Consider the following 72,089-nt stretch of genomic DNA (forward strand, 5'->3'; position numbering starts at 1 on the left):
GTGCCAAAGCTACCAGTACCTGGTTTAAGGACCATGGTATCCCTGTTCTTAATTGGCCAGCAAACTCGCCTGACCTTAACCCCATAGAAAATCTATGGGGTATTGTGAAGAGGAAGATGCGATACGCCAGACCCAACAATTCAGAAGAGTGGAAGGCCACTATCAGAGCAACCTGGACTCTCATAACACCTAAGCAGTGCCACAGACTGATGGACTCCATGCCACGCCGCATCGCTGCAGTAATCCAGGCAAAAGGAGCCCCAACTAAGTATTGAGTGCTGTACATGCTCATACTTTTCATCTTCATACTTTTCAGTTGGCCAACATTTCTAAAAATCCTTTTTTTGTATTGGTCTTAAGTAATATTCTAATTTTCTGAGATACTGAATTTGGGGTTTTCATTAGTTGTCAGTTATAATCATCAACATTAAAAGAAATAAACATTTGAAATATATCAGTCTGTGTGTAATGAATGAATATAATATACAAGTTTCACTTTTTGAATGAAATTACTGAAATAAATCAACTTTTTCATGATATTCTAATTTTATGACCAGCACCAGTATATCCCTCAATGCTGTCATGGGTAACAGTACCATGGGGATCTTCCAGCAAGACAATGCGACACATCTAGAAATGTCCGACATTGGTTGGAAGAGCATGACCAAGACTTCCAAGTACTACCCTGGCCCCCTAATTCCCCAGACGTAAACTAAATTGAGCATCTGTGGGACCACCTTGATCGTCGTGTTTGCTCTATGGATCCTCCCCCAGGCTCCCTCCAGCAGCTGTGGGATGAACTGCAGTCAGCATGGCTCCAGATACCTGTGACAACATGCCAAGACCTTATTGAGTCACTCCCAGCCCGTCTAGCTGCTGTCTGTGCTGCACACACCGGTTACACTGGATATTAGCTGGTGGTCATAATAACTGTGTAATAGTTAATTGTTAACAAAAAGTATATTATTATATTATACTATTATACAGTATTATAGTATACAAATGTGTGAATAATAGTAACAATGAAATTAATTTGTTAACATAGTGCTTTTTAATAATGATTAAATGACAAAATGACTTATCTAACATATGGACTATCCATTTTTTAAAGCAATGCAGTATAGAAAACAAGGCTAGGATGTAGGGTGTGGTAGTGGTTAAAATACTGGACTGTGATCAGAGGGTTGTTGTTCAAGCTCCACCAAGTTACCACTATTAGGCCCTGGAGCAAGACCCTAAACCTTAAATTGCTCACAGTTTTAAGTTGAATAAAAGTGTTAAAAGTGCCATAAATGTAAACAATAGAGCTGCAAACGTTTTGGTTACCTATAATGAGGTCACTGGCCAAAAAATGGTTAAAAACACCTGCCTCACAAGCACAAATCTAAAATTAGCATGTGAATATCCACTGTTGAATAGTCATTAAGCTTACAATATCTGTTTCTAAAAGTAATTTTATTAGACTACATTAACTTTATCAAATATTTGGATGATCAGACACTCAACAGTGAAGTGACTTTTGTTCTCTCTCATTTACATGCACAATACACACGCACATGCAACTGCACCCTTCACAACACACAAACACACACACACACACACACACACACACACACAATAAATCACTGTGGGAATTGAGACATTTGCAGCCTGTGTTTGTCCCAGTAGAAAACATAAAGCTGACTGCATGTGTTCCACTGTGGTTTCTGTGGAGCCTGAATGCATTCTGGCCAATCTACTCTAATTACTGAACAGTTAGCACGTCAGTAATATCCTTTTCTCACACCACCAAAAATATACTGCTTTAGGAAGAGTCCCGTCTATATACCCTATTTCTGAAAAAGTTGAGACATTTTGTAAAATGTGATAAAAAGAATTTGTGATTTGCTAATTCTTATAACCTTTATTTAACTCACAAAGGTGTAAAGGAAAGATCTCCAATGTTTTCACTGAGCAACTTTGTTGTATTTTATAAACATTAACACATTTTGAGTTTGTCTGCAACAGCACTGTATCCACATGTCATTTAATGTGTTTTATCTCTTGATTCTGTTCTACCTGAAGGCTTAGGTGTATGCTCCTATAAACATGTCCATATACTTAACTGCTAAAGTGACTTTTGTTTACTTTCCTTACTCCATAAAAGTTATATTTTCTAATCAGATTGTGAGCTTACATTCTCAGTTACAATTTATTTTATCATGAAAAGAAGAAATTGTAATTAATTTGAATTTATGTTTTATTTTGAATAACTTTCAAATAACACAGACTCTTCAGATTTTGTATAAGGTTGTGTTGTTTCCACAAATTTCAAAGCATCTTACTTACTGATACAATTAACAATCTCAAATTATAAAAAGTTGAGACAGTAAAACGTTGGAAATGCAAATAACCAGTTTGCTGACTGGTCAACTTAATTAATTTCATCTGTTAATATACAGTGTATCACAAAAGTGAGTACACCCCTCACATTTCTGCAAATATTTTATTATATTTTTTCATGGGACAACACTATAGAAATAAAACTTGGATATAACTTAGAGTAGTCAGTGTACAGCCTGTATAGCAGTGTAGATTTACTGTCTTCTGAAAATAACTCAACACACAGCCATTAATGTCTAAATGGCTGGCAACATAAGTGAGTACACCCCACAGTGAACATGTCCAAATTGTGCCCTAAGTGTCAATATTTTGTGTGACCACCATTATTATCCAGCACTGCCTTAACCCTCCTGGGCATGGAATTCACCAGAGCTGCACAGGTTGCTACTGATGACATCACGGAGCTGGTGGATGTTAGACACCTTGAACTCCTCCACCTTCCACTTGAGGATGCGCCACAGATGCTCAATTGGGTTTAGTCCATCACCTTTACCTTCAGCTTCCTCAGCAAGGCAATTGTCATCTTGGAGGTTGTATTTGGGGTCGTTATCCTGTTGGAAAACTGCCATGAGGCCCAGTTTTCGAAGGGAGGGGATCATGCTCTGTTTCAGAATGTCACAGTACATGTTGGAATTCATGTTTCCCTCAATGAACCGCAGCTCCCCAGTGCCAGCAACACTCATGCAGCCCAAGACCATGATGCTACCACCACCATGCTTGACTGTAGGCAAGACACAGTTGTCTTGGTACTTCTCACCAGGGCGCCGCCACACATGCTGGACACCATCTGAGCCAAACAAGTTTATCTTGGTCTCGTCAGACCACAGGGCATTCCAGTAATCCATGTTCTTGGACTGCTTGTCTTCAGCAAACTGTTTGCGGGCTTTCTGGTGCGTCAGCTTCCTTCTGGGATGACGACCATGCAGACCGAGTTGATGCAGTGTGCGGCGTATGGTCTGAGCACTGACAGGCTGACCTCCCACGTCTTCAACCTCTGCAGCAATGCTGGCAGCACTCATGTGTCTATTTTTTAAAGCCAACCTCTGGATATGACGCTGAACACGTGGACTTAACTTCTTTGGTCGACCCTGGCGAAGCCTGTTCCGAGTGGAACCTGTCCTGGAAAACCGCTGTATGACCTTGGCCACCATGCTGTAGCTCAGTTTCAGGGTGTTAGCAATCTTCTTATAGCCCAGGCCATCTTTGTGGACAGCAACAATTCTATTTCTCACATTTTCAGAGAGTTCTTTGCCATGAGGTGCCATGTTGAATATCCAGTTGCCAGTATGAGAGAATTGTACCCAAAACACCAAATTTAACAGCCCTGCTGCCCCATTTACACCTGGGACCTTGACACATGACACCAGGGAGGGACAACGACACATTTGGGCACAATTTGGACATGTTCACTGTGGGGTGTACTCACTTATGTTGCCAGCTATTTAGACATTAATGGCTGTGTGTTGAGTTATTTTCAGAAGACAGTAAATCTACACTGCTATACAAGCTGTACACTGACTACTCTAAGTTATATCCAAGTTTCATGTCTATAGTGTTGTCCCATGAAAAGATATAATGAAATATTTGCAGAAATGTGAGGGGTGTACTCACTTTTGTGATACACTGTACCTCCAGTCCTGCATTTCAGGCCTGCAACACATTCCAAAAAAAGTTAAGACAGGAGCAATTGTGGCCTAGTAATAGGGTAAAAAAAAAAAAATTATGTGATTTCAAACAGGTGATGTCAACAGGTGCTTGCAATCATAGTTCGGTACAAAAGCAGCATCCAGAAAAGGCTGAGTCTTTGATGAGCAAAGATGGGCAGAGGATCTCCAGTATGTCAATTAATGTGTAAGAAAATCATTGAAATGTTTAAAAACAATGTTCACAAGATTGGAGGGTATTTGCATATTTCTCCCTCTACAGTACATAATATCATTAAATAATTCAGGGAATTTGGAGGAATTTTAGTGCAAAAATGGCAGGGGGGCAAACCTAAGCTGAACACCCATGATCTCTGATCCCTCAGTAGCTGATATAACCACATGGGTGAGGAATTACTTTGGCAAACCTTTGTTAAGCACTACAATACAGAGTTACATGCACAAATGCCACTTATAACTTTACTGTGCAAAAAGAAGCCTTATGTTAACCATGTCCAGAAGCAGCGTTGAGTACTCCGGGCTGGGAGTTTTTATTTGCATTTTTCATACTGTCCCAACTTTGTTTCTGATTTGGGGTTGTATTTTATCAGCTGAAATACCTGAACTAAATAAAGGAGTATCTGAATACTGTTGGCCAGGTTGTCTATATGACCAGATTAAGAAAAGTAAAACATTTTTATAACTTGTTTGAATGTTGATAGATATGTCTATACAATGAAGCACAGCTAGAGAAACAGACAAAAATTAAGATAAATAGGTTAGTGGGGAGTGGATTTATGAACAAATAGAATAATCCTACACACCAAGTAAACTGAAATGACAGATTAAATAACAGAGAGACAGAGACAAAGAATTGATGAATAAATGGATTGTTGAATGTTTGATGGATGGACTAAAAAACTGATAGAAATATGGATGGATGGACAGAAATAAAAAGCTGTATTTTGGGTAAATGAAAGAAAAAGTGGATGGATCATTGGAATTGGTGAGTGGATTTATGAATGGATGGATGAATGAATGGATGGAGTGATAGAGTGATAGATAGATAGATAGATAGATAGATAGATAGATAGATAGATAGATAGATAGATAGATAGATAGATAGATAGATGGATGGATGGATGGATGGATGGATGGATGGATGGATGGATGGATGGATGGATGGATGGACAGTCAGAGGAATAGCAGGATAGATGGACGCAATAACGAATGGATGGGTAGGCAGATAAGTGGATGAAGAATTGTATAGTTGGGTGGTTGTGGAAGTGACAGAAAATAGCTGCAAAGATAGATAGTTGGAAGTACTGAGAGTGTAAGTGAAAATCTAACTTGAGTTTATCTATTGTAACAGAATAGAAGACACTTCACAAGACGATGAGAAACGGAGGTTAGTGAGAGTCACAAATACCTTTTCTATAGCTTAAGCATTACAAATACCTTTATTGTCATTGTACAAGTACAACGAGATTCAGTGGTGGGATTGCGTGTGCTGTTCTGTGTGTACGACTTGTCTTAATTTTTTTTTATTTAAATTTTTACATTTTTTATAGGAATTATGGAGGGGTTTATGTGGGACTACCAACAGAAATGAACACAGCCAGTCAGTCCAAGTCCAAACAAAATGGTAGGTTTAAAAATGTCTAAAATCACCATGCTCTACAGAAAGCAATGGCAAGGGTGAGTGTAAAAGAGTTATTTATCAGTATTCAAGTCTTGCCATTTATTCAGACCAGTGATATGCAGTGAGTAAACGTGGGTTGGCTGTTTGATTAATCATAAGTTAAGAAGTGTAAAATAAACTGGCATGCAGGAATAAACACATATATTTCATATATACAGTGAATAATAAGTGTTTACTTGAATAACAAATGTGAACATTTTTGCATGCAGCATTTTGCAGTGCATTTGTGTAAAGACCAAACTCTACACTACAAATAAAAAACAATAAAACTTTATACTCTATATTCTATATACTGATCAGCCATAACATTAAAACCACCTCATTGTTTCTACACTCACTGTCCATTTTATCAGCTCCACTTACCATATAGAAGCACTTTGTAGTTCTACAATTACTGACTGTAGTCCATCCTTTCATGCTGTTCTTCAATGATCAGGACCCCCACAGGACCACTACAGAGCAGGTATTATTTAGGTGGTGAATCATTCCCAGCACTGCAGTGACAATGACATGGTGGTGGTGTTAGTGTGTGTTGTGCTGGTATGAGTGGATCACACACAGCAGCGCTGCTGGAGTTTTTAATTACCGTGTCCACTCACTGTCCACTCTATTAGACACTCCTACCTCGTTGGTTCACCTTGTAGATGTAAAGTCAGAGACGATCACTCATCTATTGCTGCTGTTTGAGTTGGGCATCTTCTAGACCTTCATCAGTGGTCACAGGACGCTGCCCACTGGGCACTGTAGGCTGGATATATTTTTGACTGGTGGACTTTTCTCAGTCCAGCAGTGACACTGAGGTGTTTAAAAACTCCATCAGCGCTGCTGTGTCTTATCCACTCATACCAGCACAACACACAAACACACCACCACCATGTCAGTGTCACTGCAGTGCTGAGAATGATCCACCACCCAAATAATACCTACTCTGTAATGGTCCTGTGGGGGTCCTGACCATTGAAAAACAGAGTAAAAGAAGGTTAAAAAAGTATGTAGACAAACAGTCAGTAATTGTAGAACTACAAAGTGCATCTATATGGTAAGTGGAGCTGATAAAATGGACAGTGAGTGTAGAAACAAGGAGGTGGTTTTAATGATATGGCTGATCGGTGTATAGTACTGTGCAAAAGTCTTAGGTCACCATTAGATGTGTTGTTTTATGGAATAATGGCCAAATTGAATTATTTCTCAGTGTCTCAGTACCTGTATTTGTCCTACTATTTCATGTCAAAATGACTGCTGTGAAAAGGCCTATTACACCAGGTTTGTGGTGACATGCTTGAGCACATATTGTATGAGTTTAATTTATTGGAAGCTTGCTAATACGTTTAAGACCAACCTTCAATCATTTCATTCCATTCACTGTGGCAAAAATCTAAGAATTAGACAAACATAAAATCATAATTTCAGCAAGGCCACTGTCAAAGGGAAATCGGCGAACTAGCTGGATATTGAAAGTGTGGTATTCAATATCTGTTCAATATCTATATCTGTTATAAAGACATTAGAAAAATCAGGAGAGGTCATGGACAAAATGGCAAAAAATACTTTAAAAATCTGATGAGAAGTTTCTCATAGTTTCTTCTTTGAGAGACCAAAAGAAGGCCAGCAAGAGTTTTATTGGAAGTATTAGTGGAAAAGAGTATTACAGAGTGATGAATCCAGGTTTGAAATGTTTGGCAAAATGGGTTGTTGACAAAATGGACTGGCCTCCACAGAGTTATACCAGAAATTTACTTCCCAAAAAAGTTCAAGATGTGCTTAATGCCAAGGCAGTTGCACTACATACTAACTTTTGTCTGTAAAAGCCATTATGTTCTGTAAATTAAGTTTTTTATTTTGTGTACATATTTCTGTCATATATTTTCTTACTACCAAGACCAAAAAATAAATATTGATGGCCATTAAAACTTAAAAAATAACAAAGCTAGTGGAGGATATACACCAATTAGGCATAACATTATGACCACCTCCTTGTTTTTACACTGACTGTCCATTTTACCATATAGAAGCACTTTGTAGTTCTCTAAATACCTTTTTAGCCTGCTGTTCTTCAATGGTCAGGACCACCACAGAGCAGGTATTATTTAGGTGGTGGATCATTCTCAGCACTGCAGTGACAATGACATGGTGGTGGTGTGTTAGTGTGTATATAGTCCACTCACTGTCCACTCTATTAGACACTCCTACCTAGTTGGTCCACCTAGTCGACGTAAAGTCAGAGACGATCACTTATCTATTGCTGCTGTTTGAGTTGGTCATCTTCAAAATCTTCATCAGTGGTCACAGGACGCTGCATACAGGGCACTGTTAGCTGGAAATTTTTGGTTGGTGGACTATTCTCAGTCCAGCAGTGACAGTGAGGTGTTTAAAAACTCCATCAGCACTGGTGTGTCTTATCCACTCATACCAGCACAACACACACCAACACACCACCACCATGTCAGTGTCACTGCAGTGCTGAGAATGATCCACCACCCAAATAATACCTACTCTGTAATGGTCCTGTGGGGGTCCTGACCATTAAAAAAAAAGAGTAAAAGAAGGTTTAAAAAGTATGTAGAGAAACAGATGAACTACAGTCAGTAATTGTAGAACTACAAAGTGCATCTATATGGTAAGTGGAGCTGATAACTTGGACAGTTTGTGTAGAAACAAGGATTTTAATGTTATGGCTGATCAGTGTATATTATGTCTTAGATAAGTAATAGCACAAATGGGACTATGCTTGTGATTTGTCACAAAAAATATAAAGGGTAAATAAAACTATTGCTGTTTATATAGGGTTGTTTGATGCACCAGATTAAAGTAAGACATTTCTGGACCTCATCAAAGCAGATGTAGCTAATTAGGAATTTAAATCACCACATGGTTTGTGTGTGTCTATGTGTGTGTTCTGATCACATCACATGGCCTGTTACTATCTTTTTAATGACTTTTTAAAAGCTTTCCAGAATAGATGACACCCCACGAGTTCATACACACTGCTTATTGCATGAGTCCTTTGGTTAATGCCATCTGCTAAACCTTGAAAATCTCATATTCTTTGTAAGCCTACACAAGCTCTAATTTACACCTTACTTCTCTTGCAGACTAGCATAACATGAACAGTGCAATAACCAATATTACAGGTATGTCAAATCTGCCTATGTTTTACCACTGAAATTAACTGGAAAACATAAAGTACATTACATTATGTTAAACAGTCATATTTTCTGTTTCTTTAGGACAGTGGATACTGTAAGGGGAAGCTTTTTGTGGAATTACAGTAGATCAGGAGTGGAGCAGTCTCTATCCACTTGAACGAACACTGAAATGTCCTCTTCACCTCAACGTCCTAAAAACCTGTAGGAAAACTCTGGGAGTGATGCTGAGTCTACTGAAGGATTCAACTCATATGGGAACATTGCTCTGCAAATCTATTTATTTCTGCACTTTTTACAGTTTTTTAGAAATACAGACAGTTTCCTTAAAGGACATCCTGCTATTTGAATGGCTTGGCAGTAAAAATGGTAAATGATTTGTAGCTCAGGAATATGCCTGAAGTTCAGCTGCAATAAAGGCATGTCAACACTCAGACCTCGACTCAACTTCAGGACGCAATAATGGACTAATCTGCATCTAACACAATTGTAGATTGGAAAATCACAATGATAATGTAATGATGGAGCTCTTGCTGTACAGTGAGAATGATTCATTTAGTCCAGCATTATAAAGTAATGACAAACTATTTAATAAAGTAATTTTATCACTAGTTATTACCATGTAAACTGAATGACAGTACAGTAGATGAAATTAGTTGGTATTACTCCAACTCAGTGCAGTTTAGCTTTGCTTGGCTAACAAATGCTACTACTAATTCGTACAGGTCTGTGTATGTACAGTAAGTTTATTACTATATTTATGCCATTTACATTATATTACACTACTTGTATGTATATTACATAAAGTGTGTGCCCATAATAGATTGTGTATAATAGAAAAAATGAAAATTATATACATGATGGTTCATTGTCTGTTTTATATACATATTTGAAAATTCAGAACACCTTTAAAATAACTTATTCTTGGGTTTCTAAGTATGTACAAACTAAATTTCTGGAAGCTGGAAAAGAAAGAAAAAAGGAACTTTGATTTGATCTTTCTCCTGAAGCTTTACTTAACTGACATGTACAAAGAAAAGATCTTTGTTTTTGGCTTAAGTTTTTATGGACCAACTTAATTTTGTTTTGTAAATATAAACAAATCAAGTCAAATGTATTTGTATAGTGCTTTTTACAATAGACATTGTCTCAAAGCAACTTTATGTAACGCTATATGGGCTAAGACAGACACGAGGGAGCGGACACACACGCAGAGACATTATAACTAACGTTTATTAATAACAAGACAAACGAACACAAGACCTAAGCTAAGCTTAATGCTAATCTAAACATGCATAAACAAAGCTAAGCTAAGGGCTAACTAACTAATCTAAACACAAACAATGCTAATTCTAAACTAAGCTAAATACTAAACAAAAAGCTAATAACATGGAACAAGACAGAACTAGACAAGGCTAACAGGGCTAAACAGAACTAAAGCTAACAGACAAAGGGTAAGGCTAACAAACACAGGCTAATCAGGCTAACTAGACGAAACAGAGCTAAACAGGACTAAACAAAGTCTAAGCAGGCTAAACAGGACTAAACAGTACTAACAAGATGAACAAAACAAACAAACCAAAACAAGGTGAATCAGGCAAACAGACAGAAGTCAGGCAAACAGACAGAAGTCAGGCAAAACCCAAATGTAAATAGAGTTTAGCTGCAAACCAGATCAGACGAAAATCCAAAATAGTCTCCAAAGACTGGTTCTCCAGCTCCCCTCTTAACTGCTTTCAGATGAGGTGCAGCTGGCCCTAATTAGCAGGGGAACCAATCATAAATGGGGCGTTGACTCAGGACTGAGAGTGCTCCCGGAGAGGTGGGTGTGGCACATAAACAAGTCCCTCAGGAGCACAGAGGCTACATTCGGGACACTTTACAGAATCCAGGACCACCAGACCAAAAACCCCTGTTGAGCAAGCCAAGGGCGACAGTGGCAAAGAAAGGAAGAAACCTTTTTTTTTTTTTTTTATGGTATTTTTTTTAAAGACATTACAAGCAAGACACATCAAAGATTTTCTTAACATTTTCTAACAATGCCTTTAGCTTTTTCATTTTATTTTTTAAATGAACATATAACTATGTACATTCAGGGAATCTCTTGCATTCTCAATAATAATACACACAAAAAAATAAAATAGATAAATGAATACAGTCTAAAATAAATAACTAGAGTCTAAAATAAACTGTTATGCCTTTAAAGTCCATTGTGAGCCACGAACTATAATCCATTCAACTGTCATTGTCTAAACACATTGTTTCCATCACATCTGGCCTAATTTCTGCTAAATACTGCATCCACCTATTCCAATGATTTTTAAATACATCCATTTTAATATTTATTGAAAAATTTATCCTCTCCATTGCATATATTTCTTTAGTTAGTTCAATCCAGTCATCTATAGTTGGTCCTTCTAATTGTAACCATTTCCTGGTCAATGCCTTTTTACTGGCTGCTAAAAGCACTGCCATTAAATATTCATCTATTTGTCCCATAACAGGGTAGATACATCCCAAATATAATACCTTACTACACATGAGCACAACTTTGCATATGCTTTAATTAGTAGTTCTACAGTACTATACCATTATGTTTAACCCTACATCCCTTCTTCACTTTCTGATCAAAATAATTTCTTATTTGAAGATACCTGTAAAAATCCTGGTTCTCTAATTGGAAATGTTCTTTTAGTTTTTGGAAGCTCATGATTTCTCCTCCCTCAACTATAGTGCACATAGCTGTTATTCCTTTCGTCACCCAAGTTCTAAATCTACTATCCAATCTATTTGGTGGAAATTCCGAATCATATGCTCCCCATGTAAGGATTTTAACACAGTCTTCCAAATTATATTTTCTAATAACGTTTTTCCACACTTTCAGAGTGGATTTTACCCATGGGTTATTGATTTCATCTATATATCTTTGTATCTCTTTATCTGTCATTATTGCTTGTAAAGGAGTATCATGTACCGTAAAGTTCCACTGTGCCTGATAATTTGGATTGCACCAGCACACTATTGATCGAATTTGTGCTGCTTGATAATAATTTCTCAGTGATGGTGGAGCCCAACCCCCCTCCTCCTTTAATAGCTGTAATGTTTTAAAACGTACTCTAGGTTTTTTCCCCTGCCAAATAAATCGTGAAAGCATTCTATCCCATTCCGTGAAAAATTTCTTGTCAATTTCAATCGGAAGGGTTTGGAACAAGTACAGAAATCTTGGTAATACATTCATTTTGATTGAGTTCATTCTTGAGCCGAGACCAAGAAAAGGGATGAGACTCCACCTTTTTAAATCCTCCCGAATCTTTGTCTGAAATGGTCCATAATTCTTTTCCCAGAGTTTGGAAATTTTCTTTGTCAAATTAACCCCCAAATATTTAATTGATTTTGTGTTCCATTTTAAGGGATACTTATCGGTAAAACATGTGGTTGGTTTATAATTATACGCAAGGATTTCTGTTTTACTTATATTTATCTTATACCCAGATAAGGGCCCAAACTCCTGAAACTGATTCATAAGTTCAGGTAAACAGTTAGTGGGGTTAGTCAAATAAACCAAAACATCATCTGCATAACAAGCAATCTTGTGTTCCCTTTGGTTTATAGTAATACCTTGTATATTTTTATTTTGTCTAATACTTTGGACTAGAGGCTCCAAATACAGTGCAAAAAGTAAAGGAGACCAGGCACAACCTTGTCTAGTACCCCTCTCCAAAGTAAAAGATTCTGTTAAATGTCCATTAATTTTAATTCTTGCTGTTGGATTATAATAAAGCGCCTGTATACTTTTAATTATCGTTTCATGAAAATTACATTTTTCCAAAACCTTATATAAATAGGTCCATCTCACACAATCAAATGCCTTTTCAGCATCTAAACTTAGAATAATTGCCTTTACTTTGTTCTGCTGAATATTATGCATGATATGTAATGTACGCCGGATATTGTCCTGTGTTTGTCGTTGAAGTATAAATCCTGTTTGATCATTATGAATTAGATTTTAGAATGAATTTATCCACATTCAATACTGATATAGGTCTATACGATCCACATTCTAATCTATCCTTACCCTCCTTCGGTATGACTGATATTATAGCTTCTCTCCAGGGGGGGTCTCAGCCTTGTTTAGTGTCCAATAAAAAGTGGATAGCAAAATAGGGGTTAATTCCTTTTGAAAAACTTTATAAAACTGTTGTGAATCCATCAGTGCCTGGAGACTTATTTCCCTTCAACCTACCAATAGCAATCTTTATCTCTTTCATAGTTATTTCTGAAATCATTGCATTGTTTTGGCCTTCAGTCAAGGCAGGCAAGTCCACTGCATCCAAGAATGTATCAATGTCTGATTCCCTCCCCTCACACTGCCTGGAGTATAATTTATAGTAAAATTTTTCGAATGCTTTTTGAATATTTTCTTGTTTATTTTGTGTAACATTATTTTCAGGATCCTTAATTTTATGAACTGAACTATTGGTTTGTTGCTTTCTTAATTGTCTAGATAATAACTTCAGTGATTTGGGACCACTTTCATAATATCTCTGTTTAGTAAACATCATCTTTTTCTGAATTTCCTGGGTATATATCATAATAATTTCATTTCGTATTTTTCTACTTTGTTCTAAAATAACCTGGCTTTGGTTGTTTTTATGCTTTTTCTCTAGTTGTTTTAACTCATTTTGTAGTTCATTTAATTTTTGTGTTCTCATTCTCTTCTTAAATGAGGCCAAATAAATTATTTTGCCTCTTAAAACTGCTTTAGCTGCATCCCAGACCACATGAGGAGGCACCTCCCCATTATCATTGTCTTTCAAATACCATTGAATTTCCTCCTTAATTCGTGTTACAAAAGATGGATCATTAAGTAAGCCTGAATTAAATGTCCATGTTGTATTTTTAGGTTTACATCCCAAATCCACTGTTAAATAGATTGGAGAGTGGTCACTAAGATCGGCTACGCCTATATCACAGGCATTCACCCTTGTTCTGTCTTTGCTAAACATTATAAAATAATCTATCCTAGTATATACTGAATGTCGCGCTGAAAAATACGTATAGTCCTTTGTGTTGGGGAAAAGATCTCTCCATACATCAATGAGCCCAATGTCCTTCATAAGCAGATAAATTTTCTGAACAAGGGATTTTGGGTAGGGTGTTTTCTTATTTGATAAGTCGAGTTTAGGTTGTAGATGTACATTAAGATCTCCCCCACATATCAGTACCCCCTGTGTTTCTGACAAAATAATATCAATTATAGTTTGGAAAAAACTAATCTCACTCCCCTGCATATATATTAAGCAGAGTAACCAAAGTATCATTTATCTTTCCCCTTATTAGAACGAACCTTCCTTCTTTATCTTCGCATGTGTGTATTTTTTCAAAAACAATCTCATGAGAAATCAGGATTGCTACTCCTCGTCTATGTCCTGAATGATATGAAGAGAAATAAACCTGATTAAATCCCATTCTACTTAACTTTTTATGCTCACTATCAGATAGATGTGTTTCTTGTAAATATACAATTTGGGCATTTTCTTTTTTCATCTTAGATAATATTTTAGCTCGTTTGACTGGATTTACTACACCATTGACATTAAAGGAGACGACTTTTATATCTCCACGACCCATTGTAATTGTTTAAGTTTGTCATCATGGCTTGAAAAATAAATCAATTTTATGCAAGTATATTCCCTGTGAAAAAAGTAACTGACCTTGTGGTAACTATAAACATTAACAAAATCTCTTACATAACTTTCTTTCAATGAAGGGGTCTTTGCAAAATGACCCTTAGGCGAACTACTGATGGTCCATAGTTGTGGAGGGAAAACCTTTTCCAAAGGGCCCTCCATCACAACATAGCATTTATAGCGTTACATTCTGACATCCTTTAACTCTTACTGTTGTATTAAAAAAAAAAAAAAATACAAATAAAAAACAGAGAGAGAAAATCAGTCAGTATAATATTCACCACTCTGTCCTGAGAAAAGAAATAGGTCAAACCCAAGTTCAGAAACCACAGCATATATATTAACCTGCACTTCCATGCAGAACAGAAAATATCCCTGTCTTTATTTATCCTCAACTTGACTTATGAATTATTAATCATTCGGAGTTGCCTGTCTCCTGTAGTTACGTAGCCTCTCTTTAAAACCCACAGTTTTCGTTGGTCGTTTTTCTCCTTGATTTTTCGTTTGTCCAATCATCTCCCAGGCATATCGCTGTAATTGCTCCGCTGGGCTTTCTACAGCGGTACTCTTTTTGACATGAAAACCTTTCGCCTCCATACCCCTCTCGGCTTCTTCAATTGTGTTGTATAACCATGTCCCATCTTCATAAAACACACGTAGCCGTGTGGGATAGGGGGTCTGAAACTTTATTTTCCTGTCCTTTAAGACCCGCTTCACCTCTGAGTATTCCTGTCTTTTTTTCATCACCTGGGGGGGGTAATCGTGATCAAAGTAAATTCTCTGTCCATTTACATGAATTTCTTTTTTCAACCAAGCTTTTCGAATGACCTCTTCATTCTAAACGTAGCGAATCTCACTATGATAGATCTCGGCTTGTCGTGCCTCACTGGCTGCGACACAAGCGCTCTGTGTGCACGTTCAATCTTCAATTCAGCGATGGGAATGCCGAGTCTATCGTGTAGAAGTTGTTCCACAAAAGTACAGACATCACCTGCCTCGGCATTCTCAGGAATGTTATAGATTCTTATATTCTCCCTTCTTGATCGTCCTTCCTGATCCATCAACTTTCTTTCCTGTTGAGACTGTATTTTTATCATTCGGCGCAACACATCCTCCATGTTTTGTACTCGTGTTTCTAAAGTTTCGATACGTTCCTCCGCTTTACCAATTCTCTGATTTGTTTTGTTTAACTCCACTTTAATGTCACCCAGTTGGTGGTTGTTTTCCTTCCTAAAGCTTTGAATCTCTTCCAGGACCGTTTTTAAATTTACTTCACTGTTTTCTGGCTCATCTAGTTGTTGTTGGGCACCATGCTGTTCCTGTGCTTCCATGTCAGCCGCATCTTTCGGTTCGCTTTCAGACATCTCCGTGGCACCTTTATTTCTGGTTCTCTCTCTGGTCATTGTCGCCCCACTATTTACCGCTATTTTAATTCAAAATCTACTTTAATAATCAACTTTAAGTAGGGCAAAATGAAAAGAAATAAAAAAATGTCGGAGGAGTAACTGAACTACGCCGCCACTCTCGCCATCTTCCTTTGCAGGAAGAAACCTTGAGAGGAACCAGACTCAGCAGGGATCCATCCTCCTTGGGTGGTCTGGAGAATAATTTGAATTTTACAATGATGCCTGCAATGCATAAAAGTCAGACATAAAAAAGTTGAGACAGGGACATACTACTACGTATAATAAATATAGGAACATGGACTCAGGAGCTCTTCATAAATCATTGTCATTGACATAGTCTGCCGCTGCATCAAGAAAAGCATCATGCAAAAAAGCCGTACATCAGTTCTATGCAGAAACATCAGCAGGTTCTGTGGGTCAGAACCTCTCATAAAATGCTGTGGCTTAATGTGTTCATGATTCAGTGTCTGTGTCAAGATGAATAGAACTGTCCTGACTGTTATCAGTGTAGGGTGCAAAAGCCAACATCTATCATGGTATGAGGTGCATTCTTGTTTTTCTTGCATTCTGGATTTAATGGGACCTAATTTAGACCTAATTTTGACCTAATTTTGACCTAATAGGACCTAATTTGAAAACCAAGTTTTTATCATTATAATGATGAAAAGAATAACATAATTTAGGAACTAATTAAATATGTTTTTGAACACATTAAAGCTACTATAGTTACAGAATATTCAAACAAAAAATACACAGTAACACATTCTAACACATTCTTTTATATAATGGTACCTATTATATAACACAAGGCCTCAATAACACATTCACAAACAGTACATGAATCTTTTACAAGGCTCTTTGAGTCGAGGTCTGTATTCATACTAACCAGGCTTTACTGAGTAGAATAAAAGCAAAAAACAAGGAAATGCAGTGCTTTATAGTGATGGGACAAAACATAACCCTTTGTCCCACCTTTCTCATAAACTAATGGTACCCTCAACAAAACACAACAGAAAACAGAAACGGTAGATAATAAAACCCCACAGCAATTACATATCATCCTACACTCCCTTGTTTTTACTCTCAAAGTCCCTCAAGTGACCAGATGACTGGACAGACCCAAAAGCTTTTGGTGAGCTGAGTGACATCAGTGTTGATTATATTCTGCACCATCCTATCCACTTTCAAAGGGTAGTGTTCAGGGGAAATTGCAAGCTCATTGATAGATAGGGGTGGCATCCTTAGTATGGAGAGTTATGGCAAAGAGGTTGACCTGGGTGGCAAGGAGAAGTTTGTTGCAGCATATCAGTGCTTCTAGCTAATCAGTTTTTTCTCTTACTCAGCCTTTCAATGCTCTGCTGTAGCATCTGTGATAATGGCTCTTTGGCTCTGACCAACACTCATGGCAAAGGTGCTTTTCTTGCCAACAAGCGTTTCCTTCTTTACGCCTGATGATTAGTGGAACACTTCCTTTTTAGGACCATGTTGAAAAGCTGGAGGGGGAGCATCCAGTTTCCAGCTTCATCAAAATAAGGTGCACTTTTGGCAGGTCTGCTGGCATTACCACAATGCAAAGGCAGAAGCTTTTTCTGATGCAGTAGAGAACAGGATCTGTGCACTTAAATTCCTTATTAGCAGCTGCAGGTTGTAAGTTACCTGTAGTGAGTGAAAGAATGCTGCACCCCTTCACCCAGATTGCCAAGTGCCTTTGGGAAAACTCTGTCTTTGAGGTGTTGGTTTATGCCACTCCATAGTCCCCTGTGCTTCGTAGTGGCTTCCTGATTTTGTTTCACTGGCCTCAGGAGACCATACTCTTCCCCAGGGCTACAGGTACGTGGCACCCTGTGATCACCCGTTCTTCACAGCATGTTCTTGTCCTCTGCTGACTTTGCCTCTCTTTGCCCACTCCAGCTAACCCATTCTACTAGTGTTATAATAGGAACCAGCTAATGTGTTTTTATTTCTTCTGATCCCATTTCTGACACCATTATAGTGTTTGGTAGACTCAGAGGAACGCAACCATGTTCAGGATTCATACTAACCAGACTAATGGGCAGAACAGAAGCAAACCACAAGAAAAACAGTAAAGTAGTGATATGGGACAGAATGCATCACTTAATCCCAGCCAAAACTAGCCTATCCTTCCTACAATCTAAAGGTACAGCAATTCAAAATATAAAAATGGCAGGTAACAAAAAAACCCACACCCACGATCCCTTGCATAAAACACATTTGCATAAAACTATCTACATATCAATTATGTTGAAGTGACACAGGATTAGGGTTTTCTGCACTATGTGAAATTAACTGGTAACTGAGAACCCAGTATGTGCTTCACACCATTACATCACTATCATCAGCCGTCTGAATTAATGACACGAGAATGTTTCTATTGGTAACCCTGTGCTTAAATGAGCAAGTGTCCATGTGTTTCTTATAAAGAGGTTTGGAACTGTATAATAAAATTATCATTCTTTACAACTTTGGTAAGCAGAGAAGCATCCCAGAAAACACAACACATAATAACTATATAGCATGGCACAACTTGAAACCTTCCAAGAATTCCAAATTGAGCATCTGGGTTAGAAGAAACTTGGTCAGGGAGGTTAGAAAGTACCCAGTGGTCACTCTAAAAGAAGTCCTGTGTAAAGATGTAAAAACCTGTTGGACAGACTACCATAAATCAGGGAAACAACATGTAAAAGACACTGGCAGCATAAGGAAATATTCTCTAGTCTGTGTTCATGTGAACTCTGCTGACAATGACCCAAAACAAAAAAGACTAACAAGACTGAAGCGGCTTTGTGGCAAGTCTATAAATGTCCTTATGTGGTTCAGCCAAAGCCTGGATTTAAATCCCTTTTAACATCTGTGTGAAGACCAGAAGATTTTACATTACATTTTCAGCATTTAGCAGACACTTGAATCCAAAGCAACTTACAATTATGACTGAATACAGCAAGGACCTTGCTCAGGGGCCCAACAGTGGTGGTGGTGAGGCTTGAACCGGCAACCTTATGATTACTAGTCCAGTATTTTCACCACTGAGCTATGACTGCCAAATTAACAGTTCTAAGATTCTTAACATCCAATATGTATGACTGAGCTATAAAGTATCTGCCATGAAAAATGGGATAAAATGCCCAAATCTAGGTGTAAAAAGCTTGTGGAGACCAAGAGGAGAGACCAGCTGCAATTCAAGGTAATTCAAACTTTCTGGAAAAATGTATATTGTGAAATTTAATGTTTTGAAAAAGTTGGCAGCAATGGCAATATGCTGACGGGGTGCTTTAATGCACAAGTACCTGAGTATTGGTTTTTCTATCATTAAAATAAAAATTATTTTCTCTTTCTATCAGAAAACTCTAGAGTAGAATGTAAGGTCATCGTAACCTGAAACATAATTGGCTTATGCAGCAGAACTATGATTTAAGAACCAAAAGCCAGATAATGTTCCTTATTTGATTGCAGACAGTTTGAACCCAAGATATTTCATGTTTTGTCTGCTCAACTTCATTTTATTTGTTAATATACCTCCATTCCTGCATTTCAGGCCTGCAACACATTCCAAAAATGTTGGCATGAGGGCAATTTAGGGCTAGTAATAAGGTGAAAAAACTAAATAATGATGTGATTCCAAACAGGTGATGTCAACAAGTGATTATAATCATGATTAAGTACAAAAACAGCATCCAGGAAAGGCCGAGTCTTTGATGAGCAAAATCGATCCCTCAGGCAGCACTGCATCAAGAACCACCACTTAACAATAGCTGATATAACCACATGGGCAAGGGATTACTTTGTGTGGAGAATTTTGAAAAAGAAAAATGCGACAACCACGACCCCATGCTTAAATGTTACAGTGCATTTAGTTGCAGATTTTGCTGCTAAATGTGTACAGTCACGTTGTTTAGTTGATGGGGCATTTTTTTTTTCAAAATGTTTTAATATAATTTCCTTTATATTATAAAAAAAATATGATCTAAAATAATTTAGTCCAATACCACTGTGTATGGTAAAACAATAAATTGTTCAAACATTTAGTAAAGGGCTTCATCAAGGTATACATATAATTATCAGATAAGCACACTAAAGCAAAGCTCTACCTCGAATACCCTGTCTCCATAGTGAATAGATCTCTGCAGGCTAATATATCTGACCAACTTATCAATGATCCTGTGGTTTTTCCAAGGTCTAAGAGAAACTGCCATTCCCTTGTGAAGATCTGAATGTCTTTACCAGTCTCCAGTGAGCTCATCAGATTATTCCTCTGGGTAATAAAAAAACACTGCACAGCTCTGATGAGACTGCAGTAACAAGATGTCCTGGGACATAGATGAATGTGCCCACGCAGAATAAGAGCAGCTGGTAAAATAACTGCATCAAGATAAAATGGTTCAGAGAGGACTGAGCATTAGATACAACGATTACGAGTACATGTGTATAAATACATACACAAAATATGACCTAGAAATATGAATAATCAGTATAAAACCTACACTGAAGACTACAGGTAGGTGAATTGCATGGTCTGGTAAATGTTGGGTGTATTTGGCCAAACACACACTACGCTAACACAATCATCAGCTACAGGTGTGCACCTGCTTTGTTATCATCAATCAATGTGTCATTCATCCTTACCCAAGCACTTATACAGTGGGAGATCTGTGTCTAGGGTCACTACAAGCTGACAGTACCGCTTTACTGCACTTAAACTTCTGTTTTTAATCTTCTACTGTTTCTGGAACTGAAATGGAGGGATGAAATACTCTTTATTTAAAATATATTTCCTTTGTTTTTCAGTATTCATAGGGAAGAGTGCTGTCTAACACATAATTCAAATTTTTCAAAATGTGTGTTATTGGGTTAAGATCTGATAATTTGTCTGTATAAACCTGCAGGGAACCCCTCCCTCTCAGAGACAAGTGAATCCAGAATAATGTTGTATTTTTTGTAAAAACGCTTGCCCTTAAGAAGACAAATAGACCAAGAATAACTCTATTGGTTGGCAGTGAACCTTGTCTCTTTATACCCTCAGTAAATTTATATTGGTTGCGTGACATGAACCTAGAATAGCATGACTATTCCTGTAATGGGACATGTTGGTGCAAACTAATAGAAGCATCCGCACTAATCCCTTGCCCATGTGTTTATATCAGCTATTGCTGAGTGGCGGTTCTTGATGCAGTGCTGTCTGAGGGATCGAAGATCACGGGCATTCAGCTTCAGCTTGCGCCACTGGCCTTTACGCACTGAAATTCCTCCCAATTCCTTGAATCGTTTAATGATATTATGCACTGTAGAAGGAGAAATATGCTTTCTTTGAGGTACATTGTTTTTAAATATTTCAATAATTTTCTCATGCATTTGTTGACAAACTGGAGATGCTCATCAAAGGTGTAAATCAAATCATTATTTCTTTTTTTCACCTCATTACTAGCCCTAAATTGCCCCCGTCCCAACTTTTTTTGGAATGTGTTGCAGGCCTGAAATGCAGGAATGGAGGTATATTAAGAAATGAAATGAAGCTGAGCAGATAAAACATGAAATATCTCAGGTTCAAACTGTCTGCAATCAAATAAAAGTCAAAGTAAATGTAAGGAACACTTTATTTGCTTTATTTACTTTATTTACACTTTTATATTATAATAGAAATTATAATCTAAAATATGATCCAAAAGCAGGAATACACAGGGTATCACAAACTAACCCATTTACTCACTAACATTGAATTTATTTTCATTTTTATCAACCACTCTATCCTTGGAATGGTTGTGGCGAATACAGTTCCATCAGAAAAGACTGGGCACAATGAAGGAATACCCTGAACAGGGCACCCATTCATCACGGGGCTTTGGCAATTCTTGCCCTCACAAATGTAGGCAGTTGTAGCCTAGCGGTTAAGGTACTGGACTAGTAACCAAAAGGTTGCCGGTTCAAGCCCCACCACTGCCAGGTTGCCACTGTTGGGCCTTTGAGCAAGACCCTTAGCCCTCAATTGCTCAGACTGTATACTGTCACAATACTGTAAGTCGCTTTGGATAAAAGCGTCTGCTAAATGCCGAAAATGTAAATGTAATCTAGTTTTTCTCCCCCACGTGCACTAGGGGTCAGTAGTGCTCTTAAAACAAATTGTTCTTACAAGAAGCAAAGGTTTAGCCCTTACCAGAAAAAAGAATGCAAGATACAAATAGATAAGATACAATTTTAAGAATGCAAATACAAATAGGTTATGTTTATTTAATCTTTTTGAGCTTTTTTAGATGAAAATCAGCCAAAAAGAGCAAAACAGTTGTAGCTAGAGAGCAGGCAAGTGCCATACGGAAAGACTGCAGTAAAAGACATACACTTATTTATTCTATCACTGACCCATACATATAGTACTGTATATATCATTTATTAAGCCTGATATACAGTATAAATTTTGGAATGTAGAAACCTCGGATGTATAATAATAACTCTAGACTAGAGTTCACCTGTTGTTAGATTGCATCTTCATGGTAAGCCATGCTGCCATCCATAACAGTACAATTTTTTATTTAAGTATAAAGTTTTAAATAACTAGCTAAGCTTGATAATCATGGTCCTTATTACAACAGATTAACAGCTATCAGCTCTAAGCCATTCTTTACTTATATATATATATATATATATATATATATATATATATATATATATATATATATATACAGTGTATCACAAAAGTGAGTACACCCCTCACATTTCTGCAAATATTTCATTATATCTTTTCATGGGACAACACTATAGACATGAAACTTGGATATAACTTAGAGTAGTCAGTGTACAGCTTGTATAGCAGTGTAGATTTACTGTCTTCTGAAAATAACTCAACACACAGCCATTAATGTCTAAATAGCTGGCAACATAAGTGAGTACACCCCACAGTGAACATGTCCAAATTGTGCCCAAATGTGTCGTTGTCCCTCCCTGGTGTCATGTGTCAAGGTCCCAGGTGTAAATGGGGAGCAGGGCTGTTAAATTTGGTGTTTTGGGAACAATTCTCTCATACTGGCCACTGGATATTCAACATGGCACCTCATGGCAAAGAACTCTCTGAGGATGTGAGAAATAGAATTGTTGCTCTCCACAAAGATGGCCTGGGCTATAAGAAGATTGCTAACACCCTGAAACTGAGCTACAGCATGGTGGCCAAGGTCATACAGCGGTTTTCCAGGACAGGTTCCACTCGGAACAGGCTTCGCCAGGGTCGACCAAAGAAGTTGAGTCCACGTGTTCGGCGTCATATCCAGAGGTTGGCTTTAAAAAATAGACACATGAGTGCTGCCAGCATTGCTGCAGAGGTTGAAGACGTGGGAGGTCAGCCTGTCAGTGCTCAGACCATACGCCGCACACTGCATCAACTCGGTCTGCATGGTCGTCATCCCAGAAGGAAGCTGACGCACAAGAAAGCCCGCAAACAGTTTGCTGAAGACAAGCAGTCCAAGAACATGGATTACTGGAATGCCCTGTGGTCTGACGAGACCAAGATAAACTTGTTTGGCTCAGATGGTGTCCAGCATGTGTGGCGGTGCCCTGGTGAGAAGTACCAAGACAACTGTATCTTGCCTACAGTCAAGCATGGTGGTGGTAGCATCATGGTCTTGGGCTGCATGAGTGTTGCTGGCACTGGGGAGCTGCGGTTCATTGAGGGAAACATGAATTCCAACATGTACTGTGACATTCTGAAACAGAGCATGATCCCCTCCCTTCGAAAACTGGGCCTCATGGCAGTTTTCCAACAGGATAACGACCCCAAACACAACCTCCAAGATGACAACTGCCTTGCTGAGGAAGCTGAAGGTAAAGGTGATGGACTAAACCCAATTGAGCACCTGTGGCGCATCCTCAAGTGGAAGGTGGAGGAGTTCAAGGTGTCTAACATCCACCAGCTCCATTTCTGTATCTAGATGTGTATATGTTTATTTTGTAAATACATGTGTATATATATGTCTGTGTGTACATACATGTACCGTCAAGGAGATGCTCAAAAAATTTCGTTGTGCACTGTGCAATGACAATAAAGGCATTCTATTCTATTCTATTCTATGTCATCATGGAGGAGTGGAAGAGGATTCCAGTAGCAACCTGTGCAGCTCTGGTGAATTCCATGCCCAGGAGGGTTAAGGCAGTGCTGGATAATAATGGTGGTCACACAAAATATTGACACTTTGGGCACAATTTGGACATGTTCACTGTGGGGTGTACTCACTTATGTTGCCAGCCATTTAGACATTAATGGCTGTGTGTTGAGTTATTTTCAAAAGACAGTAAATCTACACTGCTATACAAGTTGTACACTGACTACTCTAAGTTATATCCAAGTTTTAGTTCTATAGTGTTGTCCCACGAAAAGATATAATAAAATATCTGCAGATATGTGAGGGGTGTACTCACTTTTGTGATACACTGTATATATATATATATATATATATATATATATATATATATATATATATATATATATAACATTTTAAATCTTTATGTTTGCCTTAATCAATCCTTTGGTTCATTTTCTTTCAATGTATACAGAATGCCTAAACTCAGAAGCTAGATACCACTCTTGTCCCACCACCAGTACTACAAAGGATCTTCAAAAAGTTTCTGCACTTTTGTATTTTGGTTGGAAACGGTGAGGGTGGGAGGAGTAGTAATTGGTCGTGTCTGAGAGACTGAGAGAGAGCTTATAGTCCGGATTTAGTGCCATCTGACTTCCACCTTTTTGGACTGCCCAAAAAAGCTTTAAGGGGATGAAGATTTTCATGTGATGATGATGTGAAAGCAGCGGTGCATCACTGGCTACACACTCAACCAAAAACATTTTTTGCTGATAACATTAAAAAGTTGGTACGACGCTGGGAAAAATGCATCGGAATGTGACTATGTAGAAACATGATGTAATTAGATTTTTCAGTTCTTAATAAATAGAGTTTTAAAAAAGTGTGGAAACTTTTTGAAGAACCCTCATATTTAGCTTAGTGCTCCAGTCTAGGTTTCTATCAGTTGTCTAATGATCTTAGTATATATCTAAATTAAATTTGGAAACAGTTTTAAGAGAACATGAAGAACAGCTTTTTCTCAGTGGCATACAGTTCCACACCACACTCAGTGTGCTTCTAATTAAGGACAAAAACAGCAAGGCGCTCCCTCACGCCATGTGGTTCCGTTTAAAGCAGGTGAAACAATGTAGGAAAATAGATCCGTCATCTGTTGGATTCCAGAGGTCAGGAATAAGCAGTGTTTAATCATAGTGGGCTAAAAGGTGGGCAAGACCAGGGCAGAAACAATGTCCTAATGGGTATGGCATTTCAAAACTCAGTAGAACTCAGATGCCGGTTACTGTCCCATGATCAGAAGCATTAAGACTATCTTATTTAGCTCGTTGAAGGTCAAGTCTCTTGGAGTCTCCTGGAACTAGCTATTCAGGTGTTTAGGACATATTTAGGACATATTTAATTTGAGATCAGTCAGTTGTTGTTTTATTGTTGTTGTTGCATTTAACCAATGTCAAAGATACAAGTGACTGGTAATGATGTTTGGTAGAATCTATGGCTGCACACACAGTATTTTGTCTATAATGACTGAGCATGTAAAGGGAGACATATACAGTATAACATCATGTCGCCTTTCACATAGGCACAAAGGCATAAAAAAAGTTGTCTTCTTTTAGGCCACAGAAGAATTATGATGAATTGTGATTACATGAGAGGATGAATCACGTAATAATATTGGTAAAACAAAAGCAAGGTTTAAACTAAGTTTAGCTTTAGATTCTGAGTCAGCTTGGTGACATGATGTAGCTATCACTGGCCTGCTAGTTTATTTTTAAATCATTACATGGCTGGTGGATGTCTTCAAAATTATACCATGTCTGGACCATACCTGGATTCCTGGATTGCAATTCCATGGCTCCAATCATGGTGCAGACATAGCATAGACTTTTCTACAAATACTGACCAACATGTGTTGTTCCTTTGGTTTTTTCATGCAGTTTGATTATTTTAAGTTTTACTGAAATATTAAATTTTTTTTGACTATCAAAATAAGCAAGTATTGGTTTCATGGTTTTTCATTACATGTTATAAACTGTTATCAATTTAGGATCCCAGCTGAAGCTAAAATGCAAGAAAATGATTTTCACAGTACAGGCTACTGTATTTTTGTAAGTTTATTTAAAACAGGAACTTTATCTACTATATATCGGTGTACAGGGTCTGCAACAATGCTTGGTAGATAGTACGTGTCAAAGTAACATCCACATGGATGGCAGGACCCAAGGTTTCCCAGCAGAACATCGCCCAAAGCATCGCATTGCCTTCGCCGGCTTGCCTTCTTTCCACAGTGCATCCTGGTGCCATGTGTTCCTCAGGTAAGCAACGCACACACACCTGGTCATCCACGTGATGTAAAAGAAAATGTGATTCATCAGACCAGGCCAACTTCTTCCATTGCTCCGTGGTCCAGTTCCGATGCTCCCCTGCCCATTGTTGGCGCTTTCGGCGGTGGACAGAGGTCAGCATGGGCACCCTGACTGGTCTGCAGCTATGCAGCCCCATACGCAACAAACTGCTATGCACTGTGTATTCTGACACCTTTCTATCAGAACCAGCATTAACTTCTTCAGCAATTTGAGCTACAGTAGCTCGTCTGTTGGATCGGACCACACAGGCCAGCCTTCGCCCCCCACGTGCATCAATGAGCCTTGGCCGCCCATGACCCTGTCGCCGGTTTACCAGTGTTCCTTCCTTGGACCACTTTTGATAGATACTGACCACTGCAGACGGGGAACACCCCACAAGAGCTGCAGTTTTGGAGATGCTCTGACCCAGTCGTCTAGCCATCACAATTTGGCCCTTGTCAAACTCGCTCAAATCCTTACGCTTGCCTATTTTTCCTGCTTCTAACACATCAACTTTGAGGATAAAATGTTCACTTGCTGCCTAATATATCTCACCCACTAACAGGTGCCGTGATGAAGAGATAATCAGTGTTATTGACTTCACCTGTGTATAGGCTAGTAATACTTACTTATTTATCTATCATGCTCAGTTGGCAAAGCGGTCTATTATGTTAGCCCACCATCACAGATATCCATGTTCAAATCTTAGCGGTGCTATTGGCCGACTGGCTGTCTACACAGGCATGATTGGCCATGTCTGAGGGGGGTGGCCAAAGACAGATTAGCGCCCTGTCCAGGGTGTACCATTACCCTGACCATGATAAAGCAGTTGATAAAAATGAAATGATTTATTTTTGCTTTTAATATATATATATTATATATATATCTATATCACTTTGGTTATATAAATTACAGGACCGGTAGTTACTGGTTACACAAGATTCATCGGTTCTTTAATGTCAGTCAACAGTCATGAGCAATTTTGAATGTCCAAGTCACCTCACTTGCATGTTTTTGGACTGTGGGAGGAAACAAGGGCTCCCAGAGGAAACCCACACAGACATGGGGAGAACATGCAAACCACACAGAAAGGACCTGGACAGCTCCATATGGGAATCGAACCCAGGACCTTCTTGCTGTGAGGCGACAGTGCTACCCACTGAGCCACCATGCTGATTTAGGTTTACAATGTAAAGTCAGCAAAGATTATTTGTAAGTATTTATTAGACTTATATGATGCATTATTAGACTTCATATGACAAGTATTATAAGTACAGTTATAATAATTCATGACTGGGGGTTACAGAGGTACTCATTGCCCGATTATCTATGAGTCTGCTGAAAACTAACTGACTGTTGGCTGTCAGCTCCTACAGTGATTAGCAGGCTGCTAGCACATTTATAGTAACTTTCCCTCCCTCATATGCTTTAAATAGCGTAATGAGAAACACAAAAACAGTTTAAAGTGGAACAAAAAAAACATTCTGCAAAGCCAGCCAGCATCACCTTGGTAAAAAAAAAAAAGCTACCATTCCATTTTCCATGCCCCCTCCCTTCACATTCTGTGGTTCACTGTAGATTTTATAATCATGTAAAACCAGAAAAGTTAATTTCTTTTGCAGTATATTTTCTATTTGAGCTAATGAACCCAAGGAATGTGTCTGTTTCCCCTCGTAGGAATCTAGAATATATTCTTGTTGGCCCTTTAAACTGTCTTATATCCTGTATTTTTTATTCCATTAGTGAAAGATGGAGGATAAAGAAAAAATAGTGTGTTGGATGTAGTGTTCCAAAATGTGTTTTTATAACATCATAAATAGCCGTGCACTTTGATTGCTGATTGGGCTTAAAATCAGGAAACAGAACATTACAGGCCATTAGGCTTAAATTCCACAACTGATTACCCTTGTGAGCATGCCACAGCCAGCTCCCCCTACTCTTTAATTAATGGTATTATTTTAACCATATTGCCAACTTATTTGATTGTAAAGGAAAGCAACTTTAATGAAATTTGTACCCAGAATATTAAAATTCTTATTGGAAAGTCAGTAATGAATTGTGGTCAGATGCTGAACCATTCTACATAAAAAAATCATCTCATTTTTGATGAAGAATAAAGAGGAGAGGGTGATGATTTACTTCACAATTTTCCAGTGAGAACTTACTATTAAGCTGGAAGCTTGAGTTTATCCTAGGTATCAACAAATCATCCTTAAATAATGAAACCAGTATGTGGAGGTGCAGAGTCCTGAAATGTCACCATAGAAGAGTGTTTGCATCTAGACGTTGAGATATTAATTGACTGTTATATCTATATATTTATATATACCACCTTCCTAATATTGTGTTGGTCCCCATTTGCTGCCAAAACAGCCATGACCCATCAAGGCATGGACTCCACTAGACCCCTGAAGGTGTGCTGTGGTATCTGGCACCAAGATGTTAGCAGCAGATCCTTTAACTCCTGTAAGTTGCAGGGTGGGGCCTCCATGGGTTGGACTTGTTTGTCCAGCACATCCCACAGATGCTCGATTGGATTGAGATCTGGGGAGTTTGGAGGCCAAGTCAACACCTCAAACTCGTTGTTGTGCTCCTCCAACCATTCCTGAACCATTTTTGCTTTGTGGCAGGATGCATTATCCTGGTGAAAGAGGCCACAGACATCAGGGAATACCGTTTCTATGAAAGGGTGTACATGGTCTACAACAATGCTTAGGTAGGTGGTACGTGTCAAAGTAACATCCACATAGATGGCAGGACCCAAGGTTTCCCAGCAGAACATTACCCAAAGCATCACACTGCCTCCCCTGGCTTGCCTTCTTCCCATAGTGCATCCTGGTGCCATGTGTTCCCCAGGTAAGCGACGCACACACACACGGCCATCCATGTGATGTGAAAGAAAACGTGATTCATCAGACCAGACCACCTTCTTCCATTGCTCCATGGTCCAGTTCCGTTGCTTACGTACCCAATGTTGGCGCTTTTGGCGGTGGACAGGGGTCAGCATGGGCACCCTGACTGGTCTGCGGCTATGCAGCCCCATATATGCAACAAACTGTGATGCACTGTGTATTCTGACACCTTTCTATCAGAACCAGCATTAACTTCTTCAGCAATTTGAGCTACAGTAGCTCGTCTGTTGGACAGGCTAGCCTTCGCTCCCCACATGCATCAATGAGTTTTGGCCACCCATGACCCTGTCGCCGGTTTACCACTGTTCCTTCCTTGGATCACTTTTGATAGATACTGACCACTGCAGACTGGGAACACCCCACAAGAGCTGCAGTTTTGGAGATGCTCTGACCCAGTCGTCTAGCCATCACAATTTGTGCCTTGTTAAACTTGCTCAAATCTTTACGCTTGTCAATTTTTCTTGCTTCTAACACATCAACTTTGAGGATAAAATGTTTACTTGTTACCTAATATATCCCACCCACTAACAGGTGCTGTGGTGAAGAGATAATCAGTGTTATTCACTTTACCTGTCAGTGGTCATAATGTTATGCCTGGTTGGTGTATATCCATCCAGATGTAAGAAATCTGGTAAAATCTTATTCATCAGACCTATTTTTGCTCAAAAGTTCTAAATTTTTGCTCTTTACACCAAGTTATGCATTTTTGCACATCATCCTTTAATACAAAATGTTCACAAGATAAACTCGATCAATTCTGTGGGCTGTACTTTCAGGACATTTAACAATAGTTTTGTGTCTTTGTGGCTATTCTATTTGTTCATGCTTGTTTATAGCTTATAGATTTATAGATTTAGTCACATTAGGACAAACTTTCATGTGGTACTTCCATTATTTTGTTCACCACTTGTATTATAAACAGTTTAGTTTAGGCCATCAAGTGCCTCCAAACACAAAATTGGCAAAGTAAGTATACTTTTAAAATAAGTAGTACTTTTAGTAGAACTGTTTTAGTAATTTTTTTTTTTCTTAGCTGCTCCTGTATTTAGTGGTTGCCACTGGGGATTATTTTGGTCCACATACCTGATTTAGCACAGTTTTTATGCCGGATGCCCTTCCTGATTCAACCCTCTGTATTTTTATTTGGAGCCGAGGGACATGGATGAACATATTTTTAGAGGCATTAGGCTTCAGATTAATTCACTCTTCTACCTCACCTGCAGGGTTTTTTAATGGGCAAGAGTAATGGGTTTCTGCATTGACTACAACACATTTAACAAATTCACCAGGACCATTACCTTTTCCTGCTTGTAAATTCTGCAGTCTAGTTGCGGAAACATGCCTCAGTGTTCGCTAAACTGGATCTGCAGTTCCTACAACTTGATCAGAATCAGGCAGAGGGACAAATAGAAGACAGTTTTCATCACTAGGGCGAAACCCTTTGGGCTAATGAATGCCTAACTGTCTTCCAGTGGTTCATAAAAAAGATACTTTCAAAAGCACTAGCATGCTATGTGTTAGACTACCTTGATGACATCCCTGTCCATAGTAATACCCTAGATAAGCATGTGGTGAACGTCAGGCACACTTTGCAGTTGCTACTAGAAAACTCCTTAATGTCAAACTGGAAATATCATAGTTTCACACCAGCAGCATAGCCTTCTTAGGCTTTGTGGTTTCCAGAGGCAGACTGCAAATGGATCCAGCAGATGCCATCAAAGATTTGCCTCAGTCTGGCCAGTCCAATGCTTCTTGGTCTTTGCCAATTTGTAAAGATGATTTAGTAGAAACTTCATTAACATTGCAGCGTTCCTGACTAACCTCATCAAAAAAAATGGTTTCAGTGGATGTTAAAAGTCCACAAAGCATTTGCATTCAGCTCTTGGGGGCCTCTTTTAGCCTGTCTTCTGGATTTCACTTGCAGTCCAGTGGGTGGATGAAGCATTAAATCATCTAAAGGATCTGTCATCCCTACTCACTTGTCCTAGTTAAGGCAAAAAGAGAGTAGCAGAACAGTTGTGGATTGAGTAGCTGGAGTGTTGTGCCTGATCACAGTTACACCTAGTTTATTTGTTATTTTTTCTCTTGCAAACCAATTGGTTTCATAGTAAGCTGATCATGCTTGCTTTCTTTCCTTTTAGGCGTTGTTCTTGTTTCTTTTTTCAAAGTTCAAATCTTGCTGGTTTGCCAATAGCTCATTTTGTAGAGCTTCTGATTCTCTAACTGCAAAAACACATATAAATAAAAGAAAATCTGAAAGACCTTGACTGTGAAGGGCAACATAATTTTTCCCTCAGTCTTGACTTTTTTTTATTAAAGAGTGCGCCTTTAGGCTAAGTATAAAAAATTGACATTTACAATAGGCTTTTCATTTTTGGGTCATGTATTTATAATGTGCTTCTTTTGTTTCTTTAAAATACCCAGCATTTTTCTGCATTTTAGTGTGCATATGTTTTGTTGCATTTTTAAAGCTTGTGTCCCTAAGCAACCTCTTGATAAACCACCTGTAGAGATGAAAACATTTACAGGCATACTGCATATCATTGGATTCATTGGCTATGTGACAGAGTTTGTACAGGTAACTGTGGTAACTGTTGAATGATCATAGTTGTTTCCATGTGTTTATTCTTATTGCTTACATGCAAATTGTTGGAATTTTTGGTCTTTCATAAATTGTATTCCTATTTTCATTCAGTATATACAATAAATGTAACGTTTAGTCTTACTTTTATTGTAAACCTTCACTGTTTTCGGCAATGTACATCATAATGTACATCATCATGTCACAATGTGAAATAAAGCAAGAAGTTTGCATCTAGCTAAACTATCAGCTAAACTTTGGGGGGAAAAAAACTGTGAACCTTTAGAATTATAAATAAAATTTTACCTAAAAAGTAAGTGGGCTGATTACTCAAAAAAATGAAGTGGGCTACAGTAGACCCTTGACTAATGAACAGTTTACCATACGAACATTATGTACTAACAAATTTTGGATTACAAACCGAAATTCGCACACGAATGAAACATGTGACTTCAGGAACAAGTTGACTCAGACCGTCTCTCATTCGGACAGCGGACGGTGTTTTTACGGTGTTTTCTTTATATTTTGTAAAATTCAATATTAAAATGGCCCCAAAGAAGGTGCAGAGAAAGCGTGGTGTTGAGAAAATGAAAAAATATATTACTATTATTAGTAAAGTATAAAAGTTATTGTTGTTTCTGGTATATACATTTAAAAAAAAAAGAAGCACACGTACTGTACTGAAATGTGATTTGTGTTTTTTTAATGTACAGTACAGTACTACTGTGTATTGTTGTTTATTATTGTTTATTACAGCAATGTCTATTCTATAATTTAAGATTTAAGGGGAAGCTATACTTGTATTTATAACAAAAAAGACCATTTAAGACATTAGAGTGGTTAGGTAAGGGGGGGTTTGGGAGGTCTGGCACGGATTAATTCTGTTTACATTATTTCTATTGAAAAAATAGGTTTAACTAACATTTCGACTTAAGAACAGCCCTTCGAAACCAATTAAATTCTAAGTCAAGGGTCTACTGTATTTGCTTTTTATTTTATTTTTTATTCCATTTTCTCCAAATAAAGTCATATCCCATTACTCCACTACTGCATACACCTATACTGACCGAGGAGGGCCACACGGCTGTTTACAGTTGCCAATTGCTTCTGTTCATCTACCAAAGACAGGTTCACACAGAGGGTGGAATCAGGTATGGTGAGTCACACACTCCCCTTCATTATTCACCATGTCTACCAGCTAGCATAGGCCTCAGTTGCAAGAGTAATGAGGTATTCCTTCAGCCATTTCTTCTGACAGACATAGTCAATAATATCTTTGTAGGCACTTGCCTGGTCCAGCACTTACTGCACCACCCAAGCATCAAGCTGATTACGCTTTCAAAAAAAGTGTGCTAAAACATTAAGATCAGGAACATTAGGACCACCCACCTTACAGGCTATTAAAATAGCCTCCAAGGTCATCTAAAGGACTACTGTGGTATCTGATTCCAGAACATTATCAGCAGGTCCTTCAACTATTTTCCTTTATCTACTGTTCTTCCTGGTGCCATTTCTTGGGCAATGATGTGCCAATGTGCCAGGCTATCTACATGGTCTTGAAAAAAAACAGTATTTATTGGACTAATCAAACTTTTTTGCTCCAATGTCCAAAGTCCAATGACTGCATGCCTATTGTAGCCACTTTTGAAAGTGGAAAGGAGTCTGACTCATCTGCAACTTCGCAGCCCTATAAACAGAAGCATTCAGTATGCTGTGTGTTGTGACACATTCAACTCATCACCAGCATCATCACCAGTATCATCACCAGCGGTTTGAGCCACAGTAGCCCTTCTGTTGGTCTGTACTAGACACCATAGCCTTTATGTCCTCTGACCACTGTTGGTGGATACTCAACATGTAACAGTACAAATGTCAAAGCTGTATTTAACAACAACAGCTTTCCAACAATAGACATATTTTGATAATCTATTATCTTCATAATTTTCTGAATTAATTTTATATTTTTAAACACATTTAGCTTATGCTTATTAATATGTTTCTGTTTATACGTAGAAACCCCAAAGGACATTGTGGTTAAACTTAAAGTTATGCATGCAAATAGCAAAATTAAATGCATAAATACTTGTTTCTCATCTCCGTAAAGGTTAGAGTTGTTTGGAATAAAACCAGTTCTGTTCTGGATTTAAATAGCCGGCTTTTACTAAACAAACCAATTAAAGTGCTAATAAAGTGCATGTTTCACTAGATCCAGCTGCTATCAGCATTTAGAGCAAGTCAGTGTTTTTGTTCCTCGGTGTGGAGTTAACCATAGCTATATATCACACTGCACAGCATCATTGTCACCACTTCAACTCCTGAATTAGTGGTAACTGTTGATTAATGTCTGGCATTCTGTGGGGCTCCACATGTACAATTTGTTTAGTTAATGAGGTGGTTTGTGTGAACCACACTCTAAACAAGACCCTTTTTGATTATAGCAGTTAATAGCACACTGACTTTTGAACGTGTTGCTCTTTTAAAACCATTTAGTCTGTGTGGCCTACCCCAACTCTGCACGAAACTCTTTATATTACCCCTGTCCTCTTTTTTCTTGTTAATCATGTGCTTTTTTTAATTGAGATATGTTTTTCAAAACATATTCATTGTAAGACAAATGTAACCTAAATAAACACAAAACACATATACAAAATTGTTTTACTGTAACAAACAATTAAGTGAAAGTGTTAAGTGTAAGTGAAAAAGTCATTGGCTCCATATTTAACATGTGTTTAATTAAAAGATACAACCAGTTTGATTACTGCCAGCTCTGTTGTATCTAAACATCCCTTAAATTGAACATTTTATTGAATTATAATCAAAAGGAAGAAGAGACTGGAACAAATCAGGTTGTAAAGGGTTACAAAGCCATTTCTCAGGGATTGGGATTCTAGGAAACAAAAGTGATAGATAATGAGAGCCATCCTCAAGGCAAAATGACCAATGTTCCTCCAATTACTCCTTCAGAAAGTCAGAGAGGAACCTAGATGCACATTTGAGGAACTTGTTTCAGATTCTATCATTAGACAATTAGGCAAAATAGAATCCATTGGAGATTAGCTGGGCAAAACACAGCTAACTGTAAGATAGACTATAGACTATAAGATAAAGCATCATCCACCTTTTAACTTTTAAGTATATTGTTCTATTGACTGATTAGTCAAAAGTGGATCTATTTGGAAGACATGGTTTCCATTGCATTAGTTGCAATTTCATTGCATTTCATTATAACGGCATCATATCTACAGTCCAATTTTTTTGTGGCGGAAAGCAAACAAAAGCAAAGCATTTTAACTATATTTACTAAAATAAGGGTTTGAATCCCCAGGGTTTGAAACCCCAGCTGTGCTTTTGGGTGGTAGGGCATTTACATACCAGAGATGGGGACTCGAGTCTGCGATGATTAACGATGAAGTCGTTACTCCCTACACCCTACACAGTTTAAAGTTCACTTCATTAGAACATTTTCGTTATCTTTGGATTGGAATCTCACTTAAAATGGTGGAATACCCTACATAGTGCACTTCACAGGAATTCATAGGAATTATTTAATTATAAGCACATTTACAGAATTAGGGATTATATTCCTAATGGGACACACGGTTATAAATTTAATAGCATCTGGAAGAACATAAGCTAAGGTAAGCAGGACATCACCTGTTTGGAATCACATCATTATTTAGTTTTTACCTCATTACTAGCCCTAAATTGCCCCCGTCCCAACTTTTTTTGGAATGTGTTGCAGGCCTGAAATGCAGGAATGGATGTTTATTAATATATGAAATGAAGTTGCAATGAATCCTGTCTGCAATGAAATAAAAGTCAGAGTAAATGTAAGATGCTCTGTGTTTTTTTATTATTTGCATTTTCCATCCAACTTTTTCTGATTTGGGGTTGTAGAAAGCATAAGCTGTGCATGTGTGTGTGTGTGTGTGTGTGGGGGGGGGGGGGGTTCAATCTTTGTCATACTTGGTTTCATGTCAACGGCATATAAAATGTAAGGAAGCATTTTGATAGTATAAAGACTCGAACCCTTTCTTGTGGGTCCTAATGGAAATGGTGCTTGAAACCCCCTTTGAAGTGCACTGTGTGTATACTGTCTACATGAACATTTGTTGAAGGCATCATGAAAAATCTAAGTATGATTTACAAAAGGACCAGACCCTTTACAGCACTGAGTGATTGGTGTAAATAACAGCCCCTTTAAGTCTCATACTGGATCATCAACAAAATGAGCTGACTAACAACTGGGGCCATCCTGTGTTTGTAATTACAGTTAGTTTTTTTGTTTCCTTTCATCATACCCAGCGCATTAAATCCCAGCAACAACATATTCAAATATGATCAAACAATCATTTTGAAAATTGTCCACAGTTGTGTTTTCTTTTATTCAAGGCATGTTGTTAACTTTTATAGTTCCAGCTGAAAAGTTAAATAAGTAATTATGCAGACCATATTCTTTTTCGGATCTTTTATTTTTCTCTTCCTTTTATTATTATTTTTTTATATATTTGCTTTTATGTACATCTGTCAGTCTTTTTTTTATAATGTCCTCTAATTGTCCTACTATAGGGTGACATTTGATTTAGGTCATAAGCTAAAAGTCATTAGCTAGGAAATTTAAATACATTTTCCAGCTTTGACTGTATATGAATAATGAATATTAGCGACCACAATCATACTGACCAATAAAATAGTTCCTTTTTAAGAAGTAATGTATTGTCCTTTAAATATTGCCTTGTCTGGTCAGTCCAGTATTTATTGGCATATGATCTGGCAACCATGTATATAAACAAAATTCCTTCAGAATTCCTGGCAGTAATTATTATAATGTTATCATAAACTCAACCTTCGTCCTCCCAGAATTTGTAAATGTGATTAAATCAAAATCCACCTTCAACAACCCGTATAAACATTCTCATTCCGTTATGCTCATTCTTGTAAGCATTTATCGTGTACCACATACTGGTAGTCAATGGATGAGGGCAAAAAATCTAAATAAAAGAACATTGATGACATAGATCAACTAAGGATCTGCTTTTTAAGGCAAAGAACTTGTTCCTACCTCTGTCAGAAAAAAACAAATAATGGTTGATGAAATTAAAGATAAACTGCCAAAGGCAGTATTGGCATCAAGCAGTTGGTAAAGAATCAGATTGTTCCCACTGAATTATTGGAGATTATGTGTGGCATGACATGGATAAAAATCCAGAGCAAACAGCATACTTACTGGACTTACTTGTTTTACCATATAAGTCAAAATAAAGTGCGTCTATTTTGGCTTACTGTTACTACAAGGACTGCGAAAAACCTCAAAGAATTCACACAAGTCAAATGGTTCTTTAAGCATGTCCTTGAATGATATACACTAAATACTTCAATTGAAATGCAATACTTTCTCTAATTTAACAGGAAACTAACAGAATGCGTATGGTCAATCTCCAGTAGAAAACAGAAACGATTACTTTGGCTGGACTGTAAGTGCAAGCGTCATAGGTGGCTGTTTCACATCCAAACCCTTCATCACCCCTTCAGAGACTGCACTTCATCTCAGCATTCTGACTGATACTGCTGATGCTTTTGGCTCTGCACTCTGCAATTGTGGTGATGTGGAGGGAACATACTTTAGCCGTCATCTCCAGAAAAGAGCAGGGTCGGGGCATGGCTGTAGCTAGCCGTAAAAATAGTTTGTGGTAAGGTTGGTCTTTCATAACTATGACCCAGACAACAATGAAACCGGATCCTGGCGCTTTTGGCACACATTTGACACTGCCTGGGTGGAAACTGTCGAGGTGAATGACTAACCCATCTGTCTTATGGGACAGGAATTTGGCTCCTGCTAAACTGCAACAATATTTTAATCTTACTTTATCCTTACCAACTGCTTCACCCTGATTGTGGTCATGATGGGTATGGAGCTACCCAGAAACGCTGTGTACAAAACAGGAGCACACCTGTGGACCAAGTCAATGACATGGTGATTCACACTGACACTTAGGGTCAATATAAAGTCTACAAGACATTAGCGAGACATGCTTTTTTACGATCGCGCCTTAAGCATTGCACATCATACTTTTGGTGTGATCTGTGAAGAACATGTGCAAGGCATTTAAGCATTTGTACTGTCTTCCATTTCTACAGGGTTTCTAAGGTCCTCTGATGATCCTTCAGCCTAAGCTGTGAATAATTAAACAATGCGAACAATAATGTTGATTTCAGAGGCAGCAGCTGGGCTTTGACAGATGATTTACTCGTGACTTTAAAGTGATGACTAGGACAAGGTTTACAAGTGTTGCTTCTCAGACTGAGTGCTGGCTGAACCACAAAAACATGTAGTTATCGCAGTCACAGCCTGCAGTTTATAAGACAGGATTAAAAAGCTGGAATGTGCTTGTTAGGGCAGACTATATGCTATAAAAGATGCACTCTTTGTAGTACAGGCACGTCATCATGTCTGACACCTTGAATAGAAGTGAATATAAACAAGACATTCAATAATGCAGTTCATACTCTTGACTCTACATGTGCTATTTTCATTGAATGTTATTATTTATTTATTAGGATTATAACGTCATGTTTTACACACTTTGGTTACATTCATGACAGAAATGGTAGTCACTTGTTACACAAGATTCATCAGTTCACAAGTTTAATATCAAAAACAGTCATGGACAGTTCTGTATCTCCAATTTACCTCACTTGCATGTTTTTGGACTGTGGAAGGAAACCTGAGCTCCCGATGGAGACACAGGGAGAACATGCAAATTCCACACAGAAAGGACCCGGACCACACCACCTGGGGATCGAATCCAGGATGTTCCTGCTGTGAGGTGACAGTGCTACCCACCGAGCCTATTACATAAAAAAGACACCAATTAGGTGTTCCACAAACTAAAAAGGCTGTTTTTAAGTCATGGCTAGACTTATGACATATGGTATGATTAGTGGATAAGAAAGGGTTTTTAAACTTAGCAGAAGACTTGCAATAAAACACTAAAATTGTTTGAAGATGTTATTATTATTATCATGTGGTTGTACATTATTAACTTTACTGATTTTTGTAATTTTTTGTACCCAAAAACATTTTTAATGTTTTTTCAAGTTAAAATTGGGGCAATTTTTAAGTGAAGTCAAAAAAAACTTATAATTGCTTTATGTTTACTATATATTATTATTTATATTATTCTTATTATATGGGGACAGTGGTAGCCCAGTGGGTAGAGCTTTGGCTATCAATTGAAAGGTTGAGAGTTTGAATCCCAGCTCTGCCATGCAGCCACTGTTGAACCCTTGAGCAAGGCCCTTAACCCTGTCTGCTCCAGGGGCGCCGTAAAATGGCTAACCCTGCGCTCTGACCCCAGCCTCCAAATAAGCTGGGATATGTAAAAAAGAATTTCATTGTACTGTACACATGTATATGTATACACCGACCAGGCATAACATTATGACCACCTTCCTAATATTGTGTTGGCCCCCCTTTTGCTGCCAAAACAGCCATGCAACTGCTATGCACTGTGTATTCTGACACCTTTCTATCAGAACCAGCATTAACTTCTTCAGCAATTTGACCTACAGTAGCTCATCTGTTGGATTGGACCACACGGGCCAGCCTTTGCTCCCCACGTGAATCAATGAGCCTTGGCCGCCCATTACCCTGTCGCTGGTTTACCATTGTTCCTTCCTTGGACAACTTTTGATAGATACTGACCACTGCAGACCGGGAACACTCCACAAGAGCTGCAGTTTTGGAGATGCTCTGACCCAGTCATCTAGCCATCACAATTTGGCCCTTGTCAAACTTGCTCAAATCCTTACGCTTGTCCATTTTTCCTGCTTCTAACACATCAACTTCAAGGATAAAATGTTCACTTGCTGCCTAATATATCCCACCCACTAACAGGTGCCGTGATGAAGAGATCAGAATCAGTGTTATTCACTTCACCTGTCAGTGGTCATAATGTTATGCCTCGTCGGTAAAGGCATTATTCTATTGTTCTTCATCTATTTATAATGGAATACATTTTTTCTATAAATTTTTGTCCATAAACATATTTATTTATAATATAAATACATAATCACAAATGTGAGGAGGACCAGACAAATCCCCCTTTAAAATGATGACTGAAGTCTTTAAATATCCCAGACAGAAAGTCATAGTGCGTGTATACATATAACTACACAAGTTCTTGTGTGTTCTTTTGCCAATGAGTAAGTAGGTATTCCTTATCATCACTTTTCCTGTCATTATCTTGTATGCTATTACGGTATCACTATATAGTAATGCAGCCTAGAGCACTACACCTGGGTCATTCACACCTGTTCAACAACAACACAAGTGTGTGTTCACCCACTCCTTATTCACCCACTCTCTGCATGCTCCGGTCACAGATTTACATGCTCGGTTTGGAAAGCTTGTTAATCTTCATGTTTTACAGCGTGCACAGGTGAATCAGGATGTACAACTGCTTTGTATTGCCTCAGGGAACCCTACGTTCTGCTCTCAGTCATGTAACATGAAAACATATTATGGCAGAGTGAGGTGGTCTGTGTGCTAGTCTGAACCTGCATTGCATCTTTTCTTGACTCCTTCATGCAATCAGACAGCTCTAATTATTGTTAATCCCTATAATACAGTATGTGGTGGGGATAAAATAATTTAACATAAATGCCACTCCATACAGCCAGTTATGCAATACTCCCTTACCTCATAAACCACACATTTCTTTTAAATCGTTCAGCAGATAAGGTGTTCCTTGGAGATTTGACATAGTGTAAAATGCTTAGCTGTTAGGGGAATGAGAAGAAGAAATATAATTAGAAAAACACACTTGACAATGGGAAGGTCAGGATGGCTGATCTTTTAAAGTAGTATAGGTTATCCATGATTCATGTTTGTACTAGATATCTCAGCAAGATATTTATGTGTTCTTTTTTACTGCACAACCCCAAATTAGAAAAAGTTGGTACAGTATGGAAACGGTTGCACACTAAAACATCTTTTAAGTGTTGAGAGAAGAATGGCAACACCACATTCTGGTAATTGCTTTACCATCCCAAATTTTTCAAAGACGAGAAATGCAGCAATGGATGTATATTAGCAAATGAAATGAGGTAAACCAAACAAAAAGTGAACTATCTTGAGTTCATATTGTCTGCAATGAAATATGAGTATGATGCATTCTAAAGAGATACAAAAAGAGACACAAAACAAAGTCATTGAAGTCTACTTGTCATAAAGTGGGTAAAAAAAACATTGCTAAGTTCTGGGACTCTAGCCAATCACAGTGAGAGACATTATTCAAAAATGAAAAAGGTCCAAACCATTGCTGACCAGAAAGAACACAAAGTCTTGTTTTACATTTGCTATAAACATCTAGATGCCCCCAAGACTTTCAGGATAACATTCTGTGGACTGATGACTCAACAATGGAATTTTTTGAAGGCATAGGTCCAGTTACATCTGGCGTGAAGCTAACAAGAGCATCATACCAACAGTTAAACATAGTGGTGGTTGTGTGATGGTCTGGGGCTGCCCTGCTTCCACAGAACCTGGATGACTTGTTATAATTGTCTGCCAGTTTATGACCTACAGCTTAATTGCAGTTGGGTTATTCAGCAAGACAACAATCAGTCGCACACAAGCAACTCCACCTCAAATGGTTTAAATGAAACAAAATTAGGGGTTTGAAGTGGTCGAGTCAAAGTACTGACTTGAATTCCATTGAGATGCTGTAGCAAGTTCATTCTTGAAAAAACTGAACAAACTCCACAGCCACTGTAAAAAACTCATTGCAAGTTATCGCAAACATTTAATTGCAGTTGTTGCTACCAAGGGTAATAATAATCTTTTTTCTGTTCTTTCTTTTTCTACATTTTTAAGTAATTAAGTATAAGTATTTCATTCTCTACCACGGCAATCCATCACTCTTGATCTTAGGAGAGCTACAATTAATGTATGCCCCCTATGTCACAAGCTCGGAGCTGCCCTCTTCTCTCTTTCACAAACACTAGGCAGGTTAATATAAGGATCCGTATCATGTATTGAGAGTGACGCACTGATCTCCAGTATTCCCCGTCTCATTCCCCGCCTCAATCAACCAGAACAGGTCATAATTGCATCAGTTAAGAGGAATCCCCTCTAGCAAGCCCACCCAACTGACTAGCCAGTCATTGTATGTGTAGACACCAGGGCTGCTGGTAGCAGAGCTGAAACTCAAACTCACAAGTTTGTAATGTCTTCTCTAGTTACCACTGCGCCACATGAGCATCTTAATATAGAAATCTTTATCTTTAATTACGTGAATGATCATTTAAAAGCTGTATTTTGTATTTACTCATGTTACGTCTATCTTATGTTATCAGTTGGATATTTAGATATGACAAATGATCAAAATAGAAGAAATCAGGTGAGGATCAAATACTTTTTACAGCTTTATATGCATGAAAAAAAGAAGTACACAAACTGTACACCTAAACTGTGTTTAGGTGTATGCAATAGGTAAAGCTTTTATACAGAACTTACTCATGCATGTAAAAACAAGTAAGTCATGTCCAATGTTAATTTTTTGGAAGAAACACTGGTTAAAACACATTCAGACATCAGTATCCAAATAAAGGATAATAAAGGTCAGATCATGTTTTCTGTTACATTGCTCAGTGATTGCACTGGTGTTGCCATTTAAGTAGGGTATGTTGGGTGTGTGTTAGATAGGATCTGCTTTTCATTGTCTGTGGTCTTTGCTATAATGCCAAAGAATCACAAAGTTAAATACATTTCAGTTTGCACAAAACAAGTCTGGATCTTGGAAAGTCATCCAACTGTTAGTGAAGCTTTCTCCTCTTATGTGGCATCTGCCATTTAGAACACGAGAGCTTGAAATAGGACAATAATTGCTTTGGCCTTAGAATAAAACACTAATCCAGCCTGCTAGGAGCACATCGATCCTCTGCTTAGTCTAGTACTGAATGGAATAAAGTCTTGTACCCCTTGAAATTTCTACATTTTTGTTTGGCAAGTGTATTTTCTTTTTATTTGTCTATAAAACATTGTGCATTCTGTCAAATCAAAAGAAACATCTGTAAAATAAATCCTTGCATCAGCTCTTTTGAATGACTTCAATTAGATACACTATATTACCATTTTTATGAGGTATATCACTATGATACAGACTATTAATGAAACAACAAAAAAGTCACAAAACATTTTAAACAACTGAGGGATCTAATCATAGAAAAGCGTAACGTTCCTTCACCGAACAACACCCTTCCACCAAAAAGGATTTTTGAGTTTAGGATTTTTGCAGAGCTAGGTTTTGCTTTAAATGAAGTCTTTATCATTGAATTATACAGCCAATGAACAAAGAAAATGACTGATGTATTTTAAAACAGCAAGGTATTTTGTCAGTGCTGCCATGGCAATAATTTAACCCCTACTTTTCTTTATGTTGGTTTAAAAGTTGGGTTACAACATGATTAAATCATTGGGAACTCAATTACAACCCTTAATTTGCTTCAGCTGTAATGTGTTAAATAAATACCATCCAGAGATTCCAGTGTTGCAACCATGGTGAAAACTAAGGAGCTGTCCCAAAAACTAAGAGAGAAGATAATTTCATTGTACCAAAAGGGCAATGGGTATAGGATTTCCAAGACTTTGAACATTCCTAGAGACACCATTGGGAGTATTGTCCAGAAGTTTCAAACTTATGGTGCAGCAGCAAAACTGCGTGGCCATGGAGAAAAGCCCAAAATTTCAAGGCCCAAAATACAAGGAATGGTTGTATATTACAACCCCAAATAAGAAAAAATTGGGACAGTATGGAAAATGCTAATAAAATAAAAATGCAGTGTTCCTTACATTTACTTTTATTTGATTGCAGACAGTCTGAACCCAATATATTTCATGTTTTGTCTGCTCAACTTCATTTCATTTGTTAATATACCTCCATTCCTGCATTTCAGGCCTGCAACACATTCCAAAAAAAGTTGGGACGGGGGCAATTTAGGGCTAGTAATGAGTGAGAAAATGATTGAAATGTTTAAAAACAATGAACCTCAAAGAAAGATTGGAAGGGATTTGCATATTTTTCCTCTACAGAGCATAAAATAATTGAACGATTTAAAGAATCTGGAGGAATTTCAGTGCATAAAGGCCAAGGGGGCAAGCTTAAGCTGAACGCCAGTGATCTTCAATCCCCCAGACGGCACTGCATCAAGAACCGCCACTCAACAATAGCTGATATAACCACATGGGTGAGGGATTACTTTGGCAAACCTTTGTCAAGCACTACAATACAGAGTTACATGCACAAATGCCACTTAAAACCTTACTGTGCAACAAAGAAGCCTTATGTTAACCATGTCCAGAAGCATCGACTTCTCTGGGCTCTGAGGCATCTAGGATGGACCATCACACAATGAAAATGTGTATTGTGGTCAGATTGATCAGGGTCTGTCATGGTGTGGTACAGTGTTAGTGCCCTTTGCAAAGGTCATTTACACTTCTGTGATGGCAGCATTAATGCAGAAAAGTACATTGAGATCTTAGAGCAACATATGCTGCCTTCAAGACGTCATCATTTTCAGGGACGTCCATGCATTTTTCAACAAGACAATGTAAAACCACATGCTGCACACATTACAAAGGCATGGCTGAGGTAGAAGAGGGTACTGGTACTGGACTGGCCTGCCTGCAGTCCTGATCTGTCCCAAATAGAGAATGTGTGGAGAATTTTGAAACAACAAATGCCATAACAACGACCCCATACTGTTGCACGTTAAGATGTGTTTGCAGGAAGAATGGGACAAAATAAAAGCTGAAACACTAAAATACAATAAAGTTCCTTGGAAATCAGCCTACAAATCATTGGGGTTTGTAGTTTTTAAAGAAAGGATTTCTATTTCATAATAATAAAAATTTGGTTGGTTAGACAATAATAGTGCATCATGAAAAGGAGAAACAGACAACGAGCACACAGACTAAACTGGCAACATTTCCACTAACAAAACAGCAACAATTAGTGCCCCCAATTCCCAAACCATGAGAAAATGCATTAAATAAGAACAATGATGTACTTGTAAGTGGTAAACATGAATTGGTCCCAATTTGGGGTATGTTACAGAAATTAAGTTGGAAATGTGTTTATACTTTATACAAAATACAATTAAGTTGGACAGTCAGAACATTGAAAATCGTTCCTTTGAACTCTTGTCAGTTAAATAAAGATTCAAGAGAATTAACAAATAACAGATTTCTCTTTTTATTGCATTTTACAAAATATACCAACTTTTTCAGAATGGGGTTTGTGTTTATGCTTTACTTCTAAATCAAGTAGACCTGAGGCTGGAGAAAAGCCATTTAGATCATGTCAGTGAGTCAGGAATGCACAAAGAGGAATTACGACTAAACTAGCAAGAATGAAAGGGGGAGAAATTTGAATCAGCAAGGGAATGATACAAAACAAAGCATTCTTCTTTAATGAAGTCAAGCAGCAGCAAGAGATCTGAGCAAGGAGGTATGTCAATCGGAGTGCTTTCAAAGCACCTTGAATATGATAAAGGCAAACCGCCATGGACTAAGGCTTATTTATGGAACTGTGTTCCATAAGAACACTTGTATAACTTAGTTTTCTTCTCTCCCACTAGGACTGAGAAGTGAAATAAGGACTGTTTTAAAATCCTGTCAGAGCATCAAAGCACATTCAGTCAAGTTCTGGAGTTTTCAAATAACCCTAATTTTAGTTTAAATCCTTTCCTGGAGTGTGAATAGAGGGCTTTGTATAAACATTTCATTTTTGCAATCTTTGTGTACTTAGAACAGGTAGTACCTTCCCACAGTCAATAGTGGAAAAAGTGACAATGTGCATAACTCAGATGTGCAATATGATGTGCATTAAATATCAAGTCTAATGTAATTGCATGGTGCCACTGACCACTATGCTGTCTGCACCAGCCCATTTAATGATTGGTTAATTTAACACCCTGTCGACTGAAGAAACTGAGATGAAATAAAAGTACCTGGTGCAAATCACTTTAGTGCTATATCATGCAATACCCATCATGATGTACACACATTTACGAAGACTGCCTTACAAATACAGTGGTAACTTGAAACTCGACATTAATTGGTTCTGGGACTGGTGTCAAGTTCAAAAGACACTGAGTTTCAAGGTAGTTTTTCCCATAAGGATGTATGGGAAACCTGTTAATGCGTTCCATGGTCCCGTGGAACTGCAAATATTTTAGACAAATGTAAAATAATGGGGTTGTTTTGGACACTTATACACTGAATATAAAACACAACTGAATATAACACTGAAATACAATTGAAAACAGTTAAAAATGAATATAAAAATAAAATTAAACCTGCACTTTTCGTTTACTTCTTTGTTTCCTTATGCTTCTTAATACCGTATTCCGTACAGTAAAGGCGCATTCACATGCTTAGTGACAAAATAGCTTTTGCACTTTTCCGCTTTTTTCATTGTTTGTGCACCGCCTGTGAATGCGCCTTTACTAAACGGAATTCCAAGAGCGTCTCCACATCAAGAAGCATAAGGAAACAATGAAGAAGTAAAGATAAATTGCAGTTTTTATTGTATTTTTATATTCATTTAACTGTTTTCAATTGTATTTCAGTGTTTTATATAGACACTGTACTAAAACAATGAGCAAAGAATTTCATTAGTGGAGAGAACTTATGAGTAGTAATAATTAAGTTTAGTGTTTCTGTGTCGTTCTTTTAGTACATTAGTCCATTTTAAGCTTTATTTTTAACGATAAGCATTTTAAACTCAGAAAAGGTGATTCTTACAATTTCTCAGAACCTCCAGCTGTAATGCAGATTCATCTCATATGCGTACTTTGATGACGTATTATTGCACCGCTCAAGCTGAGTGCTGAACAAAGCGGCTGTTCATTGTTAAATTTAAATTTAATAAATATTTTTTTTAAGGCTGAACACCTCAAATTTAAGAAAAATGTCGAGTTTAAGGGTACAGATTTCTCCACGAAGGGTGTCGAGTTTAAAATATTTCGAGTTTAGGAGATGTCGAATTACAAGGTACCACTGTAATTGAATTCAGTCTAATCCATAGAAGTGTGAGCACAGGTCTTTATTGTGCTAGTTTAGTATGTTTGAATGGTAAAACCCAGATCATTGATTCACATGTGAATGTTTGAATGAATGTTTAGTGGTAGCATTCCAGACTGGATGTCCTTTCTGACCCACCCACCTTTTTATCTAGGCTTGGCAGCGGCACTGAAAACATACTGACAAGTCCAACTCCAATGGTTTGGCTGTTTCAGCCACCCCCTCAGACATCAGAAAATCATTTATATATGTGTTTTCAGACTTCAAATAATGCAAAAAAAACAAGATCATGTACATTATTAAGAAACACAATACTAATGTTTTAACTAAAGAGTTCAGGAAACAATATTTGCAGTTAATCTCTTTATAGGTCAATTTATGTCACTGTACAGTTGTTGAGGTACATTCAAACTAGTTGGCCATCATCCCAATAAGTAACGAGTCCTTTTCACCGTTTGCAGGCAAAAAAACTTTTATCAGCTTTGTTGTACCCAATATGTGCTGCTTGGCCTTATAAACTGCTGTCTGTAAAATTTTAAGGATGGGGACAACCTGACACTCACTGTGTTCCCTTGCCAGTAAAGCCAGAAACAATAGTGAGGACCATTCTTTTCCTTGCTCAAAACAATTCCTCGCATTTGTGTGCACCCAACAAGGCACATCTAACCCCATTTGAGAAAAAACTTCCTAGACAAACAAGTGTACTGCTTTTATTTTTCACTTTGTATTTGCATTGCAAATAAAAAGATCTGAACAGTCTTGGCTAATTAATTATGGTATAGTTCATGTAAAGAATTTGTTTATTGTGACAGTGGTGGATAGCAGGCTATGCCCACCAGACTCTGGTCGAGCAGAAGTACCTTGGTATGCAAGTAGCTGCAATGTATCTTGGAAACTTACCATGTTCTTGTATGCCTTTTATATTGAGGGCTTGTGGTGTTGTGACTCTTATGTGTATCCCTACACATGGGATTTGGTGTTACTGCTTGCTTAGAGATTCTAAAAAAATAAACACCAACACCAAGGATACCGCATTCTTGTGGTTTATTTGTGGTTAATATCAGCCTTTGTTACAGTATTTTCTTTCAACCAGCTGATTAAATCACATGGCCCCAGTCACCTCCACAAACACACTCCTTCTCCCACTGTTGTCTAGAGAAAGATTAATATTTCAATTATGCACCGTATTCAAACAAAATGACCTAACTTGACCTCATCTGGCTCAGACTTATTGTCATTATACATTTGGGTGGGCGATGGGAAAGACCTGCAGTGGAGGAGCTTTTGTTTTAGGTAGAGACCCTGCTGAGAAGAGTTTCCTCTAAGTCCTGACTGTTTATTATTCATTGAAATGAAGAAGGCTGATGCTGGTAAGTAGTGAGGGAGGTAAGAACTCTGGAATGCATTAAAGTTCTGTCACTCTGTCTTGCTAAAAAACATAAAAGAGCACAGCCTCACACGGCAAAGAGCACTTTGTCTGTTTTATGTTAAAACTTGCATCCTTACTACCAGGCTGAATGTGTAATTGCTTATTTAGCTGTAATTGCGCACCTTGGAAGCCTGACCTCTGTTTTCCATATACACTGCAGTTAAATCTTCATAACAATCTAACCACAGACTGAACTTAAACGGGATCAAACACACAAAGGTTCGTAAACCATATTTAAAATTGTCTTGTTTGACAACAGATATAATATAAATCCTTTTCTACTATATCTGGCAAAAGTAAGTGGACAAATTTTTTATGGTAATGTTTGTTAGAGAATTGTAAGCTCATGTGGCATAATGGTAAGAGCCACACTGCTGGCAATAGCAGTGCCTTAGTTCTAGGGGTTTGAATGCAGGGCTGGGCTCACAAATACAGAAAATGTATGGTGTTAAGTGAATCTAGCCATTAAGGGGGACACATATCAGTGCACCTTTAGTGCCAGTCCCAAGCCCGGATTAGTAAAAAGATTGCATTAGGAAGGGCATGCAGATTAAAACAAATCAAATATGTGGACAAATAATCCCTTATCATGACCGCTAACAGGAGCAGCCAAACTGAATCATTAAATATTTATTACAAAATAATTTTTTTCTAGATTCTCTAAAACTTTTAATAATGTCATGGACTGTATATGGTAAAACTTCCAAATTCATTGTAATTGTAGTTTGGGAAATATAGCTGGAAACTGTTTTTTACACAATGGCAAACTACTATATGTCCTTGCTCACAAACTAATAATTGCACTAATTAATTGCATTACCTAATTACCTATTTACATGTGAAAAATGCCCAAACGTTTTTGATCTTTCAATGAAAATGGACAAAACCCTTTTAATCATTGAATTTGGATGTTTCATTCAGTCCCATTGCCACAGGCATATAAAATGAAGCACCTAGCCATGCAAACGTTTCCAAACATTTGAAAGAAAAACAGGGTCGTTCTAAACAGCTCACTGAATCTCCAAGCATGGTACTGTAATATGATGCCACCGTTGGTGATATTTCTTCCCTCCTAGACATTCCATGATCAACTGTGAATGATATTACTGTAAAGTGCAAGCATTTAGGAACCACAGCAACTCAGCCACGAAATGTCAGACTTATAAAGTTACACAGCAGGGTCGTTGAGTTCCAAACCTCTTCTGGCATTAACATCAGTACAAAAACTATGCCCGGGAGCTTTATGGCATAAGTTTCCATGGCAGTGCAGCTGCATGCAAGCCTTACAATACCAAGCACAATGCTAAGCTTTGGATGGATTGGTCTACAGCACGTCACCACTGGACTGTGGAGCAGTAAAAACATGGTCTGTGGAGTGACCAATCACGTTTTTCTGTCTGGCTGTCTGATGGCTGACGAATGCCAGGAGATCATTACTTGCTTGACGACGATGTGCCAGCTGCACAGTTTGGTGTAGGAAGTATAATGCCATTGTGTTTTTTAAGGGGTTAGCTGAGACCCCTTAGTTCCAGTAGAGGAAAGACATTTTGGACAATTCTATGCTTCCAACTTTGTGGGAACAGTTTGTGGACAGACATGCTCCGAAGTTTTGTAGAAGGCCTTGGTGACCAATTCCATATGAACGGCTATGGGTTTAGAATAATATAAAAGCTCCTGTATGTGTAATGTGTAGGTGCCCAAGTAGTTTTTGCTTAAAGTTTTGGCAGACTTTTTGCTTATTTTTCATTTTGTCATGATAGTTTTTAGGACAAATTAATTTTGCTACTATAAGGTTTAGTAATGACCAACAAAAAAATAGTATTGGCATGTCTATTCTAATTGCCCATAATAGCATTTTCCCATAATAGCATTATAGAGAGAGGGGGACATGGTGATGGAATTCATTAACGTGCTTGAGGACATAACAATTAGGTATATGAAATTTGTGCATTTTGTATTCTTAAAAGTTAACTTAAAACAGCATTTGTGTAATGTCCTTAACAAATTTAGATTTAACTTTAAGCATGTTAAAGCTAGGAAAAGCTCAACAAAAATGCAATGCCTGCAGTTATTGTAAACAGAATTAAATTCATTGCCAAGTGGGGTGGTTTCTCAGATGCAGGACCAGCAGCACCTCTATCTTGCCCATAATACATTTTCATTTTTATTAAAATATAAGAGCAAGCGCCCAGGTGACACAGCGGGATATTCCGCTAGCACACCAGCGGCAAGATTCCGAACACCTCGGTTCCAAACTCGGTGTTGTCACCGGTTGGCTGAGCACCATCTAGCGGGCATAATTGGCAGTGCTTGAAGGCAGGGATGAACAGAATGTGGACGGGGTCTATAAACGCTGTGTAAGGACCCTGATTGGCGAATAGAGGTGCCTGTGCAGAGTGCATGGGTGGAAAAGGGCTCTGTTAAGGGCTCTGTTAAGGGCTATATACAGTGGGGCCAAAAAGTATTTAGTCAGCCACTGATTGTGCAAGTTCTCCTACTTAGAAAGATGAGAGAGGTCTGTAATTTTCATCATAGGTACACTTCAACTATGAGAGACAAAATGAGAAAAAAAAAATTCAAGAAATCACATTGTAGGATTTTTAAAGAATTTATTTGTAAATTATGGTGGAAAATAAGTATTTGGTCAATAACAAAAGTTCAACTCAATACTTTGTAACATAACCTTTGTTGGCAATGACAGAGGTCAAACGTTTCCTGTAAGTCTTCACCAGGTTTGCCCACACTGTAGCTGGTATTTTGGCCCATTCCTCCATGCAGATCTCCTCTAGAGCAGTGATGTTTTGGGGCTGTCGCTGGGCAACACAGACTTTCAACTCCCTCCACAAATTTTCTATGGGGTTGAGGTCTGGAGACTGGCTAGGCCACTCCAGGACCTTGAAATGCTTTTTACGGAGCCACTCCTTTGTTGCCCGAGCGGTGAGTTTGGGATCATTGTCATGCTGGAAGACCCAGCCACGTTCCATCTTCAATGCTCTCACTGATGGAAGGAGGTTTTGGCTTAAAATCTCACGATACATGGCCCCGTTCATTCTTCCCTTAACACGGATCAGTCGTCCTGTCCCCTTTGCAGAAAAACAGTCCCAAAGCATGATGATACCCCCATGCTTCACAGTAGGTATGGTGTTCTTGGGATGCAACTCAGCATTCTTCTTCCTCCAAACACGACGAGTTGAGTTTTTACCAAAAAGTTCCATTTTGGTTTCATCTGACCACATGATATTCTCCCAATCCTCTTCTGAATCATCCATATGCTCTCCGGCAAACTTCAGACGGGCCTGGACATGTACTGGCTTAAGCAGGGGGACACGCCTGGCACTGCAGGATTTGAGTCCCTCTCGGCGTAGTGTGTTACTGATGGTAGCCTTTGTTACTTTGGTCCCAGCTCTCTGCAGGTCCTTCATCAGGTCCCTCTGTGTAGTTCTGGGATTTTTGCTCACCGTTCTCATGATCATTTTGACCCCACGGGATGAGATCTTGCGTGGGGCCCCAGATTAAGGGAGATTATCAATGGTCTTGTATGTCTTCCATTTTCTTACAATTGCTCCCACAGTTGATTTATTCACACCAACCTGCTTGCCTATTGTAGATTCACTCTTCCCAGCTTGGTGCAGGTCTACAATTTTCTTCCTGGTGTCCTTCGACAGCTCTTTGGTCTTGGCCATGGTTGAGTTTGGAGTCTGACTGTTTGAGGCTGTGGACAGGTGTCTTTTATACAGATAACGAGGTCAAACAGGTGCCATTAATACAGGTAACGAGTGGAGGACAGAAGAGCTTCTTAAAGAAGAAGTTACAGGTCTGTGAGAGCCAGAAATCTTGCTTGTTTGTGAGAGACCAAATACTTATTTTCCACCATAATTTACAAATAAATTCTTTAAAAATCCTACAATGTGATTTCCTGGATTTTTTTTTGTCATTTTGTCTCTCATAGTTGAAGTGTACCTATGATGAAAATTACAGACCTCTCTCATCTTTCTAAGTAGGAGAACTTGCACAATCAGTGGCTGACTAAATACTTTTTGGCCCCACTGTATATATATACATTGATCAGCCATAACATTAAAACCACCTCCTTGCTTCTACACTCACTGTCCATTTTATTAGCTCCACTTACCATGTAGAAGCACTTTGTAGTTCTGCAATTACTGACTGTAGTACATCTGTTTCTCTACATACTTTTTTAGCCTGCTTTCACCCTGTTCTTCAATGATCAGGATCCCCACAGGACCACCACAGAGTAGGTATAATTTGGGTGGTGGATCATTCTCAGCACTGCAGTGACAATTACATGGTGGTGTACTCAGCATTGCTGTGTCTGATCCACTCATACCAGCACAACACACACTAACACACCACCACTATGTCAGTGTCACTGCAGTGCTGAGAATAATCCACCACCTAAATAATACCTACTCTGTAGTGGTCCTGGGAGAGTCCTGACCATTAAAGAACAGCATGAAAGCATGAAAGGGGGCTAACAAAGCATGCAGAGAAGCAGATGGACTACAGTCAGTAATTGTAATTATATATATATATATACTGTATATATATATATATATATATATATATACGTATATAAGAGCAAAATGTATAGTATTACTATCTGGAAATAAAATACTAGTATAAAGTACTAGTATACCCAATATAAAAGAAAAATGTGACTTTTGTGTCACTTTGGAGTACAACTTTTCTTTTGAATTACAAAGCCTTTGAAGTACATACTTGTTGGAGTACAAGAAGCATGCTTGTGGGTTGCAACATAGTCCTCAGTGAAACATGAAAATAATAAGAAAAAATAAAGCCAGGCGCCCAGGTGGCGCAGCATGATATTCCACTAGCACACCAGTGCTGAGATTCTGAACATTGATTCTGACTCTGCTACCGGTAGGCTGGGCGCCATCTAGCGGGCACAATTGGCAGTGCCTCCAGCAGACAAATTGCCCACCAAGTCTGCTGGTTGGGAAAAGGCCGGATTAATGGGTGGGGTCTTTAAACGCTGTCAAGGACCATGGTTAGCCGACCGAGGCAAAAAATAAAGGGTTGAAGGACTGTGTATGCGTCGGAAGGGGCATGGAGCAGGCAAATATAACCTCCTTGAATGCAAATGTGATTTTGAGCAGTGAAAGACTAATTGGCTATGGTAAATAAAGGAGAAAAAAGGGAGAAAATGCATAAATAAATAGAAAAAAATATATAGCCTAAAGGACTTCCATGCATCTTTTTCAGTTGTGTGCATTAAAGTACATCTATTCTTTCTGAATACTTTACTTGCCTTTTGTAAGTTCTGCATGGCACAGATCTTTACCCCTCAGTCCATACATTAAATCATTAATTAAAAGCATACATGTGGAGAAAATATACCAGTAAATTGTTGATACTATCTGTTTTCTTATTTAGCAAGAAAACATAAAGTCATTATCAGAAATATTTCCTATGCTTTGTTCTGTTCAGGGTGCTGTGGGTCCAGGGTGCAGCCAGTTTGGTGCAGCCACTGTACAAGCCCCATGACTCACAAAAAAGTGGATTCACATTACTAAACTGCTTTGATGTGAGTGATAATGGTCTGTAGCCCTTGATCGACGACGATTGCTGGGATCTGAATGTGCTTGTGATTTACTGTTCCTGGTTGCCCTGTGATCACTTTCTAACAACTAAGCCAGACGTCTTCCCCTTTACCCCACACCTGTGTTTGGGACATCGCTATGCTCTTTAAAGCATATCAACATACTGGCAACTTTTTAACAGTCCACAACCTCACAACAGTCTCACACACACACAGACACACACTGCTGCCCAGGAAAGCTGTTTCTGATGAAGAGACTGGGCTCAGCGTGAGGTGAGGTGTTAAACAAAACAGGCTGAACAACTAGGCAGACAACATGGATCAGTTTAAAATGCCTTTTCCATGCTTGTGTTTATACTGGGCACAGAAAAGCAGGCCTGTCACATTGTCAAGAGGGCTTTTATGTTCCTTTGTATGGTGGTATTAACTGCATTATCTTGCAGGTGTAAAATAGGAATAATTTTAAGGAATTGCTGTAGTGGATTAGTGTGATTATGAAATAAGCACAAAACGTCCATCTTCCAAAGCCAATAATAGTAGACAGAGATATGATTTGAAAACAGAAACATTTGTAACATGTGCCACAAAGAACACACTGTTTCTGCCCACGCTATACAGTTGTGCATGGACAGACTCACCTTCTTCATCTTCTTCATCTTTTACTTGAAAAAATTAACACAGTTAAAATTTGATGCCTGCAACACACTCCAAAAGAGCTGGAACAGAGGCATGTTTACCCCTGTTTTCCATCACATTTCCCATTAAGAAGACTATTTAATGGTTTGGAAACTGAGGACAGTAATTGTTGCAGTTTTGCAAATGGAATTTTTGTTCATTTTTGCTTGATACGAGACTTCAGCTGCTCAACAGTCTGTAGTCGCCATTGTCTGATTCTCCTGTTTATGCTGCATCATACATTTTCAATAGGATCTGACGACAGGATAGCATTCTGTGTCTATGGTTGTGCCACATACAGAACAATGGTTTTCTGAAGTATTCCCAAGCCCATGTATATCGGTTTCTCATGCAATGCTGTCTGAGAGCTCAAAGGTCATATGCTTAACAGTGGCTTCCAGATTTCCTGAAAATGTTCACAATATTATGAACAGTAAATGGTAAAAAACCATTGCAATCTTGCATTGAGAAATGTCTTTTTTTAACTGACTGGCAATTTCTTTCCTGAACTTTGGCACAAAGTGGTGAGCCATGATCCTTTGGTGGATCATCCTTTTACACAACATCATAAGTCCCTCACCTGTTAAAAGTTGAGTGTTTTACTGCCGCACAATCATATACGCTTATGTAAAAATAATGCAAGACATAAAAAAAAAAACATTTAATAACCTCTCTGATAGTCAATTTGATTTTATATAAGCATATATATACTGTATATACACCGATCAGCCATAACATTAAAACCATTTCCTTGTTTCTACACTTACTGTCCATTTTATCAGCTCCACTTACCATATAGAAGCACTTTGTAGTTCTACAATTACTGACTGTAGTCCATCTATTTCTCTACATACCTTTTTAACCTGCTTTCACCCTGTTCGTCAATGGTCAGGACCCCCACAGGACCACCACAGAGCAGGTATTATTTAGGTGGTGGATCATTCTCAGCACTGCAGTGACAATGACATGGTGGTGGTGTGTTAGTGTGTGTTGTGCTGGTATGAGTGGATCAGACACAGCAGAGCTGCTGGAGTTTTTAAATACCATGTCCACTCACTGTTCACTCTAATAGACACTCCTACCTAGTTGGTCCACCTTGTAGATGTAAAGTCAGAGACGATCGCTCATCTATTGCTGCTGTTTGAGTTGGCCATCTTTGAGATCTTCATCAGTGGTCACAGGACGCTGCCCATGGGGCACTGTTGGCTGGATATTTTTGGTTGGTGGACTATTCTCAGTCCAGCAGTGACAGTGAGGTGTTTAAAAACTTCATAAGCACTGCTGTGTCTGATCCACTCATACCAGCACAACACACACTAACACACCACCACCATGTCACTGCAGAGCTGAAAATGATCCACCACCCAAATAATACCTACTCTGTGGTGGTCCTGACCATTGAAGAAGCAGGCTAAAAAAGTATGTAGAGAAACAGATGGACTACAGTCAGTAATTGTAGAACTACAAAGTGCTTCTATATGGTAAGTGGAGCTGATGAAACAGGCATCCACCTGCTGTTGCAACTAACTAAGCAACCTTTTAATTCCTTTTTAACTAGGTATGTGCACATAACAACAGGGTATTTAAATTAATAACTAAGTTTATGTATTTACTTCAAAATTCTGCTTGGCTACCTGGAACAATAGAGAACATCTATCACTTTTCTGTGTGTTTATTACATGCAAATCAGTAAAAAGTGACGTCACCATCACCTGAAGTTTTGCTTGCTTTGATTTTCCATCATTGTTCCATTCTTCATTCAAACCAGCAAAGGTTGTTTCATAATTCCTTGTAGGTTACATAATTCCTTTGTATAAATAAGGCAGTTTGAGTAAATAAAAAGGCACAAACAAAGACTCTGCACTTAACTCTGGGACAGATTTGGTGCCCTGTTCAACAAGCCTGCGACTCAGATGTGACAGTTTAAAAACTTTCATAGAAAAGCCAGGTCACCCTTTGAAATATGATTAGCTACAATGGATTAATTACAGTAAGTCGAATTATTCTATTTCATAAGGCCTGTTGGATGAATATTAAAAATTTGATTTGACTTTCATTCCTGTATGTGCACATGATCTATTGTGGGTGCAATGAACTTAGTTCAACCCTTTTACCATAATTTATTGCTGGTCTCAATGTTTAAAGGGTGTTCAATGGCATTCCTTTATTTTCTTTTAAAACGTTAGTTTGTAATAAGGGGTAGGGTTGGGGTGGCCTTGTTTATGGGGAGGTCCACATGTGCTAATCTTCTTGTGCTACCACAGGCACAAATTTAGTATAAATGGCACTGGAGCCACATTCAATTACTCAAATTGTAGCAGATAGGGCAAGCCAGGCAGCTTTATACAGTCTTTCCCAGCAGTACACAAAAGCTGTAAAAGCTATTTGACCTTTCTTTAACGATTCCGTCAGTGCCATACATATTGACTTACTTAAACTTGATTGCAACAATCAGTATTTACTACATAAATTAGATTGCTAACTTCGCAGATCCGGTGCTGAGGTAATGTTCTTTCTAACTATTTATATGAGATATGTTGTATTTGACTATTTAAATCAGTGCATGAAAGTTTTTAGGTACACTCAAATGAAAATGTATAGAGTACAAATACTTACTGTCTGACTAAGGTACATTCATTAATTGTCTGTTTTCCACCACTTTATCCTAATCAGGGTCATGGGGGGTATGATTCACTGGAGCTTCCTCACAGACCCAGACATCTCCACCTAGAAATCGAACCCAGGACCTTCTTGCTGTGAGGTGACAGTGCTACTCACCAAGTCACTGTGCCACCCCTGACAAAGGTACAATTAAACTCAAAAGTTTACCTATACTTGTAGGGGCTACAAATCCCATTTCCAGAAAAGTTGGTACACATTCTAAAAATGCAATAAAACTGGAATCTGTAATTTGGTAATTTACTTGAACCTTTTCATTGTTTTCAATGTTTATTAAATATAATCAAATTTAGATGTCTAATGCTTACCACTGGATCACATCACCTTTTCTTTGTTTCTTTAATTATACTTTTTAATTGTTTGGTAATTGCGTATACTAATTGTCACACTTTTGTAAGTGGGATTTTTGCTGTATACAAGACTAACAGTCCATGGTCACCGTTGGCTGATTCTGCTCTTCATTATGCACTGTTGTGATTTTTAATAGGAGACAGATCTAGACTGCAGGCAGGCCAGTCAAGCACACACACTCTGTGTCTACAAAGCCAGCGTTGTAACTTGTCCTGCTGAAATAGCCATAGAGTTCTTGATGGCAGATGACCCTCCAAAATACCAAGATAAGTCTCAGCATCAGTGGTACAGTCATATATATGCAGAATTCCCACGCTGTGGGCACTAATGCACCCCATGCCATCAGAGATGATGGTTTTTGCATATTTTGTTGGTTACAGTCTGGATGGTCTTTTTCATTTTAGCACATAGAATCCGATGCCTTTTTTCCCTAAAAACAAGCTGAAATGTGGACTTGTCTGACCACAGGACACATTTCCACTGTCTTTTAGTCCATCCCAGATGACTTTGGGCCTAGAGAACTAGTTTCTGCTCATAATTAATTTATGGCTTCCTCTTTGCATTTCTTGATGCAGCAATAAACTGTGTTAAGTGACAATGGTTTTCCAAAGTACTCCTGAGTCCATGTGGCTATGCCCATCATGGTAGCATGGTGTTTCTTAAACAGTACAACCTGAAGGCTGGATGGTTGCACACATTTAGCAGCATTTTTTGCCCTTGGCCTGTAAACACCAAGATTTCCCCGGCCTCTCTAAATGTTTTCTTGATGTTATGTACTGTAGATGCTAAAAGATCTACACTGGAACTGACTGGCAATTCTCTTACTATGCATGGACCATTATTGCTTGACTAAGCCTTTGGTAGATTCTCCTTTTATATTCAATCTTAATTACCTCACCTGTTGCTAAACGTAGAATCTTCCAGTATAGTGTTACTTGTATGACCTTAGTCTTGTCATAGCTTTTTTGAGTGTATTGCAGGCATCATATACTATTGTTTTTTTAGATGTCTAAAATATAATTAGGTTGTCATTGGAAAAACATGTAAATGTTGTCTTTAGTACTTTTATAATTTAATATAGTTCTAGAAATTTAACAAATTACAGTTTTTAGGTTTTTTACATTTTTAGAAAGTATCCAAACCTTTCTGGATATGAGGTTTGTACAATAAATGACCAAAAGTATTTGGTTTAGCAGTGAGGAATTGTTTACATGTGAGTAAATGTCTGAAGCCACACAGATAAGCACAAACTCAAATGTAAAGTTTAAACAAACATTGGTGCACTTTCCCAAGTGCCTGCCACTTTTCCCAATCATGTTTGAGTGTGTGAGCACAATGGACGCCCTATGACTCCAGCGACTGCCTCCGCTTCTTTTTGTTTTTCTTTTTGTATGGCATTTTGAGGATAATGGCGGTGAGGGAGTGCAGTCAGTGGTTAAGGAGTAGGCCACCTGAGTAAACGGTAGTTGCCTGTCTGCCCCACTGTATAGATTTATAGGCTGTTTCCTCTGGGCTGAAGGGGCCGAACTGGAGCAGACAGACGAGACACTCATCAGCTTTTTTGTTCTGGGGTTTAACTTCTCACGACAGTGTGTTTGTGTGTGTGTGTGTGTGTGTGTGTGTGTGTGTGTGTGTTGGGGGGGGTGGGTGGTGTGAAGACTTACCTGCTGTAAACTCTTTACATGGTTGCTTTGGCCACATGACAGTCGTGTATTTTAAAAGTCAGGTGTTAAGGTCAACTAAGGCACAGAGTAACCATCCATGCATTTACACAGTAGTTATACGCACAGTTAAAATAACAGGCATAACTACACAAAAACACATGCTTTTAGCTCAGCTTTTTTTAAACGTTGCATATACAATGTTGTAAGTTCTAAAATAAATTAGAAGAGAAGGAAACAGGCAAAAACACAAATAACATTTTAATGTTTAAACTAAACAACTTTCTACATTCTAAATTTGAAATCCGCAAAATGTTTTAATAAATTGGGTCGGGGCATGTTTACCATGGTTACATGACCTTTATTTTTAAGTCATTGTCTGAGAACTGAGGACATAAACTGCTGTGGTAAGGATAGATTTATTTTTCACTGGGAGACAGGTCGGGACAGCAGACAGGCCAGTCTGACACCTGCATTCTTTTACTACCAAGCCAAGCAGGAATGACCCTCAAAACATGTGGTCACAATTAAAGCATACACCGATTAGGCATAACATTATGACCATCTTCCTAATGTGGACAGGGGTCAGCATGGGCACCCTGACTGGTCTGTGGCTATGCAGTCCCATACACAACAAAATGTGATGCACTGTGTAGCATTCACTTCTTCAGTAATTTGAGCTACAGTAGCTCGTCTGTTGGATTTGCTCCCCATGTGCATCAATGAGCCATGGCCGCCCATGACCCTGTTGCTGGTTTACCATTGTTCCTTCCTTGGACCAATTTTGATAGATACTGACCACTGCAGACCGGGAACACCCCACAAGAGCTGCAGTTTTGAAGATGCTCTGACCCAGTCATCTAGCCATCACAATTTGGCCCTTGTCAAACTCGCTGAGCAGCAACATACCCTCCTCGACTGCAATCAGGGATCCCCCAGCAGCGGAAGACAAATTGACTACGCTAAATTGGGAGGAAATGGGAGAAAATGCATAAATAAAATAGAAAAAAACCCAGAAGTTTAGGACGTTTCTGACTGGGATTTATGAGAGAAACAATTACAAAGACTGAAATGAGAAGTCACATAATCCATTGTCTGAAGCACAAAACCCCTGATGCTGTAGACATCACATGGAAATCATTAGATCCACTGACAGTTATTCATAGTCATTTAACAGCCGACAAAAATGAGGCAAATGTACAGGACCAGGTGTATCCTATGGTGCAAACAGTACTCTTATCCAAGATTATAATATAATGATATAATTTTCAGTGCTAAATTATTGAAGTGGCTTGAGGATAACTTAATAATATGAAAAAACCTTCTCTGGTCTCCTAACTCACCATATTCAAAACCATCATTGAACCATCATAGAACAATCTGTGGCACAGATTGCAAAGTATGTCTCCACATTTGTACCTCTTGAAGCACTATCTCACCTCAAACCTTTTAGGACCTGTATGACCGTATTCCAAGAAAGCATGGTATGGAGGAAAAGTTTAGCTACAACCCTAAATCAAAATAAAAATGCAGTGTTTCTTACATTGATTTTGACTTTTATTTGATTGCAGACAGTTTAAACTGCACTTTGTTTTGTTTACATTTCTGTGATGGCAGCATTAATGCAGAAAAGTACATTGAGATCTTAGAGCAACAATGTGCTGCCTTCAAGACGTCATCTTTTCCAGGGACATGCATGCATTTTTCAACAAGACAATGCAAAACCACATGCTGCACACATTACAAAGGCATGGCTGCGGATAAAGAGGGTACGGGTACTGGACTGGCCTGCCTGCAGTCCTGACCTGTCTCCAATAAAGAATGTGTGGAGAATTTTGAAACGAAAAATGCATCAACGACGACCCCGTAATGTTGCACATCTTAAGACGTGTTTGCAGGAAGAATGGGACAAAATAAAAGCTGAAACACTAAATCACTTGGTATCCTCGGAGCCAAAATGTCTTTTAAGTGTGGTGAAAAGGAATAGCAACATTACAAAGTGGTAAATGCTTTACCGTCCCTACTTTTTTTGGAATGTGTTGCAGGCCTGAAATGCAGGAATGGATGTTTATTAATAAATGAAATTAGGCTGAGCAGATAAAACATGAAATATCTCAGGTTCATCCTGTCTGCAATCAAATAAAAGTCAAAGTAAATGTAAGAAACTCTGTCCATACTGTTCCAACCTTTTCTGATTTGCCGTTGTACTTAACAAATACGTATGTTCTTACAGTTTTCAGTTATTTTGTTTATTATGAACATGTGTCCACTATTGTACTGTGCTCATTGAGGTGTTGTTGAAGAGTCTGGGATTCATTCAGGAGCTAGACTGGTCCCCAGTGACTTCTGATCTGTACTGTACTCGCTGGATCCTCTAAAGGAAGATATGAACGGAAAAAGTATGTATGCTTGTTGGACAGTCACTTTAGAGGGCCTCTGAGTTGGAACAAGTGTCAAGTTTTCTTCCAAATACAAACTCACTTATTCCATATGAGTTTGTTGTATTGACTCTCTCTCTCTCAGAATGGAAGAAAAAATTATTCTCAGAAATATGTAAAAGAGACATTTTCTGAATCAACATTGCCTAAATTTGGAAAATCTTTGCCTGAGGATGTATTAAAGATACACATTTGCATAGCTGGCATGAGTCTGCATTCTTGTACATAATCCTAACAGAGGATCCTTACAATCCTGAAATCGTGCATGACTGCATGGTTGGATACAGATTGTTTTGTGTAAATGTTTTAAACTTTTATACCAATCCATAGCTTATTATTGTGTTATTATTTTGTTCACAGTAAATGAGTGTGCTATGTGTGGTTTTGCTGTTTGTGCAGGAGGAAAATGCCATGTGAGTGTCTCCGCTACTATTACCAAGAAGCTGTTCTGCTGCCCCACATCCTCCAACGTCATGGCCGGAATCCATGCAACAAGTTGTGGTCTTCATCAAGGAGGACCAGTTTCTAGGGTTAGGGGAAATTTTTACTGAAAATGGTTATATTAAGGTTTGGTTGTGAATGGGTTTTTGTATATCCACATGTCTCAGAATGTGGGTTTGCTGGCTTGTGTCTGTAGAAGACTTGTTCTTGGCAGCAGGCTGCTTAATATGGAAGTGTGATCAGGCTATGTTTCAGTTTAGATAATGATAGGCTACAGTAAATCCCAGTGAATTAGCTCCCACAGCGCAGAATCACACACACACACACACACACACACACACACACACACACACACACTCAGTCACCTTTCTGGTTCAAATGTTTTCCACTGCTTAATCAGAATAAGATGCTTCATTCTTTTATGTATGTTATACATTTTTACTGTTTAAATCCTACTAAAAAATGAGCCAGTCGTGTCTTGGTAGCGTATGTTTGATCATCACCTGTGGTTGTTGTCTGTAGGGGGTTTGATATGTTCTCTCCATGTTTATGTGGATTGGCTGCTCTGGTCTAACGCCCTGGCCTTGCTACCACTGTTTCAAGGTAAAGCTGGAACCACTCAAAATAGATAAACAAATAAAGGAAACAAATATGCATGTCGACGGTCACACAGCTTGTATAAAGGGTGCTGCACAGCAACATAGGTCTTGGTGACCCTCTTGTCATTGTGTAGGACCTGTTTTGTTTGTTCTCTCCTTTTTTCAGGTAGTGTGGCTTTCTACCTCCTCCTTAATAAATGCACAAGGTAAACTGTCCACTTCCAGGGCTGCCAGCACACCAGCGCCGAGATTCTGAATTCCTTGGCTGACTGGGCACCATCTAGCGGGCATGATTGGCATGACATGTTTCTGCTGGATGACCGGACTATGTGGGTGGGGTCTTCAAACACTGTGTATGGACCCTGATTAGCAATTAGAGAGGCGCCCGTGCAGAGTGCATGGGTGGAAAAAGGTTCCGCTAAGGGCTGCACGCGTGGGTCGGGTGAGGCGTGAGCAGCAATATACCCACCTCGACTGCAATCAGGGATTCCCCAGCAGTGGAAGACAAATTGAATACACTAAATTGGGAGAAAATGGGAAAAAATGCATAAATAAAATACAAAAAAAATAAATAATTATCCTAGGCATATGTGTGAGTGTCTGATGCCCAGCAATGGATTGGCACCTAGTCCAGGGTGCATTCCAGTTTTCCTAACAAATATGTTTGATGTTTAAAAAAACATTTTTTGATTAAGTTTGTTCTTAGCGTTGCTTCACTCTCTGTGAGAAGTTTGTTATGTTTTGTGTCTGGTATTCCAGTTTCCATTCTTGCTTCTGGTGTTTCTGGGTGGGCTCTAGACCCATTATGATTCTGATGAAAGATGAAGAATTAAGCAGAGTAAAGATGAATGAGTACTTTTGTTGATTTTTAATGTTTCACTCATCATCTTACTTGTTTTTTGTAAGTATTATCAAATTTGGGCGGCACAGTGGCACAGTGGTTAGCACTGTCTCACTGCCTCACAGCAAGAAGGTCCTGGGTTTGTTTTACGGGTGGACTGGTCTAGGTCCTTTCTGTGTGAAGTTTGCATGTTCTCTCCATGTCTGTGTGGCTTTCCTCCGGAAGCTCCGGTTTCCTCCCACAGTCCAAAGACATGCAAGTGAGGTGAATTGGAGATACAAAATTGTCCATGACTGTGTTTTAACTGATGAATCTTGTGTAACCAGTAACTACCTGTCCTGTCATAAATGTAACCAAAGTGTGTAAAACATGACATTAAAATCCTAATTGATGAATAAATAAATTACCGAATTTAGAATGTAATGCCTTTAACACACTCAAAAAAGTTGGGACAGAGGCATGATTACCACTGTCTTAATGGTCCTTTTTTGTCCATGGCTCCAGATACTCAATGTTGCAACAACAAGCTAAATACAAGCTAAAATATGGATTCATCTGGCCACAGAACATGTTTTTACAGTGTTTTGGTCCATTTGATAGGAGCTTGGGCACAGAGAATGTGTCGGTCTTAGCATCAGGTTAAGTTTCCTGATGAAGTGCTGGGCTGTGTTAACTGACAATGGTTTTCCAAAGTACTTCCAAGCTCATGTGGCGAACCTAATCACAGGAGTATTATGTTTTCACACAATGCCATCTGAGGGCTTAAAGGTAATGCACATTCAACAGTGGTTTATAATCTTAACCTGCACAATATTATGTGGTACACGACCTAAATGTATTTGCGGTCTAGCAGTGAGTAATGTTCTTTTTGAACTGACTGACACTTACACTTACTTACATACAAAGTGGTAAGCCCAACACATCTTTGTTTGCTAAGACTGAGCCTTTGGTTTATTGTGAACCAACTTTTAAACCGACTCAAATTTTAACAAATCACACATTTTGTCCCAACTTGTGGAAGATCCACAAATCTGACCAGGATAATGCCATTACTAAAATGAATTACTAATATAATTAATAATGTGTATTGTGAGAGTTTCTTTAAGATTCATGTATAAGCACTGTAATGGAAGATGTCAAGCTTTAAATGTATAGCTTCATTTTGGATGTTGCTTAGTTTAAGGGTCATTATTAGGACAGTAAACATCTGAGACATGCAGGAATGCCTAACACATGTTTGTGTGTTGAAACACCAGCCACAGTACTGAGAGCAAAACAAAGCCTTAGTAGTCCCCATGAGCACAAATGACCAGAAGACCTTGCAGGTCAGGGAAATCCATCATATCCAATGCTGGAAAACCTGCTGGTGAGGAAACTTATAGTCTTCTCTCTATTCCCTGTACTCAAGTTTTGGCCTAAGAGAACATTTCCATATTATGTGACACTATGTCTGATGGGCTTGTATAAATATTCTTAAAGACAGAGCTTAGGTTTTGATCTGCCACTACCAACAAATTAATACATTATTTTTAATAAAAGAAAATGAGTCACATGATCGGAAAGGAGTTGTGCTGCCAGTCACAGTGCTGGTATATGTTGGCTGGGAGCTTTGGAGTTCCATTGCCTGTCATGGTTTTGGTAAAGTCCAACCCAAAATGCAGATGGGACACACATATTCATGCCCACATGCACACACACTTGCTGCAAATGAAAAGACCTGCGAGCTGTAGCATGCTAACTGCTTTGATCTTATGAATGATTGGGTAGACCTTCACATATGTTTATCATTCCTGCTTTGCAAGCAGCAAAACTGTGTATGAATATGCTACCAAAATCTGTCTATGGTGAATAATAGCTAAGAAGTTAAGGGATGTGAGCAGAATAAAATTGTGGAGTTTGTGTAAATTCAAAGTATTTACACAATTTATACCGATTAGACATAACTTTATGACCACCTCCTTGTTTCTACACTAACTGTCCATTTTATCAGCTCCACTTACCATATAGAAGCACTTTGTAGCTCTACAATTACTGTTTCTCTACATACTTTTTACCCACAACAGTGTTGTGCTGGTATGAGTGGATAAGACACAGCAATGCTGATGGAGTTTTTAAACACCTCACTGTCACTGCTGGACTGAGAATAGTCCACCAACCAAAAATATCCAGCCAACAGCGCCCTGTAGGCAGCATCCTGTGATGAAGATCTCAAAGATGGCCAACTCAAACATCAGCAATAGATGAGCGATCGTCTCTGACTTTACATCTACAAGGTGGACCAACTAGGTAGAAGTGTCTAATAGAGTGGACAGTGAGTGGACACAGTATTTAAAAACTCCAGCAGCGCTGCTGTGTCTGATCCACTCATACCAGCACAACACACACTAACACACCAGCACCATGTCATTGTCACTGCAGTGCTGAGAGTGATCCACCACCTAAACGATACCTGCTCTGGGGTGGTCCTGACCATTGAAGAACAGGGTGAAAGCAGACTAAAAAAAGCATGCAGAGAAACAGATAGACTACAGTCAGTAATTGTAGAACTACAAAGTGCTTCTATATGGTAAGTGGAGCTGATAAAATGGACAGTGAGTGTAAAAACAAGGAGGTGTTACGTGGGAGAGAAAGGACTCAAGTGCGGAGGTTAGATTAAACAATAATTTTATTTTTTAAATGAAAAATAAACACAAAACAAAACAAAAACCAATAAGGAACCCCGCTGGAGGCCGCTGGGCGATGCAGGCAACGAAAACTGAAAAAGGAAAACAAAGATTAATGCAATGCGCGAACCCGGGTCACGCCGGTGCACGGCGGTTGTGTTGCCACCGCGCTCGCGTAGCGCGGGTGAGGGGGTGTGTGTAGACGCTGAAAATAAAGCGCTAGGTATGAACCAGGTAATGGCGTTATAGCCGAGCGCTTGACGGCATCACCATCAGGCAGTTACTGAACCTACTAGCGCTGAAACATAAAGCGGTGGGTGTAAACCGGGTAATGGCGTTATAGCTGAGCGCTTGACGGCATCACCATCAGGCAGTTACTGATCCCACTGTCGCTGAAAATAAAGCGGTGGGTAGGAACCGGGTAATGGCGTTATAGCCGAGCGCTTGACGTCATCGCCATCAGGCAGTTACTAATCCCACTATCGCTGAGAATAAAGCGGTGGGTGTAAACCGGGTAATGGCGTTATAGCCGAGCGCTTGACGGCATCACCATCAGGCAGTTACTGACCCACCAAGCTGAAAGCGCTAAGGCGCTACAGCAATATGACGCGGGAGTTAAGGACTCCCGGACATCAATAGCCCCCAGCACAGCGGTGGGCTACGGGAAGATCGCGATCGGCGTGACTTCGCTGAAGGTTGCAGCTAAGGAAGTTCGCCGATCTGAAAAGAGAAGAATAGAACGAATCAGTTATACAGGCTCAGAAGTGCGGATTCGAACCGGGGATGCTGGCGCGAGAGCCGAACACTTAACGGCGTCGCCACCCAGCGGTTCGAAACCAAATGACCACTTAAGGTTAGAAGGTAAGGCGGATACGGCTGCAAGTGAGAACGCTTGCTACTTAGCAGCACCGCTAATGCTAACCGATTAAATAAAAAGCAGCACGAGGGCTGCACGGCTTCACACCACGCTAAAGCTAACAGGCAAAAGAAAGACGTTACCTCGACCTTGCAGTCTACACACCCGAATGGCACATGCCACCAGGGGATACCGTCTAACTAACAGAGCGTGGATGCGCTGCCAACTGAGAACTGGGAAAAAAAAAAGAAAAAAAAGAAACAAAAGCAGACAGAAGGTGCGATGCCCACTGCTGTGCAGAGCTGGCTTAAGTAAGCCAGCCCACAGCTGCAGGCGATTCGCCCTAATTGGAAGGCCTATTATTTAAGGCCTTCCTCTACTGAGCTCTGTAAGGCTCTGTGACATCAGGGAAGAGTGGTAAGTACCACTGACGCCACAGAACCTTACAGGAGGTGGTTTTAATGTTGTGGCTGATCTGTGTGCATCTTATTAAGTCAAGTCCAATTTATTTACACCTTTACAGATAACAACTGTTGTTGGAAAAACAAACAAACAAACAACAACAATTGGAAAAACTAAAGAAATAAAAAATAAATCAAATCAAGTATTATAAAATGTATAACAATTTAACTGTCCATTAGTTTAGTCTTTGATAGAATAAAGTCTGTTGGTGAGTTTCTGGACGTTGTGAGTGCAGTCACAGCAGATCCCCGTCACATCTAGAAGTCTAGCAGGAGCAGCATTGTTAGCATGGTAGACTCAAACCTACAACCTCAGGTGGGTAAAAAGGGTTACACATCGAAAACCCCTCGAGGTAAAAACAGAAGGTGTAGTTTTAATGTGATATAAGCAAAATAGTGAATAATAATAAGTCAATTGTGCAAAGTATAGCATGAGACTCCAGCACCACTAATTATTGCAATAACCTCTAATTACCTAAGCCCCTGGCCTGGGGGCCCTAACCAAGAACATGTTCCCATGAGTCTTGTACTGTGGGAAGCATGGGCTTAGTATATTCCATACTAAAGCCACAAGGTTTAAATGTATGAAATGTATGCGCAGAAAAGATTAAATCCCCCATAAATTACCTGTCAAGGTTGGCAATTGCCTAGGATCCTAAACACCACTGTCCAATGAGGTCTCAAATATTAAAGTTAATAAATACATTCTAAATATCTGGAACATTAGGAATTGTTTTAATTATGGAGCATTTTTTCCCTCTTTTTGTTCTTTTAGCTTGACCTTTAAAAAATATACAGCTTACAAGTAAAAGCTAAAACATAAACTGGTTCCAGTTTTTGAACCAGTGTAATGTCATAAAGATCTGAGAGGCCACAAATGAATGTTACCTGTTCAAATTCATCCTAGCAATGGTCGCTCAGGTGGCGCAGCAGTAGAAACTGCTCAAATACATCGTATCGAGTCTCAGCTCTGCCTGCCGGATAGGGACTCTCTCATAACTAATGCAATTACGACCTCTGCTGGCTGATTGATGGTGCCTGCACAGAGACGGGAAAAGAGTGCTGTCAGGGTGTGTCTCTCCTTACACAGTGCTGATCCGCATTGCACTCGCCAAAGTGTAGATGACAAAATACATACGGCTGCTACCTACGTATCGGAGGGGGCATGGGTTCGCTCCGTTCTCCTCAATCAGAGCAGGGATCGGCATTGGTGGAGAGGAAGCATAATGCAATCAGGCAATTGGACGATCTAAAAGGGAGAAAAAGGGGAAAAAATGCATAAACTATATATATACTGTATATATATATATATATATATATATATATATATATATAAAACCCTCTTTTGCAATATAACCATATTTTGCAAGCAGTTATCCTTAATCCTTTTTATATTCCCTAATCCTGTTTATATTCAAATCATTCATTCTCAACCTCGATAACATAGAAACATGTTCTACAACAACAGAAAAATAACCCATAAATGACACAGAAGAACCAATATCCATCTTTACCATTTTAAGAGTCAATAATGCTTAGCAGCCTGTTCTAACTACAATTAGACTAGCAGCTGGGCATGAATGGTGTTTGACTAAAACTGAGTAAAAGCCTAAATGGATGATCTGCCAGACCTAAACATTGCACCAATTTAGGCCAATTAAAGGCACTTTAACCCATTTAAAAACTCTGAAATCCCCCCTGCTAAGGAATGTTTAGTGCACAATGCCCTGAATGTGACCCATAAAGCATCATACAGAGTGACAGTTATAATCACAAACCATTCTGCAGTATCTGCAATTAGTAAGAAAATGACACTTTTGGGTCTATTGTTATGCACAGACCCACATACACAGGCATGGTCATGTTGGTTCATATTGGTTTAATGTTCCATGAAACAGTGAAAGTAGAATATTTTTGTGTGGGTTGTATATACAGGCTAACCATCTGGAGCATATGGGTTGAATGTGTGTGCGTGTGTGAGTGTGTGCACAAGCTAACAATGAACTGTATTTGTAGAGAACCCACTACAATTGCTAGAAAAATATTTAGAGATTTTGAAAACAATGTACAAGCCCATTTCCAGTAAAGCTGGAGCATGTAATAAAAACAAGAAACTATGATTTTCTTGAACCATTATTTATTTGAGTACAGAAAAAAGAAAAGGTTTCCAAGGTTTGCACAGCCCAACTTAATTGTATTTTATAAATATCAACAAATTTTGAATATGTTGCCTGCTACACTTTTAAAACAGTTGTGACAGAAGCATGTTTACCACTGTGTTACTTTACTTTTACTCTGAATTACACTTTTGTAATATATATATTTATATATATAAATATATATAAAAAAATTTTTGTTTGTTTATGCATTTTTTCCCCTTTTTCGTATCCAATTACCCAATTTCATTATGCTTCCTCTCTACTGATGCCGATCCCCGCCCTGATTGAGGAGAGCAAGACATTCCCTCCGAAACGTTTGCACCACTGCATCTTTTCACCTGCACAAGGCTGCTGCCCACATGTCGGAGGGAGCGTGGGTTAGCTTCGTTCTCCTCAATCAGAGCGGGGATCGGCATTGGTGGAAAGGAAATATGATGCAATCGGGCAATTGGACGCACTGAAAGGGAGAAAAAGGGGAGAAAATGCATAAACTACATAATACTATATAACCCTCTTTTGCAATATAACCATATTTTGCAAGCAGTTATCCTTAATCCTTTTTATATTCCCTAATCCTGTTTATATTTAAATCATTCATTCTCAACCTCGATAACATAGAAACATGTTCTACAACAACAGAAAAATAACCCATAAATGACACAGAAGAACCAATATCCATCTTTACCATTTCAAGAGTCAATAATGCTTAGCAGTCTGTTCTAACTACGTCCCCTCCAAAACGTGTGCAGTAGACCACTGCATCTTTTCACCTGCACAAGGCGAGTTCAGCAGATCAGCTTTGTGTATGGAGAGCGACACCCTGATCATCACATTATCTCTTGACTCTGTGCAGGTGCCATCAATCAGCCAGCAGAGGTCGTAGTTGCATCAGTTGAGGAGTCTTTATCCGGCTCTCACCCTGTATGAACAACAGCTAATCTTTGTTCATGTAGGCGCCCAGCCCAGCCCAGCCCAGCCAGATGGCAGAGCTGAGTTTCAAACTGACGAGTTTAAAATGTCAGCTCTGGTGTGCTAGCATGTTTTATCTCTGCTCCACCTAAGCGCAATTACACTTTTTAATCATTTGGGAACTAAGAATATTTATTGGAAGATCAGACAATGGTGACAATGGTCTGTTAAGGAGCTGAAGTCTCATATAGCAAGAATGGAGAAATTACATTTTTAAAATTGCAACAATTGGCAAGTCAGTTAAGCTCACACACTACAAGTCTACGAATCCACAACCTTGTAGCCATGGACTTCCCAGAAAAAGATGTTGTCCTGAAGGCATACATGCCTTTACACATATGCAATTCATGCATGCTGTAAACACTGATGCATGTTGGCTTTTGCTTCCACTTTTTGGCTTTCACCTTATGCTGATAACAGACAGGATGGTCTGTTATCTGTAACAAACTGGTCCTTTTTGTCTTTGGCACAGAGAACTTTATATCCATTTTTGCAGAAAACAAGCTGAAATGTGGACTCATCTGGACTCATCATGTCCACTGTCTCTTGTCCATTTGAGATGAGCTTAAGCTTCTAGACCTTCATCAGTGGTCATAGGACGCTGCCCACAGGGTGCTGTTGGCTGGATATTTTTGGTTGGTGGACTGTTCTCAGTCCAGCAGGGACAGTGAGGTGTTTAAAAATTCCATCAGCATTGCTGTCTGATCCACTCATACCAGCACAACACACACTAACACACCACCACCATGTCAGTGTTACTGCAGTGCTGAGAATGATCCACCACCCAAATAATACCTGCTCTGTGGTGGTCCTGTGGGGGTCCTGACCATTGAAGAATAGCATAAAAGGGGGCTGACAAAGCATGCAGAGAAACAGATGGACCACAGACAGTAATTGTAGAACTACAAAGTGCTTCTGTTTGGTAAGTGGAGCTGGAGGTGGAAACAAGGAGGTGGTTTTAATGTTATGGCTGATCGGTGTATTTCTTTGACTGGATGACTTGTTTGTTCACATTACCTTTCAATGTGCAAAAGTCTGATTGGTGTTAAATACTAACTATTGTAGCTAAAACTCTCAGCCTGCCATTTAAATGAATTAATTAATTTCATTCTGACTGTAATGACCGCAAAAACTGAAATTAATGAATGTGGTTTTGATTTTGAAAGGAAGAGCCTGAGGTAACCAGCAGTATTTGTGAAAGAGTTGAGTGTGTGAATGTTATGAATGAATAACAGTGTGGAACTGAAGTTTAGTTTTGTGTGAATTAAAATGTCTTTTAAATCAGCATGTTGACACTTTTGTGTAGTTCATTGCCTTTAATG

This window comes from Trichomycterus rosablanca, chromosome 1 (genome assembly GCF_030014385.1).
Source record: "Trichomycterus rosablanca isolate fTriRos1 chromosome 1, fTriRos1.hap1, whole genome shotgun sequence".
Taxonomy (NCBI): domain Eukaryota; kingdom Metazoa; phylum Chordata; class Actinopteri; order Siluriformes; family Trichomycteridae; genus Trichomycterus; species Trichomycterus rosablanca.